The sequence below is a fragment of the Camellia sinensis genome, chromosome 3 (assembly GCF_055761805.1).
Source record: "Camellia sinensis isolate YWXY chromosome 3, ASM5576180v1, whole genome shotgun sequence".
Lineage (NCBI taxonomy): Eukaryota > Viridiplantae > Streptophyta > Magnoliopsida > Ericales > Theaceae > Camellia > Camellia sinensis.
The window spans coordinates 32,459,738-32,531,826 of NC_138963.1; the positions used below are offsets into that span (position 1 = coordinate 32,459,738).

A 72,089-nucleotide genomic window follows, 5' to 3' on the forward strand; every position below is an offset into this window, starting at 1 on the left:
AATAATAATTTTTTTTCTTTCAATTTTGTTTCATATTGTAGTGTGAATGTTCACATTGGTATGAATTTAATTTTTCTAAGGTTAGTTGTATGTTAATTGTAAATTGTGAATATTCATATTGTATTTTGATTTGAGTTTTTTTTTTTATTTTAAAGTTAGTTGTATTTTATTATTTTTTTAGCATACTTGTTGGTTGAATAATCATTTTTGTTACCATTGAACAATTGAAATAGTTGATTTTCATTTTTTTAATTTTATTTTATGTTTTCACGTTGCAGCGTGAATGTTCACAGTGGTATGAGTTTATTTTTATTTTTTAAAATTAGTTGTATATTAATTGTAAATTGTGAATATTGACATTATATTTTGGTATATGTTTTGTTTTTTCAAAAGTTAATTGTATGTTTGTTATTATTGCTACTATGCTTGTTAATTGAATAATTATTTTTGTTACTATTGAACAATTGAAATAGTCGATTTTTACTTTTTCAATTTTGTTTTATGTTTTTACGTTATAATGTAAATGTTTACATTGATATGCGTTATTTTTTTAAGGCTAGTTATATGTTAATTATATATTGTGAACATTAACATTATATTTTGGTATGAATTTTGTTTTTTCGAAAGTTAGTTGTATATTTGTTATTTGTTGTGAACATTCACATTGTATTTTATATTGTGTTTTATTTTTTCAAAAGTTAGTTATATGTTTGTTGTACTGTAAACATTCACATTGCATTTTGATTTTCATTCAGATTTTTTGTTGCATTATTTTTAAAATTTTCAAATTATAAAAAGGTTCAAACTTCATAATTTAAGATTTTATCTATGGAATACGAAAGAGATTTTTTCCTTACAATAAGGGAGAGCTTTTCTTCATGGAATAAAGAAAAGATTTTCTCTTTAGAATGAGGGATAAATTTTCTCCATAAAATGAGGGATTATTGTTATGTATTAGCTTCAAAATAGAAACATATGCAAAAAAATTAGAAATGATGATTTGGTCATATTACATTAATGGAATAATAAAAAAGAATATGGATTAGATAGAATAAAACACTTAGAAAGAGAATTTATAAAAAAAAATAACCCAAAAATGTGTCAAATATAATTTAGAATTAATTAAATTTTAACCATTTCATTAGATTTTTTAAAATTTTAATTTTTTTTATAATTATTATGTCATTAATGATATATTCTAAGTTTTCAAGAAGAAATAAATATCATAGTTTAATTAGTAAAGATAAAAAATAAAATAAATTACAAAGATTATATTTATGATAAAATAAAAATACATTTCACCATGTAAGTTTTTCAGCTTTAATTTATTCTATATTAGAATTTTTCTAATTATATATAGTTAAAAATTTTATTCATATTTTATATTTAAATATTTTTAAATTATAACTAAATAAATTTTATTTAGACTCTTCATTTAAATCTCAAATTGGACTCTCCTTTTAAATCTCAAATTGGGAGCATAACCACTGCGGAATGTTTTGAAAAGTGTTTTTTTTTTGGCTATTTTTTTTTTCGTCCTTAATAAAAAAAATTTAAAAGTTTTAGGTTTATAGATTCAGCGCAATAAGATGAGCCGAAAAATTATAATTTTTTTAAGAAAAATCAATAAAAATTAGAAAAGACAAAAATAAAAATTAGAAAAGAAAAGCTTTGTTTGGGGAGGGCTGTTTGGCTTTTTTGACTTTTTTTTGTAAGAAAGTGTAATGATTATAAGTTGGATGCGATGTTTTGTTTATTGTGGCTAAAATAACCTATTTTGTCTTTTGTGGCTATTTTAGCCCCAAACTATCTTGCTAAACGAACCCTAAAATAAGCACTTTTTTTTAAGCTTATTTTTGTCTTTAGTTTTTTTTTTTTCTTTGAAAGTTTTTATTTTTTAAATATAATTTTTAGATTCGTCTTGATAAGAGAATTGGAGAAGTAAAAAAAAAATTGATATAATTTTTTTAAAAAAAAAATCAAAAAAAGTGGTTTATTTTTTTTTCTTTTCAAAATGGATTTGTCTCTTTTGGCAACTTAAAAAACAAGTCAGTTTTAAATATTGTTTTTAATCATTAGTGTGTTTTTTTTTAAAATTATGTTAATTTTTTTTTTATTTTCTTGACATGTTTTATCGACACAAATCTAAAAGTATATTTTGTTTTTGAAAAATTTCAAAAAAATTTGAAAAAATCAAAATAAGTTAAAAAAGATTGCTTATTTTTGTCTTTTTGACTTTTTTTTTAATTTATCAAACTTGACCTAAATATATTTTGATCTTTAATGGTAAATTCTGATTAATTTTTTGAAGTGACGAAACTGCCTTCAATCCAGATTTGAGACAATTCGATACCTACTGTGGTCACTTATTAAGCCGGATTAAATTCTCCAATCTAAACGGTGGACTGGAAGCCAGCCCCAACCTTTTTTGGACTCATCCAAAATCCTATCATCATCAAGTGGGTGAGTGGAGAGAGAATTTTCAACGCCACTTTTCTTCCAAGCTTGAAATTAGAGGATAAATTGCTTGCCAACTTCGCCTGATCAAAATCTATTTCACTTTATTTATTTTTGTCTTTTTATGAAATAATCAATAAAACATAACATTCGTTTGGGATGAGCGTTGATTTTTTAATTTTTTAATTATTTTAATTTAGAGTTAAAAAATTTTGATAAATTTTTTAATTTTTTTAAATTTTTATAAGAAAAAAATAAAATAATTATAATTTAGATATGACATTTTATCTTATTATCTTATTAACTTTTTAACTTATTTTTTTTAAAAATGACTAATAGCTCCAAAACAACCTGCCAAACATAGCAGGTAATTGTTGAAAGGGACTTTTCAGTTCGAGATTGGATTAGAACATATTGATGAGATTGTGAGGGCTCATCACAGATCATGTTTCGATAATTCGAACCGCTTAATGTGTAGAACTGATCGATTACTTTGTCTCTGTGAAAAAATTACTTTGATCGGATATCGATAGTTACTTGACCAGATTAGATTTCTATCAACGCTAAATATAGTTTTCAAAATAAATTTTTGATAAAAATCTAATCGGATCAAGTAGTTATCGATATTCGATCAATATGATTTTTTACAGTGATAAAGCACTGGACAAGTTCTACATATTAACGATTCAAATTATCAAAAAAGGACTCGTAGTAGACCCCACGGACATAACAGCACCATCCAGTCTACAACGTAGATTGGAGACAAGTCTAACCCTTATTGAAAAGTCCAAGCTAAGTAAGATATAAGATATTAAGTCTAGTAAATATTTTTTATTATTAAGAGGTCCATCTATTGTAAAATAATTTGCTAAGAAATTTATTTATTTATTTTGAAGATTATTTTTTTTAATTTTATCTCTAAATTTATTTATTAATTTTTTTTTATCTGTTGATCCGTTCAAGTATTTTCCTATCTCAAATGTGCAAATAATAGTTGCGTGCACTAAGTGTGTAGCTTACTTCGACATTGATGATAGAGACCACCATGCAATGAATATCATTAGCACGATATGTTGTTCAGCACTTCAAGCAGCAAATTCTTTGATTAATCATTAAACCACTAAAAGTACGCGATCACAATATTTATTCGAATAAGGCCTCGTTTCACGACATTATTTTTTAATTTAAAAGTTAAAAAAATCATTAAAAAAATTAAAAAGTTAATAATTTATATTAAAAAATTAATTTTTTATTTTTTATTTTTTACACATCTTTTCATAAAAAATTAAAAATCACCTCAAACATATTAATTTTTTATATACCATATTTTAGCTAAAAAATAAAAAATCACTAAAAAAACTATTCCCAAACGAAACTTAAATTTTTTCAAATAAATTTCTTCTTACAAGAGTCATACTCAACCGACTTCGAATTAAATAAATTTAATAAATATAGCAATTCTAGTCACATATATCACAAGCAAATCGTGGTAGCTTCTTTTTTTTTTTTTTTTTTTTAATACTAGCAATACCTATAATTTGAGTCTGGTGTCACCGTGGTCCCTGACTTTTTAATTGTGACATATTTGACCTTAAATTTTAAATTTGTTCCAAATAAGGATATTTGAAGATATCATTACTTAATTTCAAGGACAAAATCGTCAATTTAATAAAATATAAACTAATTTGACAAAAATAAATGTCAAAAAAGTATTTTTATATTTTAAAAAATTATTTCTATTCATCAAAGATAAAATTATATAAAATCGATAAATCTTTTAGACATTTATTTATTTATTTATTTTTATCAAATTAATTTTTATTATATGTTTGGATGATGATTATATAATGGGTAGTTGTTAAGTTTTTAATATGTAATTAATATATTTAATATATAAAATGTTTTTAGTTTTAGATTTTTTTGATTTAATGGATTAATTTAATAATGATATCAAAATTGTCGCTATATTTGACTTTTGAAAAAATAGAAACTAATTTAATGAACACAAAAACAATCGCCCATTACATGATTATCATCCAAATACATAATAAAAATTAATTTAGTAAAATAAATAAATAAATAAATGTCTAAAAGATTTATCAATTTTACATAATTTTATCTTTAGTGGGTAAAAATATTTTTTTGACATTTATTTTTTTTCAAATTAGTTTATATTTTATCAAATTGACGATTTTGTCTTTGAAAAATCTAATAGTATCTTCAATTGTCCTTATTTGGAATAAGATTAAAAATTCAGAGTCAAATGTATCACAATTAAAAAGTTAGATACCAAAATGACGTAAGTCCCAAATTACAAGGACTGTTTGTATAATTCATTTTTTTTTTCTAGTTTTATTTTAGTTACTCTTTTTTTTAGTCTTATTATTATTATTATTATTATTATTATTATTATTATTATTATTATTTATTTATTTTTAAGGTACTTTTAGACTAGAAGTACATAAAAGTAAAAATAAAAAGATAAAAAAAAATTTAAAAAGCCCACTATATTGCAGTTTTTGAAAGTTATATAAAGAAAAGAGAACTACTATTAATATAGGGAAAAATATAGATATTTTATCAAAACATTTTATTTCTTGTGTGGCTTCTAAAATGACATTAAGCAATTTTTTTAGCCCCACATACATATAGGACATTAAAGGGTATTTAGAATGATTTAAATAAATATATTTTTTTAATTTTTACCAAAAAAAAATAAAATTAATGTGATTTAAGAAAGATAAAATATATATATATATATATATATATATACTTTTATAAGAATTGCCAAATACTGTCTTATTTCATGAATACAATAAAAAGTGAAATTGAGAGGGAGATTTATGATCTAGTTTCGGCCAAACAAGATTGGGCCGAGGTATTTGGCTTCAAGATTGTGCCGTGGTTTTGCTCAGTAATGGCAAAGGGCCTGCGGAGCCGAGCTACTTTGGCTCTTTGGTATGAAGGCCGGTCAAGTGAGAGCTTGGCTGTGTTGGGTATACCTCCTTATTGGAGTGTGGGACCCAATTGATTTATTAAAAGAGTTTTAATTTGGCTTGGTTTAGTATAATATATTTTTATATATTATATTTGAAGAGACCCAATTCAATTTGGATACAATTAGAATTTAATTATAAAAATCCAAGATTCACAACATATATAATATAACTAATATATATATTGTTGGTTCTTCACCTTTTTCTGTAGTACGTGAGGCAGCAGCGGCTACAAATTAATTCAATCTTCAATGTGATTTGGTTTGTGCGTGGCCTTGTTCTCTGTTAATTGGAAGATTTGATTGATTTCAAGGTTTGGCTATTTTGAACATTGTCCCAGTGCATCTTCGGTTGGATTGATTTGAAGTTGTTTTAGTTCGTTATTTTGGGTCTTCTTCAACTCTGATTCTGAAGATTTTGGTTCATCTATTTGGTGAGGTCTTTCCTCTTTGTTTATTTGTGATTATTTGGAATTCACCTAAGGGTGATTTTGTGAGACTATTAGTGCCTCGTTTGTAATCGTTTGGAACTTATTTGGTTGATAATGGAATCGAATTTCGATCCCGTGGACGTACCTCACATTGAGGGAACCACGTAAAAATTCTTGTGTTGCCTTTGATTTAATTTTTCCGCATTAGTTTTTATTCCCATTGATTGATTTACTTGTGGGGAATCACATCGATTTTCCCTAACAACTGGTATCAGAGCTTACGGTTTATTTGGGTCTATTTATTTGTGTAAATCAATGGAGGGGAATGTGGGTCGTATGTCTAGCTTCAATGGAAGCAATTGGGTAACTTGGAAAACTAAAATGGAGGACCTATTATTTTGTAAAGATTTGTATGGACCCATTGAGGGTGCTAGTGGCAAACCCGAGGGTATGAAAGATGATGAATGGAATAGGCTTAATCGAAAAGCCGTTGGTGTTATCCGTCAATGGATTGATGACAGTGTGTTTCATCATGTTGCTACTGAAACTTCAGCACATGATTTATGGAAAAAATTAGAGGGCCTTTATGATAGGAAATCAGCCACAAATAAAGTCTTTCTGTTTCGTAAGTTGGTTAATTTAAAATATAAAGAGGGCAGCCCTATTCCGGAACATCTGAATGAAATAAAGAGTATTGTTAACCAACTTGCTTCTATGAAAATTGTTTTTGATGATGAGTTGCAGGCTTTGATGCTACTTAGTTCTTTGCCCGAAAGTTGGGAGACTTTGGTTGTGACCGTCAGTAATTCAGCGCCCGATGGAGTTGTCACAATGGGCCAAGTCACTAGTAGCCTGTTGAATGAAGAAACTAGAAGAAAATCAGCAGGTTCCTCTCATTCGGAAGCATTCGTTGTGAGAGGTCGAAGCAAAACAAGGGAGAGGAGTAAGACTCCTCATGGTCGTGATCAAAGCCGTGACAAATCGAAAGATGGTTCTTTTTCAAAGAAAGACATTGAGTGCTATTATTGCCATGAGAAAGGGCACATGAAGCGGGAATGCCGAAAGCTCAAGAATAAGGAGAAAAGGCGTGACAAAAGTGTGGACAAGAAGCAAGAAGACACAACGGCAGTTACTACCAATGGTGATCTCATGGTCGTTTGTGAAGATGATTGTATTAATTTTGTGGGCCAAGAGAGCAATTGGGTGATTGATTCCGGTGCTTCTTTTCATGTGACTTCTCGAGTTGATTTCTTCACTACCTACACTGCAGGAGATTATGGTTTTGTTCGAATGGGTAATGAAGGTTTGTCCAAGATTATAGGTATGGGTGATGTTTGCTTGGAAACAAATTTAGGCTGCAAGTTATTGCTTAAAGACGTGAGGCATGTTCCCGACATTCGCCTCAATTTGATCTCTACTGGGAAGCTAGATGATGAAGGCTTCAACAACAAATTTGGTGATGGAATATGGAAGCTCACAAAGGGTTCCTTGGTGGTGGCTAAGTGTAAGAAGACTCATACACTTTATTCGATGCAAGGAAAAATTTGTAAAGGTGTTGTCAATGCACTTGAAGAAGATACTTCTACTGAATTATGGCACAAGCGGCTTGGCCATATGAGTGAAAAGGGGCTGCAAGTATTGTTCAAGAAAGAGCTTCTACCCGGTTTGAAAGGTACACATCTTAAAACTTGTGTTCATTGTTTGGCGGGTAAACAACATAGAGTTTCTTTTCATAAAAATGTTGTTTCTAGAAAAGAAAATGTTTTGGAGTTGATTCATTCTGATGTTTGTGGTCCTTTAAAAGTTAGAACACATGGTGGTGCACTTTATTTTGTTACTTTTATTGATGATTATTCAAGGAAAGTTTGGGCTTTTTTACTAAAAACTAAAGATCAAGTTCTAGAAGTATTTAAGCATTTTCAGGCTATGGTTGAAAGAGAAACAGGGCAGAAATTGAAGTGCATCCGATCAGACAATGGTGGTGAATACATTGGGCCATTTGATGAGTATTGTCGTAGCCAAGGTATTCGGCATCAAAAGACAGTTAAGAAGACTCCTCAACAAAATGGAGTTGCCGAGAGAATGAACCGCACCATTGTGGAAAGAACAAGGTGTTTGCTTTCACAAGCTAAATTGCCAAGATCCTTTTGGGGTGAGGCATTGAAGACAGCGGTTGACGTGATCAATTTGTCTCCTTCCTATCCATTGAATGGTGATGTTCCAGAAAGAGTTTGGACCGGTAAAGATGTATCTTATGAGCACTTGAGAGTGTTTGGTTGCCGAGCTTTTGTTCACATTCCAAAAGATGAGAGGTCCAAGCTTGATAGCAAATCAAGACAATGTATTTTTCTTGGCTATGGGCGTGATGAATTTGGGTATAGATTGTGGGATCCGGTCAACAAGAAAGTTATTCGAAGCCGTGATGTTGTGTTTCTTGAAGACCAAACAATTGAAGACTTTGGCAAAAGTGATCAACCGGAGCCAAAAACTAGTGATCTCATTGACATGGACCTATCTCCTTCATCTTCAGTTGATGATGAAAATGGGGGAGATGTGCAGCCACCTATTGAAGATGTGGAGGATGATGCTAATCCTAATGAAGTTGAGCCAGAAATTGAGGAAGAGCATCCAACTCAAGTACCGTCACCACAACTTGAGTTGAGGAAATCTACAAGGGACCGACAACCTTCAAGAAAGTATCCTCCCAATGAATTTGTGTTGATTTCTGATCAAGGGGAGCCTGAGAGCTACCAAGAAGCAATTGAGCATGCAAAGAAAGGTGATTGGAAAAAGGCCATGGAAGAGGAGATGAATTCCTTAGTTGAAAATCACACTTATGATTTAGTGAAGTTGCCTAAAGGGAGGAAAATTCTGAAAAATAAGTGGGTCTTCAAATTGAAGAATGATGGCAAGAATCTGAGGTACAAGGCACGTCTTGTTGTGAAAGGCTTTGGGCAAAAGAAAGGTATTGACTTTGACGAGATTTTCTCGCCGGTTGTGAAGATGTCTTCTATTCGGGTTGTACTTGGCATGGCTGCAAGTATGAACCTTGAAGTTGAGCAACTTGATGTGAAGACCGCATTTCTACATGGTGATCTTGAAGAAGAAATTTACATGGAGCAACCGGAAGGCTTTGTGGAAAAAGGGAAAGAGAAATTTGTTTGCAAATTGAAGAAAAGTTTGTATGGTCTCAAGCAAGCCCCGCGGCAATGGTACAAAAAATTTGACTCTTTCATGATGAATAATGGTTTTACTAAAACCACTTCGGACCATTGTGTGTTTGTGAAAAATTTCCCGGATGGTAAATTTATTATTCTTTTGCTTTATGTTGATGACATGTTAATTGTGGGTCAAGATTCTACCATGATAAACAGGTTGAAATTGGAGTTGAGCAAGTCTTTTGCTATGAAAGATTTGGGACCGGCAAAGCAAATTCTTGGTATGAAAATTGTTCGTGATCGCAAAGAGGGGCTGATTTGGTTATCTCAAGAAAGCTACATTGAGAAAATTCTTGAGAGGTTCAACATGGATAAAGCAAAGCCGGTTGGTTGTCCACTTGCGGGTCACTTCAAACTTAGTTCGAATCAATGTCCTATAAGTGAGAAAGACAAAGAAGAGATGTTGAAAGTTCCTTATGCTTCAGCAGTTGGTTCTTTGATGTACGCCATGGTTTGTACAAGGCCGGATATTGCTCACGCAGTTGGTGTGGTGAGTCGGTTTCTCTCTAATCCGGGTAAAGAACATTGGGCAGCGGTAAAATGGATTTTAAGGTATCTTCGAGGGACTTCGAAGGTGTGTTTGTGTTTTGGAGATGGTAAGCCGATGCTTGATGGGTTCACAGATTCTGACATGGCTGGTGATGTTGATTCTAGAAAATCTACTTCGGGGTATTTGATGACTTTTGCAGGGGGAGCTGTGGCATGGCAATCTAAATTACAAAAATGTGTTGCTCTCTCAACTACCGAAGCTGAATTTATTGCCATTACAGAAGCTTGCAAAGAAGAGTTATGGTTGAAGAAATTTTTGCAAGAGTTGGGTTTGAAGCAAGAAAAGTATGTGCTTTATTGTGATAGTCAAAGTGCTATTCACTTGAGTAAAAATTCTACTTTTCATTCGAGATCGAAACACATTGATGTGAGATACCATTGGATTCGTGATGTGTTAGATTCGAAATTGTTACAACTCGAAAAGGTTCACACAGATGATAATATTTCAGATATGTTGACAAAGACTTTGTCGAGGGACAAACATTTGAAGTGTCGAACTTTGGCGGGTATGGTTGATCTCTCCACCTAAGTCGGTAGGGGGAGAATTGTTGGGTATACCTCCTTATTGGAGTGTGGGACCCAATTGATTTATTAAAAGAGTTTTAATTTGGCTTGGTTTAGTATAATATATTTTTATATATTATATTTGAAGAGACCCAATTCAATTTGGATACAATTAGAATTTAATTATAAAAATCCAAGATTCACAACATATATAATATAACTAATATATATATTGTTGGTTCTTCACCTTTTTCTGTAGTACGTGAGGCAGCAGCGGCTACAAATTAATTCAATCTTCAATGTGATTTGGTTTGTGCGTGGCCTTGTTCTCTGTTAATTGGAAGATTTGATTGATTTCAAGGTTTGGCTATTTTGAACATTGTCCCAGTGCATCTTCGGTTGGATTGATTTGAAGTTGTTTTAGTTCGTTATTTTGGGTCTTCTTCAACTCTGATTCTGAAGATTTTGGTTCATCTATTTGGTGAGGTCTTTCCTCTTTGTTTATTTGTGATTATTTGGAATTCACCTAAGGGTGATTTTGTGAGACTATTAGTGCCTCGTTTGTAATCGTTTGGAACTTATTTGGTTGATAATGGAATCGAATTTCGATCCCGTGGACGTACCTCACATTGAGGGAACCACGTAAAAATTCTTGTGTTGCCTTTGATTTAATTTTTCCGCATTAGTTTTTATTCCCATTGATTGATTTACTTGTGGGGAATCACATCGATTTTCCCTAACAGGCTGAGACGTCCGCGGCCTAGAAGGGCTTCATGGTTCGTGCGTTGTTCGGTCGGAAGGCGCGCACCCATAGCTCGGCGTGAAGATTCGTGCCTGAAGCTCGGCAGGAAGGCCTTTGGTTGACCGGAATGACCAATCCCGTGCTCGGTGTCGCCGGAATGCGGTCGAGCACGGCTGAAACGAAGCTCGGTTATTGGAAGCACTTGGTCTTGAAGTGCAGTATGGTTGTTGGCAGCCGAGAAGCTGCAGCCCCGCTGCCGAGCTCCCAGTAGAGTGGGCTGACAGTTGGGTTAGGTGGTGTTCAGCAAGGTTTATGTTGACAGATGGGATAGCGGAGCCACGTGTTAGGAGATGACTGGGAGTGGATATGGGGCGCAGAGGGTATATAAGCATGTCTGCGCCGCCCATATGCGGACAGACGAACACTTTGTAAGGAATTCTTACACTCAAACACTCCTCTCTCTCTCTCGGTCCTAAGGTGTGTGCTAACTTGATCGTTGGAGGGGTTTTCCGGCCACACACCGCCGGGTAGCTCACCGCTGTTGTACTCGCAGGTGATCGGACAGAAACGGAGCTTGGAAGAAAGGAATACGGGCTTGCCTGAATATTTGCTCCCCATACAGAAATAAAGAGGGTGAAGTAAATACAGTGATAAATAGCACGTAGCTTTTAAACATACATTTTTTTAAGTGGAAAAAAAGTTATGGAACCTAAGGTTCCATTCGCTAATCCTCTCAAATTTGTTTCATCCATTGATTTGAGTGTGTTGTTTGTTTTGAGCTTTCAAATCATAATTCTACACTTATTTTTCAAAACTAAATTCAAAACATAATCATTACTTTTCAAAACTCATAACCAAACACATAATTCAAAACTCTTTTCAAAACTCAATTCAAATCAATATTTTAATTTTTTAAATATTTTAAAAATATTTCAATTTTTTTAAGATTTTAAATATTTTAATATTTAAATATGCTACGATTTTCTTTAATTTTTTAATTTTTTGAATATTTTTAAATATTTTAATTTCAAAATATTACAGTTTAATTTTTTAAATTTTAAAATATTTTATAAAAATAAATTCAAACTCTATTTTATAAAAATATTTTTAAATATTTTAATTTTTTTGTTATGTATTTGGTTACGATTTGAGTGTAGAGTTGTGAAAGTAATATGGAGTTTCGAGTTATGTGTTTGGTTATAAATTTTAAAAATAATTTCTTAATTGAGTTTTGTTTTATGTGTTTTGTTACGATTTAAGTGTAGAGTTGTGAAAGTAATATGGAGTTTCGAGTTATGTGTTTGGTTATAAATTTTAAAAATAATTTCTTAATTGAGTTTTGTTTTATGTATTTTGTCACGATTTGAGTGTAGAGTTGTTTTTAAATTTAAAATATTAACATTTTAAATTATTTAAATTTTTTGAATATTTAAATTTTTTGAATAGTTATTTTAATTTTTTACTTATTAATTTTTTTAGATTATTTAAAATTATTTAAATATTCATGATTTAAATTTTTTGAATATTTATTTTCAAAAAAAATTATTTCCTTTGTAGTATTTTCAATTAAAAAATTGATTAATGTTATTTTCTGTTAATAATAATTTTTTTTAATTGAATTTTAAAAAGAGTTTGGTTATGAGTATTGATCAGAATTTTCAATAGTGTGAAAGTAGTGTGTTTTGTTATGAGTTATAACAATTTGAATTAAGTTTTAAAAACTCTTTCCAAAACTCATCACCAAACATAATTTCTTACAATATATGTCAAATCAAATTTTCAAAACTCAATTCCACACTCAATTCAACACTCTATTCAAAAATCATAACCAAACAAATTTCTACACTCAAATCATAATTCCACAACTCACAAACTCAAAATACAACTAATACTCTCAAATCATATTTATAAAACTCTACCAAATGCAACCTAAAAGTTTGACTAAACGCCATTCATTTTGTGCAAATACTTAAGAGTCTTTTGGGAAATTAGTAAAAAGTCAACTTCTAGTTTTTTACCTATTTTGAGTCACATTACCTCTCACATAACTTACCTACAAAAAGACAAAATAAGCTAAAAAAACCAAAAGGTCAATTTTTTACCACATTTCCAAAACACCCCTTAAGCATGAAGTTTTAAGGCCTTCTTTGTTATAACTTAAAAAAGTTAAAAAATTAAAAAGTTATTATCTTATTTAAGTTAAATCATTTTATTTAATTAAATCACTTCTCTACCACATTATATCAAATTCAACCCATACTCACATTTCATAAAAAGTCAAAAAGTGCACTTATTTAGGCCAAGTTTGGCAAGTTGAAAAAAAGTCAAAAAGTTACTCAAAAAATTAAAAAGTTATCACTATTTACCAAAAGTCAAAAATTACGGCTGCACAACTCCCAATCTTAATTTTTCCCTACACATTAATTTATACAATTTTTTAATACACATTTTTCCATAAAAAGTCAAAAAGTTAACCCAAATATCCATATTTTTTTCTCAATTTTTTAGTTCAAAAAGACAAAAAGTACACTTATTTAAGGCACTCCAAACAACCCCTTAGATCATCCAAAACCACCCATAAATTCCAAGCTAAATAATTTGAGAATAAATTTTGCCAAATGCATTATCATCCATTTTGTTTTGGGAAAATTATCAGACAGTTATGGTTTCACAAAACTATTACAAATTTATGAAAATTTTTAAAATTTTGATTATTAATATTTATAAACTCTATCACTTATTTATAATTTGTTTTTAGAATATACACTGAATAGTTATTTCCCTTTTTCCTTTTGGTGAACTTTTTTAATTTTGATTTTTTTTACCAAAAATAAAATAAAATTGAGGATTTCTAGTCTAAAAGCATTTAAAGGTTAAAATAATAATAATAATAATAATAATAATAATAATAATAATAAATTAAAATCTTCACCCAAAAAAAAAAGAAGAAGAAGAAGAAGAAGAAGAAGAAGAAGAAGAAAAAAAAAAGAGAAGAGAAGAGAACTGGAAAAGTACAGCTGCCAAGTTAGAAAACGAGATAGAGAATTAGAAAACAAGAAAGAAAAAGCCACTCATTCATACAAAGCAACAAAGTAAAGACTATCCATACAAAGCAACGAAGTAGAGACCATCCATTATCACTCTCTCTCAATAATACTTCCCAAGCTAATTGCTATGGCTTCCCAAGCTCAGCACCTTCACTTCATCTTGTTCCCTTTAATGGCCCAAGGCCACATGATCCCCATGGTCGACATAGCCAAATTACTTGCACACCGCGGCCTCATCGTTACCATAGTCACCACACCACTCAACGCCAAGCGGTTCAAACCAACCGTTACTCGCGCCATAGCCTCAGGACTTAAAATCCAATTCCTCGAGCTCAGGTTCCCCTGCGCCGAGGCTGGATTACCCGAAGGATGGGAGAATCTTGATGTGCTCCCTTCAATGGATTGGGTTCAAAAGTTTTTTGTAGCAACTAGCATGCTACAACAACCATTAGAACAAGCCATGAAGGAGATGAAACCCGAGCCGAGCTGTATAGTCTCTGACATGGGTTTTCCATGGACAGGTGATGTGGCTGGTAAGTTTTACATTCCAAGGCTTGTTTTCCATGGAACTTGTTGCTTCTCTCTTTTGTGCTCACACAATTTGAAGGTGTACAAGGTTCTTGATGACATAAAATCAGAGTCAGAGTACTTTGTGGTGCCTGGCTTGCCTGATAGAATTGAGCTGACTAGAGCTCAGCTGCCTGGCTTCAATCCAAGCCCATCTTCTGCCTTAAAAAATGTAGCTGAGCAAATCAGGGAGGCTGAGAAAGTGGCTTATGGAATGGTGATTAATAGTTTTGAGGAGTTAGAGATAGAGTATGTGAAAGAATACAACAGGGTAAGAGGTGGTAAAGTTTGGTGTATTGGGCCTGTTTCACTTTGCAACAAAGACAACCTGGACAAGGTTGATAGAGGCAACAAGGCTTCCATTGATGAGCAACATTGCTTGGAGTGGCTTGACTCCCAGGAACCGAGCTCTGTCATCTACGCTTGCCTAGGAAGTCTCTCTCGCCTGACATCTGCGCAGATGATAGAGCTCGGGTTGGGGCTTGAAGCATCAAACCGGCCATTCATATGGGTTTTGAGGGAAGCATCTGAGGAATTTGAGAATTGGATTTTGGAAGAAGGCTTTGGAGAGAGGACCAAAGAGAGAGGCCTTTTAGTCCGCGGTTGGGCTCCACAGGTACTCATATTGTCTCACCCCGCAATTGGGGGATTTTTCACTCACTGTGGGTGGAACTCGACTCTGGAAGGGATTTGTGCCGGTGTGCCAATGGTGACGTGGCCATTGTTTGCCGAGCAATTTTGCAATGAGAAGTTGGTTGTGCATGTTTTGAGGATTGGGGTGAGTGTTGGTGTGGAGCTTCCTATGAAGTGGGGGGAGGAGGAGAAGGTAGGGGTGTTGGTGCACAAAGATACTGTTAAGAAGACTATAGACAAGTTGATGGATGGAGGACATGAAGGAGAGGAGAGGAGAGAGAGAGCTAAGCAACTTGGGGAAATGGCAAGGAGGGCAATAGAGGAAGGAGGTTCTTCTTACCTCAACATGACAATGCTAATTGAAGATATCAGGGAAAAGGCAAATTGCGATCCAGAGAATATGATGTAGAACACGCAGCAAAAGAGTTCTTGGAACAGTTATATCAATAAAAGTCTAAGAAGAGGTCGAATTGATGTCCAATGGAAAAATATAATTTTGGAATACGAGCTCAGAATTGTTTCAAATTTATTAGTTTGATTGGAAATGGTTTAAAAGGCAAAATTCACTGCTTTGTTGTTGCAGAAGCTGGATGTCGAGTAAATTCTATTGTTTAGGCCTCTCAATTTGCATTTTTGCATTTTTCACAAATTTTTATTTAACAGCAGCTTTGTCTAAGAATATTTGTTTTAAACCTTTTTGGTATTAAAATTTGAGCTCAACTTAAATTTATTTGTTTTAAAAATTTCTGTCTTCTTTTATTATATTCTATGTCTAGCATGGATTCAATATACCATACTATTGTTTTAAGTAAGAATATGGCTTTTCATTAATAATATTCCTACTTTTCGCTTGTGAGAACGGTTTTGATTTCAATTCATTGGATATTAACATTGGTGAAGTCGAATATTTTTATAATTATAAGTGGACTGTAAGATTATAGAATCTATATATTAGAAATCAAAACACTATGAATATAATTAACTACTAAAATATAAACTTAGATACATACTGTTTGATTTCGTTGTTGTCTTGAGTTTTGCTTCTTTGAAAGATAATAGTATTCACAATTGGAAAATTTTAGTACCAGCTCTTCCCTTCCTTCTCCTAATCTTCACGTTGTCTTTCAATGGGGCTGACAATCCTTTGATCTACATATATATAGATATATGTAAACCCTAATAAGGATAGGAGAGGGGACTGGGCCTAAATAAAACAATTACTAGGCCCTTCCATTAAGGAACCCAAATAACTTAAAATAGGCCATACACCTCCATATCACATATCTACATATAAAATAATATATACACTAAGATGACCATGGCCCAAACTTTATGGATCGCAATAATAATTTTGGGCTTATACCAGTCGATTTATCTGAATCACATTCAACCCGTTTTTTAGAAACCAAACAAAATATAGTCAATGACAGCCTAATTAAGAATAAATTCTTACATTCTCCCACTTAGGCAACATTGACTACTACTTTAAGAAAATATTTTATTTAAGAAAAAATGACTCTCGGGTTAAACAACTTTAGTGGCCACATAAACATGATTCAGAATAGAAACATCTCAGCACAGAATCCTGTTCAATGAGAAATATTAATATCAAACTGTAGCGGTAATTATGCTATTGAACAATATAAAACCTTCCACAATTACAAACACTAATATCTCACCAACATGGATTCCTATATGTGATAAAGTGTAGTGTGAAATTTCAAATTGATCCAAAAATTATATAACATGTTAATTCCACATTCAATCCTCTGTGTGCTCTTGACAAAACCCTGCAAGGAATTTTATTCCATTTTACACTTCCAAAAGAAGCCTTTATTCCTCTAAACCGAAGTCTTTCATGCTTTAAACCAAGCATCATACTTTATGGATCCATATACACTTCTAAACCGAAGTGTTAATCTTTATATCTCAAAATTAAAACATAACTGTAAGAGCTCATATAAGAGGTATACATATATGACAATAACCATTTATGTATACACAACACACACATAACTATAAACAAAATGTGAATAAACACATTAAACTTTATTAACTGAAATATACCATAGATAATATTCATGGGTGAAAATTTTCTTTAACCAAGCACATAAAAAACTGTAAAGTACCCATATGCTCACTATATTTAGCAAACTAAAATTTGGTCTAAGCCCTATATTTAGAGGATCAACTAGTATGTATTCTATAACATGTGCTCATAAAGAATATCATCTTTAACAACTCTCTAATTCTGAAGTACTTTAAATTTATGTATTTAACGCCATCAGAGTTTTTGTTATTTTTCATAGAGAAAATTAAAACCATATATCATAATTCATCTTTATAGGTTTGGAGATGAAATTAACAATTCCAAGCTCTGAAATAAAATTCTTTAATTACATAACTCAATTCGAACTCTGAAATATGTTTGCATAGTGAAAAAATTATAAGAGATTTTATGAAATTCTTTCATGAAATAACACCTCATGCAAACATAAAAATGTAACTAGTAATAAACACTATATATCATCTGAACAACTTCCAAAGTCGACATTATACAACCAATAATATTAACATGATTAATTCTTCTGTAGCCAATTGTATAATCTTTAATTCTCTATAAATATCATAACACTTTACATGTTCCAACCCAATGGTCAAGGCTTAAATTAAAATAATAATTGTCTAACAAACTAATTACATATGCACCAAGTTTAATCCAAACTTCATAATTCATTAAACTCTCACAATATTAGCATACAAGACATTCCTCATTAATTTTTTCTCAAAATCATTTTGAATGTTACTTAATTAATCTCGATCATTAAGAAGAGCAAAGTAAAACTTTCAATTCTGCATATTAAATTCAATAAAAATGTGCTCTAGGTATGCTCTTTGAGATGAGACAAATAATCCTCTAAGTTATTTTTCAAGTATCTTAATGTCGAACACATAAAATACTTTGTCAAGATATTTTATATCAAAAATTTATTAAGAACAATATCTTCACATCAAGTATTAGTTCGAAATTATTACTAGTAAGTAAAATTTCATCGCTATAAAGGATCAAGAAAAATAAATTGCTCCCACTGACCTTGAGATATATGCATAAATTAACAGTATTATCCATAAAGCCAAGTAATAATAATTGGTGAACCTTTAAATATCATTGCTCAGAAATTTGTTTAAAACCATAGATAAATTTGTTTAACTTACAAATCAAATTTATTTTGTTTGGCGAGGTAAAAGATAAAAATGTCACAATACCACTATAATCATTATAAACCTATATTTATAACATTGGTAAGAACAATACTCTTTTCAAATCGCAACCTCTTACAATAGCTTTGTATTTATTTATTTATCTTCAAAAAAATACTCATTAGATTTCAAACCTTTTAAAAAAGTATAACATGATCTCATATCTAATTAATAATTTGTACCAATTCATTTACCATATTACAAATCGCCAATATCTTCATCATACGTAACAATCATCTCTTCAATCTCTTGATATTGCTCACTTAGAAAAATAATATAATCGCAAGGATCTTTTAATTGTATGAGAATGTCTAGAAGGTTGCACGTGTTATACATGTTCAACTTTTATCAATTGATTGAATAGACACTTCAGATTCTACTTGCACTCTCACTTTCTCTATGTGAGAATGAACAGACCAATTTATTATAATAGACACAAGTATATAAGAAGATTTATATATTTAAACTGTTCACCAATCTAATAATTTCACATTTTAAAAGCTTAAAAGATTCTTATGTCAGAACCAAGATAATAAAACCATTGGCAACTTACAAAGTAACAACAAATAGCTATAGGTCCCATTTTGATTTCAAAAATATATCATAAAATTTTTACTTTTGTACAATCCCAAACTCAAAAGTTATTCTAACTAAATTTTATATTAGTTTGCAATTCAAAAGTGTTTTAAAAATATTTTTAACTTAGTACCATATGTAAAGTATACACAAGTATACATAGCAATATTTTATCACAAAAACTTGTATAATTTAAACATGTTAACATACACCTCATCATTTTATTGTAGTCCAATTACGACGCTCAAGTACTCAACTTTCTTCCGAAGTTACAACCATGATATATTTAAATTGATTTCACAATTTTGTAAAAATTAATAAGAGGTTACTACATTAACCAAAATTATCATGTTCACTATAATATCCATCTTCAATTAATAATTTTAAAATCTTCACCAATATGTTTTTCAACATAAATGAGATAGACAAATGCATAACATCAATACTCATTTATAAAATTAATAGAATAATTTCTCCTACACACTTTATGATAATTATCATCCAAGTCAAAATAAAATCTATTTCAATTATTATTATTATTTTATTTATTGCCAAAATTAAAAATAGTAACAATGCTTATTTTGTTGACATTAAAATTGAATTTTATCTCATGGATGATATAAAAATAACATTCTTTAAAATAAGATCAGTACTAAACTATAACTTAAATAACTTGACCAGAAAATAAAATTTTGATTAACACAAGCATTTTTTAAGTAGTTTAAAAAACAAATAAGGAGATTCCGAAGGTGGGAAGAGCATCATAACTCACAAAAAATTCTAAAGAATTTTTCTTACTTGAGTTAATAATATATAAAGAGATTTGCAGAATATTCTAAAAAGAAAAACATAAAACACTGAAGAGACATAACGATTTGTAAAAGTTGAAGGTATTATATAGAGCATTGCAGAGTGTAATTTAGATTTTCTTATAAGAATCACCAAGTGAATATTTTAAAACTCTACTTTCTTAAATAGTTAACATTGAATATAATTTCAATCTTTCACACTATATTGAGGTCTTAATATAAATGGTTAAGAAGACACATTCTTGAGTATGTCAATATCCAAATCAGCTAGTCTTAAAGCTAACTCAATATCTTTTAACCGATTCATAATCAAAACTTTAATGGAGTAAATTTGATTTTCATAAAAATATCTCCTTTCATTGCTTTCAAATCAATATAAAATCATTCAATTATATATGGACAATAATAATATCATAATCACAATTAATATTCTTAAATATTTAAAATATATCACTCTTAAACTGAATATATAGAAAGCATGTTCACAACTCAAACTTTCAATTATACATAGGCAATTAGTATAATTTCACAAGAATATGCTGCGAATAAACTTTAGCAATATTCTTAGATGTGCTAGAATGTATCACTATATAAACACATTTGGGTTGAATATATAGAATACAATCAACATCTTTAAACTTCAATATAATCTTAATTAATTATACATGGGCAATAATTATATTCTCACAACAATAGGCTGCAAATAAACTTCAACAATATTGTTAGATGTTTCAGAATGTATCATCATATAAATACCTTTGGGCTAAATATATAAGACACATTCTAATACCTATAAACAAATCAACTAGCAAGAATGATTTATCAAAAAATTATCTCCTTTGGGTAGATAAATTCTTTCAAAAATAATAAAATTTCCCTTACTAGCGGCTCACACTACCTCTAAAATTAATACACTCAATTAACCCCCTTTGGGTTGGTAATTGAGTGATATAATATTAGAAGAGTTTCCTAGAATCTTTATTAAAAAACTTATAAATCTCAATAGATTAACCACTTTGGCAGTATCACCCATATTGTTTTAAAAGTTCTCTAACTGAGACAATTTTAAAATAAATATTTTTCCATTAAAAATATCACTATTTATTATTTTAATATATTATAATCTTTGAGCCAGTATGCTATCAAATATGCTTCAAATCAATATTCAAAGCAATAAATCTCAACAATGAACGAGATGTATTCCGAAGCAATATTCACGGAACAATTTCAAATCAACACTCACGTTTTTTAAATCAACACTCACGTTTTTTTTTTTTAATGATTCTGAAGCAATTTCAACAGTGAACAGTATGTACATATAAGTCACCCATCACGAGGCACATTGTTTTTTATTTATTTATTTATTTTTTATTTCTTATTCTTAAAAAAATTATTGAAATAATCTGTCATGATTTTGATTCCAGTATAAACTTACTCTGATACCAAATGTAAGATTATAAGATCTATTTACTAGAAATCAAAACACTATGAATATAATTAACTACTAAAATATAAACTTAAATACATACCGTTTGATTCCGTTATTATCTTGAGTTTTGTTTCTTTGAAAGATGATGGTATTCACAATTAGAAAACCTTAGCACCAGCTCTTCCCCTCATTCTCCTAATTTTCACGTTGTCTTTCAATAAGGATGACAACCCTTTGATCTACATATATATATATATATATAGATATAGATATATGTAAATCCTAATAAGGATAAGAGAAGGAACTGAGCCTAAATAAAACAATTACTGGGCCCTCCCATTAAGGAATCCAAATAACTTAAAACAGGCCATACACCTCCATATTACATATTTACATTTATGGATCACAATAATAATTTTGGACTCATACTAGTCAATCTATCTGAATCATGTTCAACCCGTTTTTCAAAAACCAAACAAAATATAGTCAATGACAGCCTAATTAAGAATAAATTCTTACATGTACCCCTTTAAAAATTATTTAGGTTTAATAAAGATGTGGGCATTTTGGATATTACACTTTAAAAATTACTTAATAGAATATTTGCCAAACACACCATCCACATTATTAACCACATAAAATAATTATAATTATGAGATCATGAGTTGGCATAAAATCTCATTTGTTTTGTATCTCAAGTGGGCTGGCCCAACTTAAATAAACCTTGGTTGGGCTGAAGATTTCAAGCGCTACCTGTCAATCAACCTGACCTGTTAGGCTTCATTTGAGAATACGGGTTGGGTTGGGTTTGAGGTTATTTTGGCTATAAAAAGATAAAATAGACTTTTTAGTCTAATAAAATAAAATATCATATCAAATTCATAATTATTATATTTTTTTTTTCACAAAAAATCAAAAAAATTAAAAAATTCTTTTCAAACGAAACCTTTTAATTCAAAACTAAAATAATTAAAATAATTAAAAAGCCAAACCCCATTTCAAACGAACTCTTATGCTGTGTTTGGTTGGGAGATTTGGAGAGGGATTTGGAAAGGGAAATGGAAAAGGTGTGTGAAACTAGGTGAAATGTAGGTATATTTTATTTACATTTCACCTAACTTTTCCCTTTCCCTTTCTAAATCCCTCCTCAAATCCTCCAACCAAACACAGCGTTAGTCTGGCCCAATGGCTTGCAAGCCCGATTGGAAAATATGAAATAAAAAATTCAAAAATATAAGTTTAAATCTTGTCTTGTTGGTAACCCAACCATTGACCCGTGTGAAGTAACCCATAAGCCTTGCCTGTAAACCTATTTAGACCCAAGTCCGTTGAACATTATAATTTTGACTGGTGACCTGGCCCGGCCAGCTGTCTTGATGATTCCAATACATCATTGTTCACCAAGGATCCTCTAGAGTGAAATTTTTCTAAAATTTCCTAGAGTGCTACATTGTGTGGTTGAGATTTACTGATAAGTCACATCAGAAAAATTGATGTGACTTGCCAGTAAATCTCAACCACACAATGTAGCACTCTAGGAAACTTTAGAAAAAAATCACTCTAGAGGATCCTTGCTCATCATTGTTGCGAGTCCGGTCAGAAATATGAGGTCCTGAATTGAGATTGATTTTTAACACATAATCCATGTCAAACCTGAAATGAAAATAAGTGAAAGTGAATGGCCTCGTTTGGTGTAGCTGTTAAAATGATTTATACATTATAGTTTAACAGATTATAGATTATAATTTTAATCAGAAGTTGTTAATCTGTTTGGTGTAGCTGTTGGATTATAGATTTAAGTTGCTGAATAGTATTTGTTAAATAAGCTGTGAAATAGTTTTTTCAATTAATTTTTATTTTTTGTTTGTCTACATTTCTCATAAAAAATAATAATAATAATCTATAGTCTATTTGGGTCTTTTTTTATTTTAAAAAAAATAAAAAAATAAAAAAATTAAAGAGTAAAACAAAAAATTAACATGTTCACAGCAAAAGTTGATAATCAGAAGCAATGGGTGAGCAGCTTCTCAGAATCAGCTTTTTTGAGTTAAAATAAGCTGTTAGAATCAGAAGCTGTTTGAAATAAATTTAACCAAACAGTCCAAAATAACTTTTTTAAAGCTAAAAGCCATAAGTTAGCTCTGAAAAGCTGAAACAAATACCCCCAATGAGTGAGGGAACCTTAAGTGCATGTGTGCATGTGTCTCCTTATATTTCACCAAAACCAATAAATAATACAGTAATGATTTATACCCCCACAAAATATCGCTTCCACAATTCCTACTCACTTGTGATTGGTCTAAGTAAGAAAGAGAAAAAAAAAAAAAAAAAAACAATGCAAACACATTATTGGTCCACATCATTGTGGGAGTAGTGGGAATTTCTCCAAAAAGAGGTTCCAAACATTTTCCTAAATAATAATGCATTATTTTTTGATACAGTGAGTTGTACATTTACAAACAAAAATGTTTTGGAGTTGTAAAATAAAAACTCTAAAAGAGTTTTAATTTGTTTTTTTTTTATTATTATTATGATTTGCCTTTTTCCTTTTTTTTTTTCTTTTTGTTTGTTTGTTTGGTTGGATGGTGATTAAGAGCTCTAATAATCGAGTTCTAATAAAAGCACTAGTGACACGACAACCTAAAAAAAAATAAAAAAACAAAACAAAGACAAAAATATCAAATCATACAGTGAGACCCACAGGTTAGAGCTCTTCTAGAGCTCACAATTTAGAGGTCTCAAACATTTTTCTTGTTTGATTTTACCCCAGCCAGCTGTATAGAGCTCTACACCTCGAATTCTATATCACAGCGCATTTATAAATGAAGCATATTTATAGGCCTATGTTGAAGGTAAAAAAATAAAAATATTTATTTTTACAGAAACTAAGAGCACAATAAGAAAAAAAGATATTGCTGCAATAGTAAGGGATGTGCGTTGTGCAATTTGAGTGGTTTGAGAGTAAAATTATAAATTGAATGGCGGATTAGTGAATTGGCAAATTGTAGTTTCAGCGATTCTGACAGATTAAAGAATATTTTAACCAATTATTAAGTTTTTGCATAATATATAACACTAATTTAAAAATATTATATATATATAACACAAATTAATTTTACATAATATTTTTCATATATATAATTACTAATTTGTAATAAAACTAACATATTAAATCTCTCTCGCACTCATTTTTACTTTAATATTTCATTGTAGGTTAAAAAATATATATGTATTAACTATAACAGAGCAGAGCGGTTTCAAAGGCGAATTATAAATTTTAAAATTTAAACCGCGATTAATGAATAGAGCGGTATGAATTGATACAAATCGATGCGATTTTAACAAATTTGACTGTACTTTGATAATCCTAATTGTGAGAATCTAACTCAAGCATCACTTTTTATATATTAAAAAATAAAAAATAAAAATCATCATGTGACAAATGTCAATTTACTTTAGATTAACCCCACCTCTTTTATTGCCAATTTTCTTGTGCAACAATGAAATCGCCAAATGAGAATTGAAAACCTCAACATTGTATACAATTGCTTTGTTTACACTCTTATTGAAGTATTTGTTGAAGAATAAACCACATATACAAAAAATTTCAACAATAATCACAAATAATAAAATGTTATATGATTTGATTGGATAAAATTGTCTATATTTACAACTCACACTAGTTTTATTATACTTTAAAAAAAAAAAGAAAAAAAAAAGAGCATAATATGACTGTTATGATAATAATATAAAGGAAAATAATATAAAATTCTATTTTTTAGGTCCATTTTCTAGACCTATTGATGTGTCAAAAAGATGATTGATAGAATTATTAACCAATCATCTTTTTAACACATCATTAAATTTAAAAAGTAAATTTAACTTTTGAGACTAAAGTAGGTGTTTGGCATGTACTAAAAAAGTACATTTTTTTTGCATACATGCACTTATTTAAGTCACATCAATCAGCATCTCGTCTCTACTTTTCTACCAACTTTCTCTATTCTTTTACACATTTTTTTAATATAAAAAATAAAAAATACACTTATTTAAAACATCCCAAACCACCCCTACACAACAATACTCTAATATATACCATACAAATTAGTTCCACAAACCCAACTGTATTTCCTTAGACCATCTCCAATGGTTCACTAGATTCATCACCAAATTTGAATTTGGTGAAAAATGACAGCTTTTTTTGTCGCCAACAATTTCATCAAAACGATATCAAATTGAGAATGACCCAAATTTTTCACCAAACTGAGAATGTTGTGGGTCTTTCACCAAAACACTGTTCATCACCGTTGTATTTTCACTACCGGATGACCCACTGGATGATCACCTTCAGCAAAATTTTGTACAGATTTTATACTGGGAAGTCCACCACCTGGTCGACTCACGGGTCGACCCCCAGATGACCTCTCAAGCTTGAAAATGAAATCTTGTTCAACTACAGAATTGACACAATGAGATGGGTGAACCTCTGTTTTCTTAGTTGATTATTGTGCATCTTCAAGTGTTAACGAAGCCAATTTTTTAGTTGACAATTCCGCACTTGGTGGTTGTCCTTGGACCTCATCACAAACTTTGCCATTAAAATCCATTAAATGGGCTTGACTGCTCTCAGGTACTTCAATTTTTTTTTTTTACTTTTTTTCTTCCTACATTTCTAGGTTCCAAATTTGTTGTCTTAATCTGGCTCGAATCCTCAGTTACTAGATTTTCAAAGCAATCAAATCTTGGGTTTCTATTTGATCTGGTTAAAGATCAGTGATAATTGAAAAGAGCAGAAGAATAGATGGGTATTTCAATACATCTTTCACTATGGAAGCCAATTTCTCACTGTGCTGTTTTGATCATGGACAAGAAGACCAAAAAAAGAGATGGGTCTAACCATTCAACAAAAGATATCAAGAGGAACCCATAATTTCTGAGGAAATTGCAAGAGCACAAGCTCAAGGAAGCTCTTAAAGGGAAACAAAATTGGAACAGAAATTGAGGGGGGGAAAAAAAATTTAGTGGCGTAACCGGTCGGTCGATCGGTCGGTCATCCCATCAGATGTCCCCAGGCATTTGATGCAAGCAACAATGTTCACCATTGGAGCAACTCGTATCAAATTAAAAAAAAAAACACTTTTTTTTTATCAAATTTAGTGAAAAAATAATTCACCGTTGGAGATGCTCTTATATAAAAAATTGCAATTATTAGTTACATTACAGCAAAGTATTGACCAACTTATCGCATTGAAATTGAAAACTGGAAAGTATTTTTGTAGTATCAGTGTGTTGTGCTCTTTTGGGAACCTCAGCAAAAAGCTACAGTTTGCAGCCTCACAAAATGCCAAAGTTGCATTTTTGATCGTTTGGAAAACGATAAAAAAGCGGGTTGTAAAATAACTCGTGAGGGCTAAGGCAAAATGTATATTTTCCAAGTTAGATAGGATATTTTAATCATTTTGGTGTAACGTGACACCATAAATAAATATTAATCTTAAAAGTAAAAAAATAATTTTTTTATTAACTTTTCAAATCGCTTTTTTAAAAAATCAAAAAAATAAAAAAAACTTGATAAAAAGTCAAAGTCAACTTTTTATCATCTTGCCAAAACACCCCAGTATCTGGTCCAGCTCCACTATTATGATCATTGAGAAGACTAAAGCAAATTGTAATTGTTTTTACAGTGAATCATATACTTGCGTCTCATTTGGCAACTCTACTCTTTATTTTAGTTAAAAAGTCAAAAAATTATTGTAAATTATCACCTCACTCTTTTTTATTTTATTTTTTATATATTTTTTATAAAAAATCAAAAAATTACTAAAATAACACATTTTCTGAGGCCATAATCATTTCCGTTAGAAAACTACACTTGTCACCGCAAAGTGTTGACCAACTTAATTTAATTGCCATGAAATCGATAGCTGTAAACTTTAATTAATTCCTTTCTCAAATACCACTGTATTTTTTATTTTTCTTTTATTTTCTAATTTTTAACGGATCTCAAATACCAATGTCTAGTATCTTATCCTGCTCTATCATGTGTATCCACTTGAACTGGCTATCCTCAAAATTTTTGTTGGTGTAATGGTTATATAAATAGAAATTATATATATAATGGCTTGGTTATATTTTGAGTGTATCATTTTAGAATAAAGAGTATTTAAATAATAGTGACACATCATTCTCATGTACTATATTCTATAAACATTTGATGGAATAATATCTTGAGTATGCATTCCACGTAGTAAGATGTTGTGAAAATTGTCCCAGAAAAATAACATCATTCTCATGTATTATAAGATTATTTATTGATTAGAGTTACTAGATACTGAAAAATTTGTCTCAGAAGAATACTCAAAAAAACACATTGAATTAAGGGAGTGCAAGCACTTGGGTGCTTTGCCAGGGGTAGGGAGATTTTTTTCTACAGGTGTTAATCTAACAACTAACAATTGACATTTGCCGATCAAACAAAAAAAAAAAAAAAAGAAAAGAAACACATTGAATGGTTAAGATTCATTTGATGTGTGGATCTCACTATACAAAAATTAGATCCAACTCACAAATAATTTTTAGATTCTTAGACTTTCTCTTTACCTATATTCTGTATATGGATTTTTAACTTGAATGCCCGTTTGAAAATTGATTTTTTTTTTGTTAATTTTAAAAAAAGATATGCAAAAAGGTTAAAAAAATGGATTGACCTACTGATTTTTTTGACTAAAATCTTACGAGGTATGTGTTTTTGGAGAAGTTATTTGGTGGTCATGTAGTATGATCACATGGTGTTTTAAGTGTTGTGAGTGATAAAAGAGATGGAATTTACAATTTTATAATAAGAAACAAGGAACATGAAATTTAGCAGACATAGAGACACATGCGGCACGACATTAGCATGGACTTGACATTGTTTAAGTCTTTGGCTTTGACAGTCACATGGGCATGACATTGTTTAAGTCCGACTTTGGACTGTCAATTTAAGTCCTCCATTTACACACACAAAAACACACACATCTACTTCTTTCGGAGATCATCAACACACCCCCAGATTGTTGAAATGGGTCCTCAACCACTTCCTCAGCTTCACTTTGTTCTAATCCCTTTAATGGGTCAAGGCCACCTCATTCCCATGGCAGACATAGCAAAACTCCTAGCCCAGCGTGGTGTAATTGTTACCGTAATCACCACCCCTCTCAACACCCTCCGAATCCAACCAATCAGCGACCCCTCCATTGAGGCTGGCCTCCCCGAAGGAACCGAAACTCTTGACACTGTCCCCTCACTCCACTCCTTCAAAAACTTCTACGTCGCCATTTCAATGCTGCAGCAGCCTCTAGTGCAACTATTTGAACAATTTAATCCCCGCCCGAGCTGCGTGATCTCCGACTAGTACCTTGCTTTCACTGCCGACATTGCTCGTAAATTCGGAATCCCCAGGATTGTTTTTGATGGTACAAGTTGTTGACGGTATATCCTCTTATTGGAGTTTGAGACCTAATTAATTTATTAAAAAAGTTTTAATTTGGTTTGATTTATGTATAATATATTTTTATATATTATATCTAATTTGTGGAGACTCAATCTAATTTGGTAACAACTAAAATTTTAATAAAACAAACCCAAAATTTTAGATATATATATTGTCTAATAATATATTTGAGGGACATACATTGGTTTCTTCTTCCGAAAGTGTGGCTGCTATAGAATAATTGATTGGAAAAGTCAATTCGGGGGTCAAGGTGTGGCTGTGTGTATTGCTTTCACAAACAAGCAATAGTGTGCTTTCATCGGTGCTCTACTTTGAAGCGTTTCGGTCCTCTTTTGGGAGAATTTTTTTGGGTCGTCTTCGACTCTGGTTTTGAAGATTTTGATTCATTTATTTGGTGAAGTCTTTCCTCTTTGTTTATTTGTGATTATTTAGAATTCACCTAAGGGTGGTTTGTGAGACCATTCGTGTCTCGTTTGTAATTGTTTGAAAAATTATTTGGTTGATAGTGGAATCGAATTTCGATCCCGTGGACGTACCTCACATTGAGAGAACCACAAAACATTCTTGTGTTGCTTTTGATTCAATTTTTCCGCATTAGTTTTTATTCTCATTGATTGATTTACTTGTAAGGAATCACATATTTTCCCTAACAACTGGTATCAGAGCTTACAGTTTATTTGGGTTTATTTATTTGTGTAAATCAATGGAGGGGAATGTGGGTCGTATGTCTAGCTTCAATGGAAGTAATTGGGTAACTTGAAAAACTAAAATGGAGGACCTATTATTTTGTAAAGATTTGTATGGGCCTATTGAAGGTGATAGTGGCAAACCTGATGATATGAAAGATAATGAGTGGAAGAGGCTTAATCGAAAAGCCGTGGGTGTTATCCGTCAATGGATTGATGACAGTGTGTTTTATCATGTTGCTACTGAAACTTCAGTACATGATTTATGGAAAAAATTAGAAGGCCTTTATGATCGAAAATCAGCCACAAATAAAGCGCTTATGTTTCGTAAGTTGGTTAATTTAAAATATAAAGAGGGCAGCTCTATTCCGGAACATCTGAATGAAATAAAGAGTATTATTAACCAACTTGTGTCTATGAAAATTATTTTTGATGATGAGTTGCAGGTTTTGATGCTACTCAGTTCTTTGCCCGAAAGTTGGGAGACTTTAGTTGTGACAGTTAGTAATTCGGCACCCAATGGAGTTGTCACAATGGACCAAGTCACTAGTAGCTTGTTGAATGAAGAAACTAGAAGAAAATCAGCGTGTTCCTCTCATTCAGAAGCATTCATTGTGAGAGACCGAAGAAAAACAAGGGGGACGAGTAAGACTCCTCATGCTCGTGATCAAAGCCGTGACAAATCAAGAGATGGTTCTTTTTCAAAGAAAGACATTGAGTGTTATTATTGCCATGAGAAAGGACACATGAAGTGAGAATGCCGAAAGCTCAAGAACAAGGAGAAAAGGCGTGACAAAGTGTGGATAAGAAGCAAGAAGACACAACAACAGTTACTACCGATGATCTCATGGTCGTTTGTGAAGATGATTGTATCAATTTTGTAGGCCAAGAGAGCAATTTGGTGATCGATTGTAGTGCTTCTTTTCATGTGACTTCTCAAGTTGATTTTTTCACTACCTACACCAAAGGAGATTATAGTTCTGTTCGAATAGGTAATGAAGGTTTGTCCAAGATTATTGGCATGGGTGATGTTTGCTTAGAAACAAATTTGGACTGCAAGTTGTTGCTTAAAGATGTGAGGCACCTCAATTTGATCTCTACTGGGAAGCTAGATGATGAAGGCTACAACAACAAATTTGGTGATGGAATATGGAAGCTCACAAAGGGTTCTCTGGTGGTGGCTAAGTGTAAGAAGACTCATACACTTTATTCGATGCAAGGAAAATTTGTAAAGGTGTTGTCAATGCACTTGAAAATGATACTTCTAAAATTATTATGGCACAAGCAGCTTAGGCACATGAGTGAAAAAGGGCTGCAAGTTTTGTTCAAGAAAGAGCTTCTACCCGGTTTGAAAGGTACACATCTTAAAACTTGTGTTCATTGTTTGGCGGATAAACAACATAGAGTTTCTTTTCATAAAAATGTTATTTCTAGAAAAGAAAATGTTTTGGAATTAATTCATTCGGATGTTTGTGGTCCTTTGAAAGTTAGAACACATAGTGGTGCACTTTATTTTATTACTTTCATTGATGATTATTCAACGAAAGTTTGGGCTTTTCTACTAAAAACTAAAGATCAAGTTCTAAAAGTATTTAAACATTTTCAGGCCATGGTTAAAAGAGAAACAAGGCAGAAATTGAAGTGCATCCGATCAGACAATGGTGGTGAATACATTGTGCCATTTGATGAGTATTGTCGCAGCCAAGGTATTCGGCCCCAAAAGACAGTTAAGAAGACTCCTCAACAAAATGGCATTGCCAAAAGGATGAACCGCACCATTGTGAAAAGAACAAGGTGTTTGCTTTTACAAGCTAAATTGCCAAGATCCTTTTGGGGTGAGACAATGAGGACAGCGGTTGACGTGATTAATTTGTCTCCTTCCTATCCTTTGAATAGTGATGTTCCTGAAAGAGTTTGGACCAGCAAAGATGTGTCTTATGAGCACTTGAGAGTGTTTGGTTGCCGAGCTTTTGTTCACATTCCAAAGGATAAGAGGTCCAAGCTTGATAGCAAGTCAAGACGATGTATTTTTCTTAGGTATGGGCGTGATGAATTTGGGTATAGATTGTGGGATCCAGTCGACAAGAAAGTCATTCGAAGTCGTGATGTTGTGTTTCTTGAAAACCAAACAATTGAAGACTTTGGCAAAGGTGATCAACCGGAACCAAAAACTAGTGACCTCATTGACATGGATCCATCTTTTTCATCTTCAGTTGATGATGAAAATAGGGGAGATGTGCAGCCACCTATTGAAGATATAGAGGATGATGCTAATCCTAATGAGGTTGAGCCAGAAATTGAGGAAGAGCATCCAACTCAAGAACCGCCACCACAACTTGGGTTGAGGAAATCTACAAGGGACCGACAACCTTCTTCCGATGAAGGGGAGCCTGAGAGCTACCAAGAAGCAATTGAGCATGTAAAGAAAGGTAATTGAAAAAAGGCCATGGAAGAGGAGATGAATTCCTTACTTGAAAATCACACCTATGATTTAGTGAAGTTGCCTAAGGGGAGGAAAATTCTGAAAAAGGAGTGGATCTTCAAATTGAAGAATGATGGCAAGAATCTGAGGTACAAGGCACGTTTTGTTGTGAAAGGCTTTGGGCAAAAGAAAGATATTGACTTTGATGAAATTTTCTCGCCAGTTGTAAAGATGTCTTATATTCGGGTTGTACTTGGCATGGTTGCAAGTATGAACCTTGAAGTTGAACAACTTGATGTGAAGACTGCATTTCTTCATGGTGATCTTGAAGAAGAAATTTACATGGAGCAACCGGAAGGTTTTGTAGAGAAAATGAAAGAGAAATTTGTTTACAAATTGAAGAAAAGTTTGTATGGCCTCAAGCAAGCCCCGCAGCAATGGTACAAAAAATTTGACTCTTTCATGATGAATAATGGTTTTTCTAAAACCACTTCAGACCATTGTGTGTTTGTGAAAAAATTTCTGAATGGTAAATTTGTTATTCTTTTGCTTTTATGTTGATGACATGTTAATTGTGGGTCAAGATTACACTATGATTAACAGATTGAAATTAGAGTTGAGTAAGTCTTTTGCTATGAAAGATTTGGGACCGGCAAAACAAATACTTGGTATGAAAATTGTTCGTAATCGCAAAGAGGGACTGATTTGGTTGTCTCAAGAAAGCTACATTGAGAAAGTTCTTGAGAGATTCAACATGAATAAAGCAAAGCCGGTTGGTTGTCCACTTGCGGGTCACTTCAAGCTTAGTTCGAATCAATGTCCTACAAGTGAGAAAGACAAGGAAGAGATGTTGAAAGTTCCTTATGCTTCAACAGTTGGTTCTTTGATGTACGCCATGGTTTGTACAAGGCCGGATATTGCTCACGCTGTTGGTGTGGTGAGTCGTTTCTTTCTAATCCGGGTGAAGAACATTGGGCAGCGGTAAAATGGATTCTAAGATATCTTCGAGGGACTTCGAAGGTATGTTTGTGTTTTGGAGATGGTAAGCCGATGCTTGATGGGTTTACAGATTCTGACATGGCTTGTGATATTGATTCTAGAAAATCTACTTCGGGGTATTTGATGACTTTCGCAGGGGGAGCTGTGGCATGACAATCTAAATTACAAAAATGTGTTCCTCTCTCAACTACCGGAGCTGAATTTATTGCTATTACAGAAGCTTGCAAAGAAGAGTTATGGCTGAAGAAATTTTAGCAAGAGTTGGGTTTGAAGCAAGAAAAGTATGTGCTTTATTATGATAGTCAAAGTGCTATTCACTTGAGTAAAAATTCTACTTTTTATTCGGGATCGAAACACATTGATGTGAGATATCATTGGATTCATGATGTGTTAGATTCGAAATTGTTGCAACTCGAAAAGGTTCACACAGATGATAATATTTCGGATATGTTGACTAAGACTTTGTTGAGGGATAAACATTTAAAGTGTTGAACTTTGGCGGGTATGGTTGATGTCTCCACCTAAGTCGATAGGGGGAGAATTGTTGGAGTATATCTCCTTATTGGAGTTTGAGACCCAATTGGTTTATTAAAAGAGTTTTAATTTGGTTTGGTTTAGGTATAATATATTTTTATATATTATATCTAATTTGTGGAGACCCAATCTAATTTGGTAACAACTAAAATTTTGATGAAACAAACCCAAAATTGTAGATATATATATTGTCCAATAATATATTTGAGGGACATACATTGGTTTCTTCTTCCGAAAGTGTGGCTGCTATAGAATAATTGATTGGAAAAGTCAATTCGGGGGTCAAGGTGTGGCTGTGTGTATTGCTTTCACAAGCTAAATTGCCAAGATCCTTTTGGGGTGAGGCAATGAGGACAGCGGTTGATGTGATTAATTTGTCTCCTTCCTATCTTTTGAATGGTGATGTTCCTGAAAGAGTTTGGACCAGCATCTTGTGCAATCGCAACTTGCACATTTCCAGGGTCTTTGAAGGCAAGTCTGAGTTTAATCCTTTTGTTGTACCCGGTTTGCCTGATTGAATCGAATTCACTTGGGCTCAGCTGCCTTCACCATTCAATCCGGGCTCTCTAGTCTCAAGTGATATGAAGGATAATTGGATCAAGATTAGAGACAGTGAATTAGCAGCTTATGGAGTTGTCGTCAACAATTTTGAGGAGTTAGAGTCTGGATATGTTGAAGGGTATCGAAAGATGGTAAGAGATAAAGTTTAGTGTATTGGGCCGGTTTCGCTCTGCAATAAAGAGGCTTTGGAGATGGCTCAGAGAGGCAACAAGGCCTCCATTGATGAGAACCAGTGCTTGAAATGGCTCAATTCGTGGAATCCGGGCTCTGTAGTTTATGCCTGTCTTGGAACATTGACTCGTCTCACAACTCCACAGTTAGCAGAGCTTGGTTTAGGCTTGGAAGCGTCGAAAATGCCATTCATTTGGGTTAGAAGAGGAGGAGAAAGGAAGGAGGAGATAGACAAGTGGTTATTAGAAGACGGGTGTCACAACCCAAACTCGCCCCTATGGGTTTAGCACCGTAACCGGCCAGTAATCCGAGATTACCGAAGGCCTGTTTAACAGTAATACAGAGTACAGGGGCTAGCGAAAACCAATACAGTAAATAAACAATGTCCAATGAGCTGTGACAGTCTGTATGCAAAAAGGACTTCTCATTCAGATATGCACAGTCAGACAAAACAGTATATACATATATACAATCATTCAATACAGTACAGTCTGCACAGTCGAACAGAACAGATACAGAGACAGACGGGGAAATTAAAAACACCCCTAAGCCGTAACTTGACAGGCTTGGAACCTCGCATTGAGGCACATAGGTTGGCTCGACAAAACTGGAGTTTACCCCGACGCTTCTAGCTGCGGTCTGGTGCCTGTACACCTACATATATATATGAGCAGTGAGCTAAAGCCCAGTGAATAACACAATGCGTAAAGGGGTTAAGAATGAATGTCCTTACAGTAATGAAAACAGTTCATTAAATCAGTATTTCAGTCGTTCAGTCGATACAATCATATGTGGTACATCTATTAGCATAACAGTACAGTAAACAGTAGGTCTTAAAGACCGAACAGTACATGATGGCCATCAATCAGTAACAGTAGTGGTTCCAACGAGGGAACCGACAGAGATCTCTGTAACAGTAACAGTAAACAGTAGGTGCTAAGGATGCCACGATACAGTTCAGAATATAGGACATACATTCATTCAATTAACAGTATCAGTTCAGAAAGCAGTACAGTTCAATTGTTCAGAAGATAATCATTTTGAACATATCTTTACACAGATGTTACTCACAGAGTTCTGGGCTACAGTAAGCTAGAGCGTCTCCTCAGAAAGCCAATCCTACACAGTTAATAGATTGAACACACACTAAGCTACACAATCGGAAGAGATAATAATTTAACCCCTAATTTGCCCCGGTGTGTTCTACATCTATATCCTCATTAAGATGCTTTAAACTAGGCCTAATAATGCCTAGGATGAGATGAGGATGTAAAGATGCACTTGAAAAAGCATTTTCAGAATTTTTGAAAAACAGGGGTCACGCTCGAGCGTAAGTTACTCCGCTCGAGCGAAAATGCAGACAAAGGTTTCCGCTCGAGCGTAGACTTACCCGCTCGAGCGTTCTGTAAAACAGTCAAAAGTGCTAGATAGGCGAAAATCACGCTCGATTGGGCGCTCGACACCCGCTCGAGCATGAGACACCAAGCCCCGCTCGAGCGTCAATTCTTCCGCTCGAGCGGACGTCAAAACAGAACAAAATGCTGAGAGCACGATTTCCACGCTCGAGCGCCAGTCACCCCGCTCGAGCGTGAGTCTGAATTCTGGAAATTCCAGATTTGAACCTCAAGCTCAAAACCAAGTTTTTAAACCATAAATTTCGATCCTCCTGGGCCAATTTTCCAGAAAACACATCAAAACTCATACTTTAATATGATTCAAAACTCAATTTGTAAAATCAAAACCCAAGAGTGTTTCAAATAAATCCAATTCAAACCAATTTCCATGAATATGAAGAACATGCAAACATACATGAATTCAAACCAATTCAAAGCTTCAATTTCATGCTCTAGTGAGCCAAATCTTTCAAAAACATGATGAGTTCATGGTCTTTTGTAAAAATATGAGCATGCATGTACAATTTTATGAAAGACAACTTCACAACTTCAAAATAAAGGCATGCATGCATGAACTAGCCTCCAATTCAACATACATGGGCCAAATCAAGGCTCAAATCACTAGAGGCTCAAGAACTAAGCATGAACAAGTTCAAATACATTAATAGAAGGTTAAATTCTCATACCTAAGTCTTGAATTCTAGGCAGGGAAGCTCAATTATGCAAATTTATACTTCAATCCCTTCAATTTCCTAGCAAATCTACAAGTGAACTCGACTCTCACTCTTACTCTTTCTATGGTCGGTTGAGCTCTCAAAGTGTGGCTGATGAAATGTGTTAATTGAATGTATACAAGTCTCCAAAGGTGTAAGGTAGTGGCCACTAAGTGGTGAGATTGTAAATTAGTCCAACTCTGTGCAATTATCAATATTTAATCTAATTTAATTATACCTAATCAGTTTTCAGATAAATATACCATAAAATCCTATAAATTATGAGGATCATGAAACATTAATCGATTTCCGGTTCGGCCGCCGATAAGGCCTTCAATTAGCAGGTCAAACATAAAAACACAAACAGATAATCAAACAGTCAGACAGATAGACATACAATTGAACAGATATACTCAGTCAATTCAGTTTCAATTTCAGTCAATCAGTTCAGTAGTTTATTCAGTTCGCTTATCAGTCGTAATCAGTTCAGTTTAACGGTAATCAGTAGTTTATCGGTAAACAGTAGCGAGGGTTGTTACAGTCTCCCCTCCTTAAAAAGAGTTTAGTCCTCTAAACTCGAGTTACCTTTATTCTGGAAGAAAATAGGGTTCAGTGGAAACAGTTCAGGATATCTTTTAGCCATGTCATCTTCCCTTTCCCAAGTGGCATACACGCCACTATGGTTTTGCTAGTCGACTTTCACTAGCGGGATCTCTTTGTTTCTCAACTTCTTGATCCGTCTGTTTACAATCTGAATAGGCCGTCCCTCAAAAGTGTAGTCGTCACTCAGCACTACATGAGTTGGCTCTATTACATGGAAAGGATCCCGGAGGTAGTCCCTCAACATAGAAATGCGGAAGACGTTGTGCATATGCTCCATTTCAAGAGGAAGCGCAACTTGATACGCCACCAGATTGATTTTCTCGATAATCTCGTACGGTCCGACATATCTCGGCGCTAACTTGCCTTTGACTCCAAAACGAGTCTGGCCTTTCATCGGTGTCACTTTCACAAAAATGTAATCACCCACTTCATACTCTCTATCTCGTCTTCTAACATCAGCATAACTTTTCTGTCTGCTCTGAGCGGTTTTCAGTCTCTGTTGTATCAGTTTCACTTTCTCAGTTGTTTCATAAACAATCTCGGGCCCAAGCAAAGGCCTATCTCCAACTTCTGCCCAGCAAATCAAAGATCTACATTTCCTGCCATACAATGCCTCGAAAGGCGCCATACCAATACTTGAATGATAGCTGTTATTGTAGGCGAATTCAGCCAATGGCAAATGGCTTTCCCAGTTTCCCTGAAAATCGAGGACACACATTCTCAGTAAATCCTCCAGAGTCTGGATGGTTCTTTCTGACTGGCCATCGGTCTGAGGATGATAAGCACTACTCAATTTCAATTCAGTACCCAATGCAGTCTGTAAGCTTTGCCAAAATCTCGACGTAAACTTCGAATCCCTGTCAGAAACAATGGACACAGGCACTTCGTGCAGTCTAACAATCTTATCAATATAGAGTATAGCCAACTTGTCTGCATTATAAATTGTCTTAACAGGCAAGAAGTGAGCAGATTTAGTCAGTCTATCAACAATAACCCAAATCGAGTCCATACCTTTACTAGAACGGGGCAATCCCACAATAAAATCCATGGTGATATGTTCCCATTTCCACTCCGGTATGGGTAAGGGCTGCAATAAGCCTCCGGGTCATTGATGTTCGGCTTTAACTTGTTGGCAGTGAAGACATTTTGATACAAAATCAGCAATTTCTTTCTTCATTCCCGGCCACCAGAAATTCAGTTTCAGATCTTGATACATTTTCGTATTCCCTGGATGGATAGAAAATCTTGAATTGTGGCCCTCTTGCAGAACTCTTCTTTTCAGTTCAGTATCATTTGGTACACACAGTCTTCCTTGAAATCTCAGTACATTAATTTCAAATTTGAAACCCGGTCTTGGTTTAGTTTCCCTTTCTTCGATGATTTTCTTCAAGAAGTCATCCAATTGCTGTTTCTCTTTAATCTCTTCAATCAGTGTCGGTTGAGCAGAAATAGCAGCTAAGGTTCCACCTTGTTCTCATACAACAATTTCAATTTTAGATTTTTCAAGGTCACAAAGCAATTCTTTCTGCCCGGTAAGCAAACAGGCTAAATTTGCAGTCAATTTCTGACTCAATGCATCGGCAACGGTGTTGGCTTTTCCCGGATGGTACAAAATCTGTAGGTCATAGTCTTTAATTAGTTCTAGCCATCTCCGCTATCTCATGTTCAGTTCTTTCTGTGTGAAGAAATATTTCAAACTCTTATGGTCGGTATATACTTCACATGTTGCCCCATAAAGGTAGTGACGCTAGATTTTTAGTGCAAATACTACTGCAGCAAGTTCCAGATCATGGGTTGGGTAGTTCTTTTCATGCGGTCTCAGTTGTCGGGAAGCATAGGCAATTACTCTCCCGTTCTGCATTAAAACACACCCCAAACCCTTATGAGAAGCATCACTGAATATGGTATAACCATCCGTACCTGAAGGTAAGGTAAGAACTGGTGCAGTCACGAGTCGAGTCTTCAACTCTTGGAAAGCTGATTCCCTTTGGTCAGTCCAGTCAAATGATATTCCCTTCTGTGTCAGTTGAGTTAATGGTAAGGCAATTTTGGAGAAGTCTTTGACAAATCTTCTGTAATACCCGGCGAGTCCTAAAAAGCTTCGAACTTCTGTCACATTTGTTGGTCTAGGCCAGTTCACTGCAGCTTCAATTTTCTGTGGATCAACAGAAATTCCATCTTTGCTAACAACATGCCCCAAAAACATAACATGATCAAGCCAGAATTCGCATTTACACAGTTTAGCATAAAGTTTATGTTCTCTTAGGGTCTGTAGGGCAAGTCTCAGATGATGTTCATGTTCTTCTATACTTTTGGAGTAAATCAGTATGTCATCAATGAATACAACAATAAAGTCATCAAGGTACGGTTTAAAGATTCTGTTCATTAGGTCCATAAATGCAGCAGGTGCATTGGTAACTTCAAAAGGCATAACTAAAAATTCGTAATGTCTATACCTCGTTCGAAAAGCAGTTTTATCAATGTCTTCTGGTTTAACTTTCAACTGATGGTATCCGGATCTGAGATCGATCTTAGAAAACACTTGAGCACCCTATAACTGATCAAATAAGTCATCAATACGTGGCAATGGGTATTTATTTTTCACAGTTACCTTATTCAATTCACGGTAGTCAATGCACAGTCTCAGTGAGCCGTCTTTCTTCTTCACAAATAAAACAGGAGCACTCCAAGGCAAAGTGCTAGGTCTAATGAACTTCTTATCTAACAGTTCTTGTAGTTGCACTTTCAGTTCCTTCAGTTCAGTTGGAGCCATTCGGTAAGGAGCTTTAGATACTGGCTGCGTTCTGGGAATCACATCAACGGTGAATTCGATCTCTCTGTCAGTCAAATCCCCTGGCAGATTATCTGGGAAAACATCTAGAAACTCTCTAACTACAGGAATACTGTTCACATTAGCATTATCATTAGTAGATACAGTCAATACAGAACACAAATATCCCTTACACCCTTTTCTAATCAATTTTACAACTTTCACAGATGAAATCAAATACGAAGGAGGTACTACTCCAACTCCATTAAACACAAATTCGGGTAAACCCGGTGGACGGAAAACTACTCGTTTCGTTACACAGTCTGTGGTGGCATGGTATTTCGTTAACCAGTCCATTCCCAGTATTACATCAAAATGATCAATGTTCAGAGGCAGTAAGTCAATAAACAGATGTGCATCACCAACAATAATTTCACAAGCAGGGTACATATATGCACAAGTCATAGATTCCCCAATGGGTGATGATACAGCTAACAGATAATTCATGGGTTCTAATGGTCTATTCAGTTTTCGTGAAAAAGCATGCGACACATATGAATGCATAGACCCCGAATCAATCAGTACATAAGCATTTTGGGTGAAAATAGAGAGAATACCTGACACAACGGTCTCGGTATTCTGCACGTCTCCCGGTACTAGGGCAAACACTCGGCCCTGCCTCATGGGCTCTTTCCCTGTAGCTTTGGGGTTCGGTTTTGGTGCAACAGTTGATGCCGCCACGCTTGGTGTAGCTTTACTACTGGCTTGTGGAGCAGAGGGGCAATCTTTAACCATGTGGCCTATCTTGCCACACCTATAGCAAGCTCCAGATATTTTGTAACAAACTCCCTTGTGATTTTTACCACATTCAGAACAGGGCGATATTGAACGGTTTCCTTGACTGGAAGTAGTCGTTGATCCCGTATTCTGTTTCTTATTCACTGGACTATGCTTGCCTTTCTTAAACTTGAAACCCTGTCTCTTACCACGCCATTCAGACGCTGGTGTTTTAGTTTTCAGTGCTTCGATGTTCGACTCAGCCATCAAAGCTCGGTCAAGGACATCCACATAATTCGGTAATTTCAAAACATTTATTCTGTCAAGAATTGCAACATTAAGGCCGCCTTCGAACTTTCTGGCCTTTTTGTAATCGGTGTCCACCATATGCGGTGCATATCTCGCAAGCTCGGTGAACTTTGTTTCATATTCAGCAACGGACATTGTGCCCTGCTTCAGCTGTTCAAACTCAGTCACCTTTCTATCCCTAACACACTGAGGGAAATACTTCTCGAAGAAGGTTCCTTTGAATTGAGCCCAAGTCATAACAGTACTTTCATTACGGATAAGCATCCACCACCTTCTAGCTTCTTCTTGTAGAGTAAAGGTAGTCAACAGTACTTTATGTGCTTCAGAGCACGGAAAAACCTCAAATAATTTTTCAGTCTCAAGAACCCACGCTTCAGCTTTTAACGGTTCAAGGCCTCTGTAACAACCCTCATACTGTTTACTGATTAATGACTGATTGATTACCGATAATCACCGATTACTGTTAAACGGAACTGATAATGACTGATAACTGACTGGGAATTGAACTGATTAAAGTACTGAACTGACTGACCGAAATTGAAACTGAATTGAGTGAATACATCTGTTTGAATTGCATTTTATCTGTTGACTGTTTGTTTGATCTGTTCGTGTTTTATGTTTAAACTATTAATTGAAGGCCTTATCGACGGCCGAACCGGAAATGGGTTAGTGTATTATGATCGTCATATTTAATATGATTTTATGGTATAATTATCTGAAAACTGATTAGGTACGATTAAATTAGATTAAATATTGATCAATTGCAGAGTTGGCCTTATTTACCGAACTACCCCTAGTGGACCACTATCTCATACACACACTTGAGCCTTATACATTGAATCAAACATTTCTTTGGCCTATTTGTGAGACCCTTAGTCGACCATAGAGAGAGAGAGACTTGAGGAGTTGAGTTCATCTCAATATTGCTTGGAAATTGAAGAATTGTTGAAGGGTAGATTGCATATTTGAGCTCCCTTCTTGAACTACAAGACTAAAGGTAGCTCCATTGTCTTCTTGTTCATGTTTTAAGTTGATTCTTGCATGGTTCATGTCATATTGATGGAGTGTAGAGCCAAAACATCGTTTAGATGTTGAATTGTGGCTTAATTGTTGCATGCATGTACATATATTGAAGTTTTGAGGTTGTAGTCCACGTTTCCTCACATGCATGCCCATCTTTTGGTCATACTCCATGAGTTCATCTTGTTTTTGAAGGTTTGAGCTCTTTTGAAACAGCATTAAAGCTTTGAAAATGATTTAAGATCATGCATGTTTGCATGTTCTCCATGTTCTTGGAAAATAGTTTGAAATTGGATTTGAATTAAACACCCTTGGGCTTTGATTTCTCAAATTGAGCTTTGAACCATGTTATTCTATGTGTTTATAAATGTTTTCTGAAAATTCAGCCCAAGAGGATCGGTTTTCATGCATTTAAATTTGAGTTTGAGCTTGGAGGTGCAATCTGGGTTTTCCAGATTTCGCACTTCCGCTCAAGCGGGGAAGTTCCGCTCGAGCGTGGAATCCGAGCATCCAACATCTCTCTGCACTGTTTTGCAGTCCGCTCGAGCGGAGGATTGGGCGCTCGAGCGAAGTCATGTCTCACGCTCGAGCGGGTGTCGAGCGGAGATTTCACCCATCCAGTACTTTTACAGTACGCTCGAGCGGGAAAGTTTACGCTCGAGCGTATACCTTTGTTGCATTACCGCTCGAGCGGGGAAACCTGAGCTCGAGCGGAACTCTGTTTTTCTGAAAATGCTTTTAAATGTGCATCTTTGCATCCTCATCTCATTCTAGGCATTCTTAGGCCTAGTTGTAGACATCTTGTTGAGGATATAGATGTAGAACACACCGAGGCATTAGGGGTTAAATTATTATCTTTCCCAACTGCGTAGCTTAGTGTGTTCAATCTGTTAACTGTGTAGGGTTGGCGACTGGGAAGACACGCTCTAGCTTACTGTAGCCCGAACTCTGTGAGTAACAATTGTGTAAAGATATGTTCAAAATGATTATCTTCTGAATACTGAACTGAACTGTTTACTGAACTGATACTGTTTACTGAATGAATGTATGTCCTATATTCTAAACTGTATTGTGGCATCCTTAGCACCTACTGTTTACTGTTACTGTTACTGTTACAGAGATCTCTGTCGGTTCCCTCGTGGAACCACTACTGTTTACTGACTGATGGCCATCATTACTGTTCGGTCTTTAAGACCTACTGTTTACTGCTATGCTAATGGATGTACCACATATGATTGAATAACTGTTCTGACTGAAATACTGATTTAATGGACTGTTTTCATTACTGTAAGGACATTTCATTCATAACCCCTTTACGCATTATGTTATTCACTGGGCTTTAGCTCATTGTTTATATATATATGTAGGTGCTCAGCCACCAGACCGGAGCTAGGAGCGTGGGTTAGACTCCAGTTTTGTCAAGCCAGCCTTTGTGCCTCACTGCGAGGTTCCGAGCCTAACGTGTTAGGGCTTAGGGGTGTTTTACAATTCCCCCTTCTGTACCGTCTACTGTTTTGTATAGACTGAATGTTTACTGTACTGTTATCTAGGGTTGAGTCCCTAGTCTAAATGATTGTAAATATTGTGCATACCGTTCTGTCCTGTTTACGTATAAATGTATGAAAAATCTTTTCATATAGACTGTCGCAGCTCATTGGGCATTGTTTATTTACTGTTTTGGCTTCCGCCAAGCCCTGTACTCTGTTTTACGGTATTACTGTCCTGCAGGCCTTCGGTAATCTCGGATTACTGGCCGGTTACGGTGCTAAACCCATAGGGCCGGGTTTGGGTCGTGACAGCCTCCCTGAAAGGATGGCGGTTTCATCTTGCTGAACTTATGGGTGAGAGTTATTATGTCCCCATCATTTACATTCACATTATGTTCCAACTGTACCAGAGGAGGAGGTGGGGGCTGTTGATTCTGTTGCTGGTCTAATCTTTCAGTTATCAGTTCCATCATCCGTTCCAGTCTAGCCATTCTGGCCTCAGAGGATGAGGATTCGGTTGCAGTGTTTGCATTATCCATTTCACTATAAGCAGTTGTAACAATTATCAATATAGGCAGTCATTGTTTAAACAGGTTCATACTTTAGCATATATTCAGTCAGTCATACCACACATTTATCATGCTCATGTAATGCCCTAATCACTTTTCTAGGACATCCTATAGCTCATTTGGACATGTGTGTGCGGTATAACTCGTGGTAAGTATCGCTCTGATACCACTCTGTCACAACCCAAACCCGCCCCTATGGGTTTAGCACCGTAACCGGCCAGTAATCCGAGATTACCGAAGGCCTGCTTAACAGTAATACAGTAATACAGAGTACAGGGGCTGGCAGAAGCCAATACAGTAAATAAACAATGTCCAATGAGCTGTGACAGTCTGTATGCAAAAAGGACTTCTCATTTAGATATGCACAGTCAGACAAAACAGTATATACATATATACAATCATTCAGTACAGTACAGTCTACACAGTCGAACAGAACAGATACAGAGACAGACGGGGAAATTAAAAACACCCTTAAGGCGTAACTTGACAGGCTTGGAACCTCGCATTGAGGCACATAGGTTGGCTCGACAAAACTGGAGTTTACCCCGACGCTTCTAGCTGCGGTCTGGTGCCTGTACACCTACATATATATATATGAGCAGTGAGCTAAAGCCCAGTGAATAACACAATGCGTAAAGGGGTTAAGAATGAATGTCCTTACAGTAATGAAAACAGTTCATTAAATCAGTATTTCAGTCGTTCAGTCGATACAATCATATGTGGTACATCTATTAGCATAACAGTACAGTAAACAGTAGGTCTTAAAGACCGAACAGTACATGATGGCCATCAATCAGTAACAGTAGTGGTTCCAACGAGGGAACCGACAGAGATCTCTGTAACAGTAACAGTAAACAGTAGGTGCTAAGGATGCCACAATACAGTTCAGAATATAGGACATACATTCATTCAATTAACAGTATCAGTTCAGAAAGCAGTACAGTTCAATTGTTCAGAAGATAATCATTTTGAACATATCTTTACACAGATGTTACTCACAGAGTTCTGGGCTACAGTAAGCTAGAGCGTCTCCTCAGAAAGCCAATCCTACACAGTTAATAGATTGAACACACACTAAGCTACACAATCGAAGAGATAATAATTTAACCCCTAATTTGCCCCGGTGTGTTCTACATCTATATCCTCATTAAGATGCTTTAAACTAGGCCTAATAATGCCTAGGATGAGATGAGGATGTAAAGATGCACTTGAAAAAGCATTTTTAGAATTTTCGAAAAACAGGGGTCACGCTCGAGCGTAAGTTACTCCGCTCGAGCGGAAATGCAGACAAAGGTTTCCGCTCGAGCGTAGACTTACCCGCTCGAGCGTTCTGCAAAACAGTCAAAAGTGCTGGATCGGCGAAAATCACGCTCGATTGGGCGCTCGACACCCGCTCGAGCATGAGACACCAAGCCCCACTCGAGCGTCAATTCTTCCGCTCGAGCGGACGTCAAAACAGAACAAAATGCTGAGAGCACGATTTCCACGCTCGAGCGCCAGTCACCCCGTTCGAGCGTGAGTCCAAATTCTGGAAATTCCAGATTTGAACCTCAAGCTCAAAACCAAGTTTTTAAACCATAAATTTCGATCCTCCTGGGCCAATTTTCCAGAAAACACATCAAAACTCATACTTTAATATGATTCAAAACTCAATTTGTAAAATCAAAGCCCAAGGGTGTTTCAAATAAATCCAATTCAAACCAATTTCCATGAATGTGAAGAACATGCAAACATACATGAATTCAAACCAATTCAAAGCTTCAATTTCATGCTCTAGTGAGCCAAATCTTTCAAAAGCATGATGAGTTCATGGTCTTTTGTAAAAATATGAGCATGCATGTACAATTTTATGAAAGACAACTTCACAACTTCAAAATAAAGGCATGCATGCATGAACTAGCCTCCAATTCAACATACATGGGCCAAATCAAGGCTCAAATCACTAGAGGCTCAAGAACTAAGCATGAACAAGTTCAAATACATTAATAGAAGGTTAAATTCTCATACCTAAGTCTTGAATTCTAGGCAGGGAAGCTCAATTATGCAAATTTATACTTCAATCCCTTCAATTTCCAAGCAAATCTACAAGTGAACTCGACTCTCACTCTCACTCTCTCTATGGTCGGTTGAGCTCTCAAAGTGTGGCTGATGAAATGTGTTAATTGAATGTATACAAGTCTCCAAAGGTGTAAGGTAGTGGCCACTAAGTGGTGAGATTGTAAATTAGTCAAACTCTGTGCAATTATCAATATTTAATTTAATTTAATTTAATCATACCTAATCAGTTTTCAGATAAATATACCATAAAATCCTATAAATTATGAGGATCATGAAACATTAGTCGATTTCCGGTTCGGCCGCCGATAAGGCCTTCAATTAGCAGGTCAAACATAAAAACACAAACAGATAATCAAACAGTCAGACAGATAGACATACAATTGAACAGATATACTCAGTCAATTCAGTTTCAATTTCAGTCAGTCAGTTCAGTAGTTTATTCAGTTCACTTATCAGTCATAATCAGTTCAGTTTAACGGTAATCAGTAGTTTATCGGTAAACAGTAGCGAGGGTTGTTACAACGGGTTTGAAAAGAGGACCAAAGATAGAGGCCTTTTGATCCGTGGTTGGGCTCCCCAAGTCCTGATATTGTCACACCGCGCCATTGGAGGGTTCTTGACACACTGCGGGTGGAATTCGACACTCGAAGGGGTTTGTGCTGGCTTACCAATGGTGACATGGCCTATTTTTGCTGAGCAGTTCTTTAATGAGAAGTTGATTGTGCAGGTTTTGGGGATTGGTGTGGGTGTTGGGGCTAAGGTGGTTGTGCACTTGTGTGAAGAAGAGAAATTTGGGATGTTGGTGAAGAGGGAGAATGTGAAGAAGGCTGTGGAGGAGGTGATGGACGAAGGGAGAGAAGGAGAAGAGAGGAGGAAGAAAGCAAGGCAGCTTCAGGGGAAGGCAAAGAAGGCAATGGAAAGTGGAGGATCTTCTTACAGCAACCTCACATTGCTTGTTGAAGATATCATGCAACTAGCAGAAGAAAATCAAGCTAAGGCATGAGAGAGAGAGAGAGAGAGAGAGATGTTTACAAAGTTGAGTCACAAGCATGGCATTGGAGACTGAGATTACTACTTGACAGAGAGGGGTTGTGGAGGATCATGAACAATCTGGTATTTTATTTTTGTTTCAGAGAATGGAATGAAAAATTGGTGATGACTAGTAACTCTATATTATTCTTGTAGTAGTAATAAATGGAAATTTATATTTGTCAATCTCATGAAGAAAAAAAAAACAAACAAACAAACAAATTAAGTAATCTTTTAAGGCTTTATTGTTAATTCACTATCCAGATTTGGACAATGCATCAGCTATCAAAGAAAGCATAAGGGACAAATTGGTGTGAAGGTAATTTTATCAGATCGAAATGTTTGGACCCCTTTTGAGATGAACCCCACACCTCTAAAGTGATCATGACCCTCCATGCATGTGTGGGGCCAACTCATATATGTGTGGAGTCCACATCATGAGTGGTCTAGATTTGTGGAGATCTTGTGGTTGCCTTGTGGGGGTCTCAATCATCACTTTTTATCAGATATGTGAATAAGCTAATTTGGAAGAGAGTAATGCTATAGGGATCATGAAGAAAATATTATGAAGATAATCATAAAAGATTCTACACCTTTTGATTACAAATATAATAAAACACCATATATTGATAAAAAAAACTCATGAAATATTTCATGATATTTTTTTCATGACCCCTAATATTATTATTTGGGAGATTGAGATAGGATATGAGCAAGAAGAAGACAGTTATGCAGTTGTGCAATAGAACAGTTGGGTTGTTTGTGTGAAGATTGATGATTTTTATTTTTATCTGGAAATATTCATATAAGATTCATCATGTTCATAAGATGATAAAATTTACTATGCTACATAAAAGTCACATAAAAACAAAAAATGTGCAGTGAAATAATAAATAGCAATCTTATAAACCCAAATATTCATTATGAATGAGATCTCTCACGCCAAATTTAAGTTTATAGTGCACTCTCAACTTTCTGGTTTTTATTTTTAATTTTTGTTCCATAGTACAAAACTTGTCCCTATTAAAAAATTGGTATTTATTAATGTAATTGTAGGGTCACATGATATGAAATTGGGGGAATTACATATAAGTGGAAAGAGGAAAAATTATTTACAAAACAGTGAAAAAATTTATAATTATTAATATTTATAATGTTTATCATCTTTTTGTAAATATTTTTTTTCCTATTTTCACTGATATGTAATTGCACCTGTGAAATTTGGCTTTTGGGTTCCAAATTTGCTAACCCTGCTAGCCAAAATTTTTGGGCAACTATTTGTCATAGTCATTTTATGGGGACTATTCAGTGGAATATTTAGGTTAATAATGGCTACTTTGGTAGAACAAGAACAATAGCACTTGTAAATTTTCCTTAAAACTTGAAATTTTACATTGGTAACACCAAATAGTTTAAGATCAAGTTTTCCTGCATTGATTTCAATCAACAATCTTGAAAAATCTAGAAATCCCCTAGATGTATCAATTTTAAGCAGAATATAACAATCCCAATCAAACAATCAAGACAAAGAAACACAACGATTTTACGTGGAAAAAACCACAATTGGACACCTCCAACTGTGATAAAAAAACCACGGGCAACAGCCACAAGAACAATCCACTAAGAAGATTTAAAGGAATTACACAGGTATACTCTCAATTACCTAGCGAATCCACCACGCCTAATTGAACCAACCTCTATGTGCCTCTTCCAACCCCATCTTCACCTCGGAATTGTCTTTACGATGAGCCACCCCGGAATCCACCAAAGCTTCAGGCTCGAATTCTTCAGAATCCACCGAAAAACAACTCTCTCTTTTTTATAGCAAACAAAAACCTTTGATGTACTCTCTTTAAATCATGAGTTGAATACTCAAAAAAACATCAAAGAAAACTCACAAAGTATCCCCAGATATAAACCCTAGAAACCAAAAAGAAGATCTGGAGTAGTAATACTAAAATCTGACCCAACACGCGAATTTATAGAATCTGTCCCGCGATCTCCGCTCGAGCGCCCAACAGCCCGCTCAAGCGTCGTCAGCAAAATATGCGCGTCATATAACAGAGGTCCGCTCGAGCGCGAAATCACACATCTCAGTACTTTTGCAGGCGACCAAAACTGCTGGAACCAGGAATTCTCCGCTCGAGCGGGGGAATGTCCGCTCGAGCGGACAGGCAACTTGGAATGCATTTTTGCATTTTGCGTCGGGGGCGCTGCCCCTCGACCCCGCCGTGGCGCTGCCCCCTGGACCCCCGCGAGCTGACCGGGCAGCTCGATCCCCGTCATAATCAGCGAAGTGGCAATCTTGAACGCTTTATCATCACAAACTTCTCTGAAAAGCACAATTCGGGTTGGATTCGCATCTAAACACTCATAGCCTCACTGAAATAAAAAGTGCGAAAATAAATACAACTGAAAGGAGTTTTGTCAAACGGGATTGCCAAGAATAAAACCTAACAAATCTATTTTAAGATAACTCTGTTTAAACTTTTCTAGTATCAAAATTTATTAACTTTCAGCTGAATTAAGCATCTTCCTTCCTCTTTGTTTCAGCAAATTTCCATATTTATGATTTTCCGACAAAATATAACATGGATTACGTAACCATTTCCACATTCAGAATCTATAATCATGGTTCAGATATTATATTGTTACAAAAAAATTTCTTTGGTCATAATGACATGATACTAACACATTATTCTGCATATATATTTTGTATAATTTTTAATTTCGTATAGTATTACTCTTCTAATTAATCTTATTTTGGGGACGTAGTGCAATGTTGGAATAACTTATGGTATTTGCTAAACATGTGCACCAGAAGTATTACTTAAAAAAAAAAATCACAAATTTTTGTACAAAAAATCACGAGTTTCTTTCTGTGCTAAATTGCTTTTGCTGGATATTTTTCTTGTGTACGGTTTATTAACACACAAAATTAACAAAAAACAAATTCGTACAAAATGATGTAACTACATTGTGAACTTGTCATTTTAAAAACAAATTTCACGAATGTTAATTGCAAAAGTATCACTATCATACCATTCTTGTTCCGAATTATGAATATAAATTTTATGTAAAAATAACCTTTTTTTACATTTGTTTGGGTGCCACCATAGTCCTCTCACACTCACTAGTGCAAAACACCCTGTGAACAAACAGTGATTATGGAACATAGACCCCAAGGCTTCACAAGATTCCAAATAGTCCTTCACACAAGCCACATGCCTTAATATATCAGCATCCCTGCTTATGTAGGATCTTGCATCACCAGCATATAGTTGCAATTATTGCATAGGAATAAGGGCATCTACCTTATCTTCCAAACAAAAAAAGAAGAAAAAAAATCCTTACCCACTTCTTCTTCCAATTCCAACTACTTTCAGTTCATGTAAATTTGATCACTTTCATCTCCATCAACCCCCAAATTCCAATGTCTTCACAACACAAACTCCTCCACCACTTTGTTTTGCTTCCACACTTGGCCCATGGCCACCTAATTCCCATGATAGACTTGGCCAGGCTACTAGCCCAGCATGGCACGGTCGTCACCATAATCACCACCCCCCTCAATGTCGCCCGATCTGCCACAATCATCTCTCGAGCCATCGAATCTGGGCTCCAAATCCAACTCCTCCACGTCCCGTTCCCATCTGCCAGGGCCGGCCTCCCTGACGGATGCGAAAGCATGGATGCTCTCCCCTCGCGACACTGGTTCAAAAACTTCGTCATCGGCATTTCCCTGCTACAAGAACCAATGGAACAGTTGATCGATGAATTAAACCCTCGTCCGAGTTGCATAGTTTCCGATAAAAATCTTGCCTGGACAGCTGATACCGCACTCAAGCATCAGATTCCGAGGTTTGTTTTTGATGGGACGAGTTGCTTTTCGCTCTTGTGCACACACAACATACTCAATTCCAAGATTCACGAGTCCGTGTCTGAGTCTGAATCTTTCGTGGTTCCGTGTTTGCCTGACCGCATTGAATTAAAGCGGGCTCAGCTACCAGGAGCTGTCAATATGGTGAATGAGAGAGACCGCAGTGAAATCAGGGCCGCGGAACTGGTGGCTTTTGGGGTGGTTGTTAATACTTTTGAAGAGCTTGAACCAGCATATGTCGAAGAGTTTAGAAGAGTCAGAGGCAGAGTTTGGTGCATTGGACCGGTATCGCTATGCAACAAAGAGGATGTGGACAAGGCAGAGAGAGGCAACAAGGCCTCAGTTGATGAAAACCAGTGCTTGAAGTGGCTTGACACAAAACAACCCAGCTCTGTAGTCTACGCCTGCCTCGCCAGCCTCAGCCGCTTCACGTCACCGCAATTGGTGGAGCTCGGATTAGGCTTGGAAGCCTCGAACCGACCCTTCATTTGGGTTATTAGAGGAAAAATATGGAAGAACTGGAGAATTGGATACGCGGAGAACGATTTGAGGAGAGAACGAAAGGGAGAGGGCTTTTAATCCGAGGTTGGGCACCGCAAGTACTTAATAGTGTCACACCCTGCAATTGGGGGTTTCTTAACGCACTGCGGTTGGAACTCGACGTTGGAAGGCGTGTGCGCCGGCGTGCCCATGGTGACGTGGCCGCTTTTCGCGGAGCAGTTTTATAATGAGAAATTGATTTTGCAAGTGTTGAGGATTGGTGTGAGATTGGGGGCTGAGTTTGCTGTGAAGTGGGGGGAGGAAGAGAAGTTTGGGGTGTTGATGAAGAGTGAACAAGTGAGGAGGGGTATAGAGGAGGTGATGGGTGAAGGAAATGAAGGAGAAGAAAGGAGGAAAAGGGCAAGAGAGCTTGGGAAGATGGCTAAGAGGGCAATGGAGGAAGGGGGTTCTTCTTTCCTCAACATGACAGTTTTAATCCAAGATATTATGCAACAGGTTAAGGGCAATCAACCTAAAACATGGGAGAGATATTACAATACATTTTGTAATTAGTCTAAATCACATAAATTGATCAGGAAATTGGATATAGAAAGTATGGATGGACAAATTTTTTAGAAGTGGACCCATTAACAATTTTTGATAAAATTTGGTTCATACTTGTATTTTATTCTTTTTATGTGTTTAATTTTTATGTTGGTAATAAAATAATAAAAAAATTAGGTAGAGTTTATAAAGATTCATCAAATTCTGAGTCTTGATGCTAAATTTCCTCTACATTCTTAAAAATAAACAAAATAGAATAGTGTAATCTAAAATAAAATATCATTCTTATGCCATTTACACTGGGAAATGGGTATGATTTTTTTTTTTTTTTTTTTTTTTTTTTTTTTTTTAATGTTGAGTTTAGAAGATTAGGTAGAAGCCCTTTTTCCTCGGCAATAATTGTAACTATATGCAGCTGATGGAAGAGCTTACACAAGCAGGACATGTTTAGGCATGTGAGTCTGTGTGAAGGACTGTGGAACCTTGAGGTGTACGTTGCCCAAACACTGTTTGAGGACTATGGGGGCACCCAACAACAAATTGAGATAAAATTCAAATCAAACCAAATCAAATTTAATCAAACCTTAAATCTCATCAAAGAGGATTGGTTATATAAAATCTTTTTTTTCACTTGATTGTATCCCAGGTCATTTTGTTAGTCAAATTAAGGAGATTCATAAATCTATTTATTTAACTTAGTCCACGTCAATTCAGGTTTATCCCTTCCTCTAAAACAACCATTTATCGTCACTGTATCACATCTCTTCATTACTGTATCTGTTGGTCTCCATTGTATGTGATAAAACCATCTCAATTTATTCTCTTTCAACTTATCTTCTATTGTACTACTCCTACCTATTCTCAAATATACTCATTCCTAACTTTATATTTTCTAATATTGCCACACATTCACCTTAACATCCTCATCTCAGCAACACTCATTTTCTCTACATGTTGTTTCTTAACTCCCCAATATTCTGTCTTATACAATATCGCTGGTCTAATAACCGTTCTATAGAACTTTCTTTTTAGTCTAATAGGTACTCGTTTATCGCAGTACTCCAGATGCACTCCTCCACTTAAGCCACCCTGCATTAATTCTGTGGATCACATCCATTCTAATATTCTCAGTCGTTGTGATTATCGATCCTAAATAACGAAAATATTCACTCTTTGGTAGTTCTTGATTCTCAATCTTCACTTCTCCTTTACTTTCATTGTGACTGTTACTAAAATTACACTCCACATATTCTGTCTTAGTTCTGCTTATCATAAATCTTTTATATTCAAGCGTTTTTCTCCAAATCTCCAACTTAGTATTAAATCATTGAGATAAAACTTATTTTTACATAAAATTTATATACATAATTTGACATTTATAATAGACTTACAATACAATCACATTATTTTGATAATTTTTATTATATATATAATTTTTATTTATATAATATTATTTAATAATAATAATAATAATAATAATAATAATAATAATAATAATAATAATACAGAAAAATCAACCTCACCCAACCAATCTCAACTACCTATTAAAATTTAAAATTAAAGCTAAAAGGTTTTCTTTTTTTTTCTTTTTTTTTTTTTTGTTATAGGAAAATCGTCCTTACCCTCCCACAGGTCCAAGCTTGGACCCTCAACCTCTCATCCACCCACACCAACCACTCCACCACAGCCACTCTTCATGAAATATATTTCCTAAATAAATATTTAAACATTACTTTTACTTTATTATAGATGGTCATATTCAACCCTAGCCGCGCGTGGTCACCACTCACCATTAGATGGTCATGACTTTAGCGGCGGTTTTTTAACGGCGGTTTCATTACCGTCATTAAAGGGTCATTACCGGCGGTTTTGTTAACGGCGGTAACGAAAACCGCCGTTAAAGATACATTAACGGCGGTATTAACGGCGGTTTCATTACCGCCGTTAATAGTATCTTTAAACGGCGGTAACAAAACCGCCGTTAAAAAAACTACCGTTAATGCCCTGTTTTGGCGTAGTGAAGGCAGCGCTCCTTGCAGAGATCACCAGGGTGTCCTGTTAGCCGTTCTGAGTAAGGAGACTATAACCTGAGAACTTGTCTCGACCTCTCAAGACAAGCTCCGCTTAAGACAGGACTCGCACGGCGGGGGAGTATTGAACCCACACCAAGTGCTGATTAGACAACTTGAGGTCCAACGTTCTAACCAACTGTGATTCGCCCAAAAAATTGGCCCAAAGGAAAAAAAATTAAACTCATGACCATAAGACTTAAACCCTAAACCACAATGCCACCCACCTTGAGTTGCTGAAAGGTTTTCAATACTCCATAACTTTAAAAATGTCAAGATACTCTTGATTGCATTAGGCAAACCACCACATGTCAAAATCGAAATCATCATTTTTAACTTCTTGACATATCTGATGAAATTGCCTTCCACGCCAATCTGTTCCCCATGCCTTTTGAAAGCTGACGTATTATCCATCTGAATAGTGAAGATTTAACAAGCCTTCGAGATGATTTTATTCATTTTACTAAAATTCTTTTACATTTTAGATTTAATAATTGAGTTTCAAAAATAAATCTAACTTTTAAACTAGAATAGTAATGTTAAAAACGTAATGAGTCATGAAAGTGACAGACTATTGAATATTCCTGAAGCACGGTTACATGATGCTATATAGTATTATGATTGATAAAGAAGATCAGGTATTATAATTTTATATTGGGTGATTGAAAAATATGAAGAGATATAGTAAATGATGATATGAATGTGTGATATTCTAGAAGTACCTAATAATTTTTTGTGCGGGTTGAGATCTCACCAACTCTAATGGGAATGCAAGAATTTCCATTTTTGTAATATATTTTTTAAATAATTTTTAATAAAATGTGAGCATATATATTATCATTTCATTCCAATAACCAAACAGAGAATAATGGTTAGAACAAAAAGACTATTTATTTTTGTACTTCTCTCCATTCTCGGATTAATAATTTTTATGGAACTTGGTTCCTTTTTAAGTCTATAAAATGAATTGGAAGGTAATGTCTAAGCCCGCGATATTCATTACAAGTTTCATTTAGATAATCTAAATTTTTTATTTTGTTAGGCCTTTTATATATATCATTCACACGTACACACAAGAAAAAAAGGTTGATCCAATAATTGGAGCCTAAAATTCAATTTATCATGTTTGGTTTAAAGAAATGTACGACTAGTGTATTTTTACAAATAGATCATAATTTTTTTTTTTTTTGTGACAAACATAATAAATTAAATAGGTTAAGAATATGCAATCAACCTAATTTTTTTGTGAATGATATATGGGAAAGATCATACAAAATAAATAATTTAAATTATCAAAACATAATCTATGATAAATCCAATGAGCATTGATAGAGACCCCCTCCAATCACCACCCCACACACACGTGGCGAGTGGTGATTGGAGGAGAAGGAAAAGAAAAAAAATAGAAAAGAAAAACTGACCAATGGGAGGGAAAGGGGGTCAAAGGGGGTAGGAGGGAAAGGGGGTCTTAAACATTTTTGAAATCGAATATATCTGAGCAAGACATCAAATTCAGATTATACACTCGAGCAGAGTCCAATCCTTTTTACTGCTATAATAGATGTTCAGCTAAAAAACTAAAACGACAAACTCAGCACTCAATTTTAGTGACTCGCTCTTGCATTGGATCCTAAGATGGGTATATTACATAATGATTTTCTTGTAAATTTTTATTTATTTATCTTACTTATAGAAAAACTAATTGCTAAAAAATTTAGTATGTTTTCAATAAGAAATGAATTCCATGATACAAAAAAAATGAACTCTAAGTACCTCTTTAACAGATGACTATATATATACATATGTATTTAAAAAGGTGCTCCTTTTGTTTTGTCCTTAATCTTTGTTTATAGTGAATAGATGATATATTTTAATGAATTTTAAATTAAAGTCTAAAATTATAGTTGTTATTTCTTATTTGTCCAAGTCTTTATACGCAAGGATTTGGCCCCTAATGAATTAAATTCTGACTCCGTCCATAGCCAGTGGAACTAGATAAGATAACACTGTGATATTTTAAAGATAATAATATTTTCAATTTCAATTTCAATTTCAGATAGTACACAACTCTACAATGGAAAAAATGCATTGTGCATGAAGAAAAAATAAAATAAAGTTCAAGGAACATAAGAAGTTGGTTGGTGATTTTCAAATACTTGAAGTTGTAAAAACAAAACAGTAAAATTTTATTCTGTAAGTAATATTATTTTGATAATTTTTTAGTTAATATTTTCATTGGTGATTGTAATAGTGATAGTAGGTATGGTGGTTTGAGATGGTGGTAGTTATGGAAATTTAACTATTTAAATGTTAAAATCATCTAAGTAAAATTTTACTATGGTGTGCATGGACAAAGTAAAATATATAGTAAAATTTTATTGTGTGTGCATGTGTTTTTTTTTTAAAAAAAAAAAAAAAAAAAATTTAACATTCAACATGAATCTTATTTTATTCATCTTGACAAAAGCATTTTAAAAATATAAATTTTATTCAAAATTGGTATGTAAATCAAAAGTTATAAAATTTTAATATTTAACAAATAAAAAAGGATACTTTTGTTAATGAATTATATACCCCAGCCTGTTCATATTATAATTTCCAGGTGAGGGGTCTTTGGCCAAAATACTTTTTATTTTTATTTTTTTATTTTTTTTAATAAACTTTTTGATAATCCAATTGCTCCAAAAGAACTCTTGGGACAATCACACTACAAAATTGAAGCAGGTTTGCAAAATCCCCCTCATCCCTAAATAACTGAAAACCACAGAACTCTTGGTGCCAAAGGCAACATAAACTCATAGGACCACTTGATAAAAAATGCCAACTTTTTGTCATTTTCAATCACTGTGTGTTTAGGGAGAAAATAAAATAAAATAAAATACATACATACATACATATATAAGGTAAATTACAACATTAGTCCATGTAATTTAAGCAAAATGTCACTTTAGTACCTGTAGTTTCAATTTGAATAATTCAATCTCCAAATTTTCAATTTTATTGCAATGTGGTCATGACTTCAATATTGCAAGAGTGATTCTAAAATCCTAATTTGGATTTGAAATCCTAATGAAGAATCTTAATATAACTTACCCCATGGGATTGGCTCAATGGGTACAACTTGGAGTCTAGGAGTGTATTCTTTCTAGATTTCAGGTTCAACTCTCATTAGAAGTAATTCTCTTCTTGGGATTATGTCTGTAAGTTCTACTTGAGATTTGTTCGATCTACGTAGAGAGAGCACTTTGTGTGAATCTCAAAATTAGTCGAGGTGCGTGTAAACTTACCCGGACACCTAGCCATCAAAAAAACAAAACAAGAAAAAGAATCTTAATATAACCCACACTTGTAGTTATCTCTCATGTGTAGGGTTATTGTATATAAGCTAGAAATACTTCACTTTTCTTCCAAATAAGTCCTTCAGGTGTCAAGTTAATGGATTTTGTCTGATTGTAGACCGTAGTAGTCAAATTAATTTAAATTCAAATAGTTTAGCTTTAAAAAAAAATAGTAATATAATTAATTTTTGGATAAATAATTTAGGAGGAAAAATAAAATTTTCTAAATATTATTTTGTTGATGAATGTTCTGCCTCTAAAACTGGACTTATAATATTATAAATCATTATCATCATCATCAAAAATAACAAATTTGGGTTGAGCTCGAATTTGGATATTGTAAAGTTTAGGAAATGCGTCAAATAATGAAGCAACAATGTTACAGATTCACATTTTGTATTTATAAATATATCTATAATGGTGTGATAAGTCTCATATTATTGACTGTTTAACTAATAAAAAACTGACACTTTTCAGATTGTATCATTATGAGTTGAATTATAAAAGATTTATGAAGATCTCAAACATTTTCCTTAATGAAATTTGTCCAAAAACAATGATGACGACCTCATTTGCTAAAATTATATTCTTGGCCTTGTTATCAATTTTTGTTTATTTACTATTTTTTTTCAAATCCAGGAAAATCACACTACAGAACATAACTGAAGCAAGTTTACCGCAAAATCCAACCTCCCACTGCAACAAATTAATATTTTAAAGATAAATATTAAGGGACAAAATTAATTTTTTGAGACAATAGTTTTGTTATTAACAATGTCATTATTATATTTTAGTGACAAAATTGGACATTTAATAATCAGTTACTATCATTTTGGAATCAAAACTTTTGTGTCAAAAAATAATCAAAACTTTATGTCTTTAAAAATACATTTATTAGTGACATTTCCAAAAATTTGTAGCTAATTTTTTTTAAAAAACTTTTTAGGACTACCTTTTAGTGACTATCATTCTGGCGATAAGAATTGGTACCCAAATGTTTTTTGTAACAAAATTTTCACTTCTAAGAATAAAAATGTTTGGCCCTTAAAACTATTATTTATTACAATATTATCTCATCTAGAATAGAATTGTCTGCAAAAATTTTCTTGTAATATAATTGTAAGAATGATAGTGTTTTGGACTTGCATTGTTATAGGCTTAAATTACTCACCTCAAGGGTGATCATGATAGAAAATCATAGTCCTCTCCTTGAAATAACTAAAAAAAAACACAACTCTTAAGAGGCGACATAAACTCTTAGGACCATTGACTCAAAAATGCCATTTTTGCCAGGAATGAGGTTTTTGGGGAGACTACTATCCATTACACACCTCCCTTGTTCCATCATGAGCTCTCATACATCTAATTTTCCATCTCACACACACACACACACATACATATATCTTGTCAACCAGAGTTCCATTTTACAGCAAAACACAACCTCCAAACTCAAAGCATAGACACCAAACTCTCTCACCCTCTCCATTCCACTCCTAGTTTTTCAATTTTCTTTTTCAATAGCTTCACAAATCCAAGACGTCCATTTCATTCTAATTCCTCTAATGTGTTGGACAATATTCACTGTATTTAAAATATATATATATATATATATATACATATATATGTTTATGTACTTAACAACAAACGGAATACAAAAGAAATAAAAGAAAGAAGAGAGATTGTTTGATTACAAAAACCAAACCAGTAAATAAAAATAAATAAATAAAAACAGATTTTTATTTTCTTCCAAAAACAAAATCAAAATCTGATATAAATAAATAATAAAATAGAAAATAAATTAACAACTTACTTTATTAATTTCTCGAACAAAGTTTTGATCAAGTCCAGTATTTAACACGGTGTCCTTAAGACGGTTCGTCTTCTCCACAGTGCTTTCAAATTGTGGACGTCTATCTCCCAAGATAAAATGATCAACAGTGGATAGTAGCAGCACTACACACTATTCACACAACGAACACACTAAGTGTTGACACTCTTTCTCACAAGGAAAATAATGCAGCAAAATGCAGAGAGTAATTGCAGAATTTTTGGACGAAAATTTTGTATTAAAATCAATTGAGGGACTGCTTATTTATAGATGGGAAAGTGGCTGTTCAATTTGAATTAAACAGGTGCAAAACCTGTTTGAACAGATATAATACCTGTTCGGACAGATAAGAAACTATTTGGTTTGAATCTATTTGAGTTTTGAATTTTGAATAGATTCGGATCTGTTTGGATAGATATGGAGCCTGTGTAGAAATTCTGAAGAGGTGCAAAAATTGAAGTTAAATTCAAACGGTCAGAATTTATTTTTCAAAAATAAAAAAAATAAATTCAAATGTTTTTTGCCCAAAAAGAATTAGTATTGGGCTGAACAAACCCAACCCAACCTCACACCACGCACCCAAGCCCAGGACAGCTTGCTTGACCGACTAGACGGAGGGCGACGGCGTGTGTTTATTTTTGGATCCAATAGGTCTAACCCAATTTGCTTATAACCTCTCTCTTCTACAAACTTGGGGTGCCTAACCTCACACCTCACACCACGCACCCAAGCCCAGGCCAGCTCGCCCGACTGACTAGATGAAGGGCGGCGATGTGTGTTTATTTTTGGGTCCAATAGGTCTAGCCCAATTTGCCTATAACCTCTCCATTCTATAAACTTGGGGTGCTCCTTGGGGCCCTCCATAAGTCACAAACCCATGCCTTATAAACCTACATAAATTTGCCCATCAAACCAATGTGGGACAAGCCTTAAACCAAATCTTAACGAATTTTCACCAAAAACTTCATTTCCATAGAGCTCACTTTGACTTCAATTTTTCATTCACCCGATAATGGTTTTGAGCAACCAAATATACTACGCAAATTATAACGTGGCATAGAACACGTTACCACTTTGACCCGCCAACTTTGGCGCATGAGTTCCACCTAAAAATTAGACCAAAGTTGAGGAAAAATTCTGTTTTTCCAAAACTTTCAAAACCCATTTCTAACATATTGTCCCAAAGCCATCTCATCCCCATGTTGGAGTTTGCCAAACTACTTGCACACCATGGTGTAACTATCTCCATTATCACCACCCCCCTTAATGCCTCTCGGTTCCAAGCAACGATCAATCGCAGCAGTGCAAACTCAAACCTCAAAATCCAACTCATCATGACCCGGTTTCCATGCCAAGAAGCCAGATTACTTGAAGGATGCGAAAACCTCGACACCCTCACTTCCCCGGAATTGCTCAAGCAATTCTCCGTGGCCACTTTTATGTTCCAAAAACTGCTAAAAAAACTTATCGTGACATTGGAACCATGTGCAAGTTGCATTGTCACTAGCAATGCACTTCCATGGACTACGAAACTCGCTTTGAATCTTGACATCCCAACGTTTCTATTTGTCACGACCCAAACCCGCCCCTATAGGTTTAGCATCGTAACCAGCCAGTAATCCTTGGATTACCGAAGGCCTCTGAACAAATAAGCATATAATAAGGGGCTAGCGGAAGTAATTACATAAATATAGTTGCCCAATGAGCTGTGCTGACTTATGTGAAACAGAATATTTAAAAACTTTCTATACAATAACCAAAAGTCAACCATACATTATACCCACACACATTACAGTATTTTAAGTACAGCCAACAGAATTAAATCAAGTCATACATATACATAAAACCAACAGAACTTGAACACAGGACACTTCAGGAACCTCCACGTAAGGCACAACGGTTGGCTGACAACGGATCACAGATCCAGACAAAAGCTTTCGGGCTTGAACTCCAGAATGCTTACCTATATACATATATATACAAACAATGAGCTAAAGCCCAGTAAATAACATTAAGGTAAAGGGGTTAGTGAACGAAATCTGAACATATCATAAACAGAAAACGGATCATAGCATAATCATTCTCATATCAGAACATAATAATGGCACATCCCATAGAACACATCACAGAACGTCTTCCGACTAGAGTAACCGGTTCTAGATACCGATTAAACACATATCACCACAATGAAGTGGCTAACGAGATCTCGTAAACTTGTATGTCATGGACCCGCATCTTCATGCCGTCCCCCATGACTTGGGACTATCTATGGATGCCATAATAGATTTCAAACTTGGGATGTTCATTCACGTAAAACAAATATCATAACAGAAATCATAGCTTATCACATGTCATTTGGAACATAATTTCATATAAACATATCTTTACGATAACGTTACTCACAGCGGTTCTCGTAAACGGTTAATCAATCTTCAGACGTTGACCTACAATCACAAAAGTACATAACACAACATATCTCATTATTACCCGTTCACATGGCCAACACAGCTTAAATTTCATTACGTTGGTTCTTGTTCATACCTAGCACATTAATTAAAACACACACACACTTGCAGTCTCGGAACTTAGTACATTCTTTTCTTAGTGTGTTTCTAATCCATAACCTCATTATCAAAGCTTAATTAGGTCTTAAGAATGCCTAAGATGCAATGAGGATGCCAAAACATGAGTTGAAACTCTTAGGAAAATTTCTAAAAATAAGGTCCTCGCTCGAGCGAACATGCAAAATGAGAGGGGTTGCTCGAGCGAGACTTCCTTCGCTCGAGCGATCTGCAAACTTGGAAAAAAGTACTAGCTGGTCTCAATCTACACTCGAGCTACAACTTCCACGCTCGAGCGGACATGCAAAATGAGAATGGTCGCTCGAGCGCACATTCCTTCGCTCGAGCGATCAGTAAACGACATGAAACTTTTGGGAGCTTGCAATTCACGCTCGAGCGGACTTTTGGTCGCTCGAGCGGAGTGCACGCACTCAGAGTTGTCGCTCGAGCGTGAACTCCCACGCTCGAGCGTGGATGCAAATTCTAGAATTTCCAAATTTGATCACCAAGCTCAAAACTCGAATTCAACCATCCAAAACACATCTCTTGGGCCCCAAAACTTGAGATAACATAGCAAACTTGCAAACACATGAAGAATTTAAGATCATTTCATAAAATCATGGCCCAAGGTTTTACCAAAAACTCACATTCCATCTTGAAATTTAAGAAACAAAGCATGCATGTAAAATCTTTAAACTCTTTTCTTCAAACTTCATGAAACTAGTAAATTGAGCTCAAAGGCTCCATACATGAGGGAAATCATTTTCAAAACATGGATTTAAGCTTTAAAGTATGATGAATTACACATACATGTGCCAAATAACTCATGATAACAACATAGATGCCCAAAATCAAACTTAACATGTCAAAACTCCATGTATTCATGCATGCATGTATGAATGGTAACTCAAATCTTCATCCTAGGCTCAATATTCACAATTAAACTCATAATCTTCATGTTGGTGACTTAGGCCTCGTTTGGGAACCCTCCATTTTAGCCAAAAAGTCAAAAAGTTACTAAATTAGCCAAAAAGCCAACAACCCATACTAAAAAGTCAAAGATTCTCTTTTCTCTCTACTTTTTGCACATCTTTTCGTAAAAAACCAAAAAGTCATCCCAAACATACTAGTTTTTTTTAGCCAAATAGCCAAAAAGTTACTAAACGAGGCCTTAGATTCATAAATTAGGGGTTGAATTCTTACCTAGAGTCTGGGTCTTGCTAAGAACTTGCACAATTTTGATGAGCACCTACAAATCTTTGAGTTCTTTCTTCAATCTCCTCATCTCTCTCTCTAGAATGAAATCTCTCTCTCTAGAATGTTTTCTCAGATTTTTGCACTTAGTTATGAGGGAAAATGAGCTTAAATGAGCTTAAAGGCTTACATATATAGCTAGGGTGCTAAAAATGCATTAATTAGACATAAGGCTTGCCAAACGCAACCTAACGAATCAGACTAAATCAATTTTTAATAAAACTCGCCATAAGGTTCTAAAAATTCTAAATAACATATTGGTGTAATCAATTTCGATTTCGGATGCCGATAAGGCTTTCAATCTTTATATTAAAGCAGATTTCTAGACAGATATTTCCACCAGTAACAAATAGGAAGCCAAAGGTCAAGCAAATTACGTAACAAACCCATAATTTATTTAATCCGCTTAACTAACATCCTTAATTACTAATTAGTAGCTAACTATGGGTCAGGGTTATTACAGTCTCCCTACCTTAAAAAGTTTGGTCCTCCAAACTTGAGTTAACATATGCCAAAAAGGAATGATGTTTCTTATAAATGTAACCTTAACTCTTTACAAAACAGAAGCATAACCATATACAGAGATTAGGGTTCCTATCGAAACAGAGTCTTTTACACACTCAGGTTTTAGTCCAGAACAGATTCAGACACATGTTCATTTCCATATTCTTGCCCAGATCATACACAGATGTCATAATTCTGGCTTAAACATACGTGGTGCATTTATCAGCATAACAGAGCAGATACAGAACAGATACAGACACGTGATGGTTATAAATAACCAGTTCCATAAAGGAACCTCCGAATCCGGGTAACAGAACAGAACAGAACAGAAGCTGAGCCCTCGTGACAAGGCCTCCGGTACGGGTAACAGAGTATAGACAGAAATAAGTTCCATAAAGGAACCTTCGATACCGGGTAACAGCCAACAGATATCACACAATACCAAGAATCACGAATACATATCAAAGATTGAACAATTATTCATATACAACATATAGCATTTTAGAAAACAAAACTTATTTCGTGACACAAAACATAAATACAGTTGCACACAACTTTACTGTATTATTACTCACATTACTTATATCAAGTACTTATCGGGGTTATAGATTTTCACTGGTCTCATTTTCAAAAGTAATTTCCCCCGTTAAGTTACAGAGATTTGATTATTCATCCCGAGTCATTCTTCCGGTCTTTGTTCAACTTGGTTTTCAATTCGGTAATCCATTACAGATAGTCCAAGTCACCCAAAGTATAGCAGAAATACAAGGTCATTTCGTACATTAACCCCATAGCAGTAAACGAAATTCTGAGGCAATCATTCATATACTATTCATCGGCCTCAGTTTCCATAGACTCAATCGTATTATGTGTCAACACAGAAGCAGCCATACTGATGACATATACCCTAGGTAGTCAGAGTTTATAATCAACCAGTCTATTGCCACAAATCCCATCAGTTTGAAGTGCAGTATCACCAAAAAAATCATGCTCTAGTCAACCAAGTTCATGGTAGTAATGGAAATACCGGAGTAATTAACCACGTGTCATGTATACAGTATTCCCATATTCCCCAAGCACAAGTTACCAAATTTCGTAATCTCATTCACGTGTTTTCCCCAATCGGTTACTGGCATATAATAAGAAGCTATTCGTAATCACATAGTCTGCTGTTGACGGTTCACATTCTTCCTAAGGGTTCAAGATTGATTCTAATTCTCATTCGGTTAGTTCCCTTAGCAACATGGCCCTGTTATTCGATCATAAGCAATTCACAATCCCCCATAATGTAATCAAATCAGATAGTAGCTCTCAATAAGGGTCTCCTCAGATCAAATCAATGAAAGTTCAATCAGGTCATATCAGATGAAAGTTCCACCTAGTCATATCAAATAAAAGTTCAAACGTGAGTCATCTAACAAAAGTTCCATTCGTTAAACAAAGGTCTCATCAAACCACGGTTCTATCGAGTTAGATCAGGTGGAAGTTTTATCCTTACTATTTCCAAGCGAAGCACATTAGGTTCTATAATTCATACTCCATTCGCTTAGGTGCATAGTCAGTAGTTCTACAGTTGTTCTAAGTTCCTCGGTTCTCAAATCACATCAGAGTTATGTATCACAATAGTTCATATCGAAGAGTTCAGGTCATATACAATGTTACATTCTCCAAGTAAGTTCACATGTGGGTGCACAGGTATATAATTGTTCATATCGAGAGGTAAACATCACGGTCAGTATAGTAATTTCCCAAATGAGTTTTCATGTAAGCATAAGGTACACAATGGTGTATCACATAAAGTTTCTCAGTGGTACAAAATAGCAGATCATTATACAGAAGTTTCAAATTGATCGTACAGTTGCTAAAGTATAGGCTCACTAGTCGAGTCAAACGGTCTTGTCAAGTTGCAACAATCGTAGTTCACAATTTAGAGTTTATCGCTCGATATCTTTACTTAATCACACAATTTTAGAGTCATAATCCCAACGGTCAAGTTATCAAAACAAATAACATATCAATCATTCTGAGCAAAGGTACAGTCATGTAGGTGCATATTCAGAATTAATAACATTCCCAATACGGATTCATGAGTTCAATGTACAGATGAACACAAAACAGTTTCTCCAGATACGATAGTTAAGGCAAGTCCACTCTGTCTAGATACAAAGAGCATGTCAAGTTTGAATAAATCAACATCCCAAGCAAAGGTATAAACATATATAAGTCCAAACATTCTCCATAGCATAGGTAGTTGTTAAACATAGAGCTTCGCAGTGTCGCGCATATAGTCCGCATCAAATAGTAGATCTCAAAGGATTCATTAACCACAATTCAACCCCATCAATTCTAATAGTATTGCAAGCATGGAAACATATATACAGGTAGAAGTCTAAAATCACTTATCATTTAGGCATTCGTTCACAGTTTATGAGCAAAAGTTCGTTCTTCCAAACTGACATAGGTTCTCGATTATAGTCAATCATAGCATATTCCTGTGTTCGATAGTTCTAGCATAGTCCAAAAGTCACAACAATTCCTAAAGCTCAGGTAATTCATTATAGGGCTTCGGGCATCTCTCATAAAATTAACAAGTTTTCGAGGCAGTCAATAACTAGGGACCCATAATTCTAATAAGTCAATTTGTTCAATTAACATGTCCATAATCTAATCAAGTTAAGGAATATATACTTTCCACACAAATTCTTATATAAACAATTGCACATAATTAAGGTAATACCTACGTCAGCTGTTTCAGTGTCCCGAGCATTTTCTGGAACTATGGTGTAGGAACAGAACCAGTCGTACTAGCATTAGGCCTAGTGTTGTTCAGATGAGTTCGTGGGCAAGATTTAGCCATGTGCCCTCTCTGACCACATCTAAAACAAGCCCTTGATAGGCGGCGACAAATGCCCCAATGTGGTTTCCCACATTCTTTACAAATAGGTACACCATTGTTCACATTGCTTCCCCGACTCTCCTTGTTCATAGTTATTGCCCTAGATTTTTCATTCGCAGAAGTTATCGAATTACTAGTCATTTCAACCTTCTGTTTCGCTCTTTCTGATTCAGTTGATGATGTTGATTTTGATATTTTCAAGGCTGCTATGTTTGCCTCAAACATTAAGGCCCTTTCAAGAACATCCACGTATTTTGGAAATTTTAAGACGCCAACTAGATCAAACACATCTAAGTCAAGCCCACCTTCAAATTTTCTAGCCTTTTTGTAGTCAGTGTCTATCATGTGGGGTGCATATCGGGCTAACTCGGTAAATTTTGTTTCATATTCAGCCACAGTCATTTTGCCTTGTTTTAGTTGTTCAAATTCGGATACCTTCCTATCCCGGATGCATTGGGGAACGTATTTTTCGAAGAAAATTTCTTTAAGTCTATCCCATGTCACACCCTCATTATCAGTTCGTACTAACATCCACCATCTCCTAGCTTCTTTCTTAAGTGTGAAGGTTGCCAACAAAACTTTCTGTGCCTCAGTACACGGAAATACTTCAAATATTTTCTCAGTTTCTAAGACCCAAGCCTCGGCTTTCAACGGTTCAATACCCCCCTGAAATTCTGATGGTTTCATCTTATTGTATTTATGTGTCAGTGTTATCATATCGTAATTTGCTAGTTCAGGTACGTGTATTTTCCCTTGTTGCTGTTGTTTCAGATTTTTGGTTAAGGCTTCGACCATTCTTTCTAGCTGGCTAATTCTAGCGTCAGAAGATTCAGATTCGTCTATATTCATTGTCTTTTCCATAGGCTACACACAAATAGGGTGCTTATTAATATAAGGAAAGTTCTCACTGTTCTCACATTTCATTTCATATCAGACACGTTTATACTTTTATCTCAATTCAGATACAGTCACATGATCCTTATTTTCATACTTTCACGTTCACAAGATTCCATATTCGATATTGAAATTAACATTACATGTTATTCCACTTAACTTCTTCGATCATGCACAAAGTTTCATTTCAACTCATTTTCAATAAGGATGTGTTCATAATAGTTCATAAACTTAAACATGGTAATGCAATGTCCCTATTTCATTTCTAGGACATCCTATAGCTCATATGGACACGTGTGTACGGCATAACTCGTGCTTTGATACCACTCTGTCACGACCCAAACCCGCCCCTATAGGTTTAGTATCGTAACTGGCCAATAATCCTTGGATTACCGAATGCCTCTGAACAGATAAGCATATAATAAGGGGCTAACGGAAGCAATTACATAAATATAGTTGTCCAATGAGCTGTGCTGACTTATGTGAAACAGAATATTTAAAAACTTTCTATACAATAACCAAAAGTCAACCATACATTATACCCACACACATTACAGTATTTTAAGTACAGCCAACAAAATTAAATCAAGTCATACATATACATAAAACCAACAGAACTTGAACACAGGACACTTCAGGAACCTCCACGTGAGGCACAACGGTTGGCTGACAACGGATCACAGATCCAGACAAAAGCCTTCAGGCTTGAACTCCAGAATGCTTACCTATATACATATATACACAAACAGTGAGCTAAAACCCAGTGAATAACATTAAGGTAAAGGGGTTAGTGAACGAAATCTGAACATATCATAAACAGAAAACGGATCATAGCATAATTATTCTCATATCAGAACATAATAATGGTACATCGCATAGAACACATCACAGAACGTCTTCCGACTAGAGTAACCGGTTCTGGATACCGATTAAACACATATCACCACAATGAAGTGGCTAACGAGATCTCGTAAACTTGTATGTCATGGACTCGTATCTTCATGCCGTCCCCCATGACTTGGGACTATCTATGGATGCCATAATAGATTTCAAACTTGGGATATTCGTTCACGTAAAATAGATATCATAACAGAAACCATAGCTTATCACATGTCATTTGGAACATAATTTCATATAAACGTATCTTTACGATAACATTACTCACAGTGGTTCTCGCAAACGGTTAATCAATCTTCAGACGTTGACCTACAATCACAAAAGTACATAACACAACATATCTCATTATTACCCGTTCACATGGCCAACACAGCTTAACTTTCATTATGTTGGTTCTTGTTCATACTTAGCACATTGATTAAAACACACACACACTTGCAGCTCGGAACTTAGTATATTCTTTTCTTAGTATGTTTCTAATCCATAACCTCATTATCAAAGCTTAATTAGGTCTTAGAAATGCCTAAGATGCAATGAGGATGCCAAAACATGAGTTGGAACTCTTAGGTAAATTTCTGAAAATAAGGTCCTCGCTCGAGCGTAGACTTCCTCGCTCGAGCGGACATGCAAAATGAGAGGGGTTGCTCGAGTGAGACTTCCTTCACTCGAGCGATCTGCAAACTTGGGAAAAAGTACTGGTTGGTCTTAATCTACGCTCGAGCTACAACTTCCACGCTCGAGCGGACATGCAAAATGAGAATGGCCGCTCGAGCACACATTCCTTCGCTCGAGCGATCTATAAACGACATGAAACTTCTGGGAGCTTGCAATTCACGCTCGAGCAGACTTTTGGTCGCTCGAGCGGAGTGCACGTACTCAGAGTTGTCGCTCAAGCGTGAACTCCCACGCCCGAGCGTGGATGCAAATTCTGGAATTTCCAGATTTGATCACCAAGCTCAAAACTCGAATTCAACCATCCAAAACACATCTCTTGGGCCCCAAAACTTGAGATAACATAGCAAACTTGCAAACACATGAAGAATTTAAGATCATTTCATAAAATCATGGCCCAAGGTTTTACCAAAAACTCACATTCCATCTTGAAATTTAAGAAACAAAGCATGCATGTAAACTTTTTCAAACTCTTTTCTTCAAACTTCATGAAACTAGTAAATTGAGCTCAAAGGCTCCATGCATGAGGGAAATCTTTTTCAAAACATGGATTTATTTAAAGTATGATGAATTACACATACATGTGCCAAATAACTCATGATAACAACATAGATGTCCAAAATCAAACTTAACATGTCAAAACTCCATGTATTCATGCATGCATGTATGAATGGTAACTCAAATCTTCATCCTAGGCTTAATATTCACAATTAAACTCATAATCTTCATGTTTGTGACTTAGATTCATAAATTAGGGGTTGAATTCTTACCTAGAGTCTTGGTCTTGCTAAGAACTTGCACAATTTTGATGAGCACCTACAAATCTTTGAGTTCTCTCTTCAATCTCCTCATCTCTCTCTCTAGAATGAAATCTCTCTCTCTCTAGAATGTTTTCTCAGATTTTCGCACTTAGTTATGAGGGAAAATGAGCTTAAATGAGCTTAAAGGCTCACATATGTAGCTAGGGTGCTAAAAATGCATTAATTAGACATAAGGCTTGCCAAACGCAACCTAACGAATCAGACTAAATCAATTTTTAATAAAACTCGCCATAAGGTTCTAAAAATTCTAAATAACATATTGGTGTAATCAATTTCGGTTTCGGACGCCGATAAGGCTTTCAATCTTTATATTAAAGCAAATTTCTAGACAGATATTTCCACCAGTAACAGATATGAAGCCAAAGATCAAGCAAATTACATAACAAACCCATAATTTATTTAATCCGCTTAACTAACATCCTTAATTACTAATTAGTAGCTAACTATGGGTTAGGGTTATTACACTATTCCATCACGTATCGAGCTTCCCTATAGCATGTTCTCATAGCATTTCCTCTAGCAAGATCGATGAGAGCGTTGACTCGAATACAAAGTCATTTCAAGTGCCTGATTTGCCTGACGAAATTGTGCTTACTAGGGCTCAAATCCCCGATGTGGCAAAAAGGAATTCAAATGACATGAAAGGCACTGTGGACCTTATGGAAGAGGCTGAGTTATCGGCACATGGTGTTCTGATTAACAGTTTCGATGAGATGGAATCGACGTGGCAAAAAAGGAATTCAAATGACATGAAAGGCACTGTAGACCTTATAAAAGAGGCTGAGTTATCGGCACTTGGTGTTATGATTAATAGTTTTGATAAGATGGAATCGAAGTATGCTGACTTGTACAGGAAATTGGTCAAAAAGGTCTGGTGTATCGAGCCAATTTCGCTTTGTGACAAAGGTTTGTCGGATAAGATTGATCGCGGTCACAAGGCCTCAATTGATGAGCATTATTGCTTGAAGTGGCTAGACTCAATGAAGCTAGGCTCGGTCATGTACGCTTGTTTGGCAACCTCTGTCGGATATCATGTCACTAATTGACAGAACTCGCTTTGGGGTTAGAAGCGTCGAATTGTCCCTTTGTTTACATAATAAGAAAAGAAGATCATTACAAAAAAATGAAAATATGGTTAGCCGATGAGAATTTCGAGGTGAGGATCGTAGGGAGGGGGCTTGTGATCTGAGGATGGGCCCCACAGGTTCTAATATTGTCTCATCCCGCAGTCGGAGGGTTTTTAACGCACTGCGGGTGGAACTCAGTGGCAGAAGGCCTGTCCGCGGGCATGCCAATGATAACATGACCTATGTTTGCAAAGCAATTTTATAATGAAAGGTGTAAGATTAATTGATAGAGAGAGAGGGAATAAATGGAGTGTATTGATTATATTGAATGTGTAATTTACAGTGTTCAGAGAGGCTCTCTTTTATAGAGGAAGAGAGAGTGACCAAAAAGGCTTTTGGCCGAAAGTAAACCGAAAGCACAAAACAGCATGAGTGCAACTTACAACTATTATATACAATATACTAATGACAGCTATTGCTATGCTACAATGTAATATAATATACAATGTACTAATATAATATTAACATCCCCCCACAAACTCAAGGAGGGTAAGCATCAACCAACTTGAGTTTGGAAACAAGAGCACTGAAGCGACCAGGAGATGAGCCTTAGTGAAGATATCAGCAGGTTGATCGGCAGAAGCAATAGGGAGAAGAAGAACAGTGCCACGTGTAACATGCTGGCGAATGAAGTGACAATCAAGCTCAATATGCTTGGTGCGATCATGAAAAACATCATTGTGAGCAATTCGAATGGCACTTTGATTGTCACAATAGAGAGAGGTAGCACCAGAAGAAGAAACACCCATATCAGCAAGGAGCCATCAAAGCCAGAGAAGTTCCTGAGTAGTATCAGCAAGAGCTCGGTATTCAGCTTCGGTACTAGAGCGAGCAGTGAGGGACTGTTTCTTGCCACGCCATGTAAGAAGAGAATCCCCTAAAAAGAAACAAAAACCCGTGGTGGAGCGTCGATCCGTAGGGTCCCAAGCCCAATCGGCATGAAAAAAAGCACACAATTCAAGAGAGGAGGAAGCAGAGTAGTGGAGGCCATGGAACAGAGTGCCTTTGAGGTAGCGAAGGATACGGAGTAGAGCAGTATAATGGGGAGTGCGAGGAGCCGACATGTACTGACTAATAATGTGAACAGCATGGACAATGTCAAGGCAAGTCACAATGAGATAGACAAGACTACCGACGAGCGGGCGATAAAGAATAGCATCTGAGAGGAGATCCCCATCGAGAGAAGTCAGACAAATCTGAGGATCAACTGGAGTAGAGGTAGTTTTGCAATCGGTAAGACTAGCACGAGCCAGAAGATTGGATGCATATTTGGCCTGGAATAAATAGGAACCAATAGAATCATAGGAGACTTCAAGGCCTAAGAAGTAGTTAAGAGTACCAAGGTCTTTCATCTCAAACTGAAGGTGGAGAAAACGTTTGAGGTGAAGAATACTAGCTGCATCATTTCCAGTGATAATCATATCATCCACATAAAGAAGGAGAAGAGTGGTACCATGAGGAGTAGTCCGTATAAATAAAGCAGAGTCATAGG

At 35.0% G+C, this 72,089-nt stretch overlaps 2 protein-coding genes and 1 pseudogene across 2 annotated transcripts; all 3 read left to right on the forward strand.

The window, feature by feature from the left end:
* Positions 1-13,817: 13,817 nt before the first annotated feature.
* Positions 13,818-15,886, forward strand: LOC114306949 (UDP-glycosyltransferase 73C4). The gene has a single exon (XM_028252282.2). The coding sequence runs from the start codon at positions 14,071-14,073 to the stop codon at positions 15,550-15,552; it is 1,482 nt and encodes a 493-aa protein (XP_028108083.2). The 5' UTR covers positions 13,818-14,070; the 3' UTR covers positions 15,553-15,886.
* Positions 15,887-28,264: 12,378 nt separating this feature from the next.
* On the forward strand, positions 28,265-46,786 carry LOC114306934 (UDP-glycosyltransferase 73C11 pseudogene; annotated as a pseudogene).
* Positions 46,787-49,755: 2,969 nt separating this feature from the next.
* Positions 49,756-51,927, forward strand: LOC114306948 (UDP-glycosyltransferase 73C4). The gene is given in 3 exon segments (XM_028252281.2): positions 49,756-51,199; positions 51,202-51,294; positions 51,296-51,927. Coding segments are annotated over 3 exon segments (1,497 nt in total). The 5' UTR covers positions 49,756-50,245; the 3' UTR covers positions 51,746-51,927.
* Positions 51,928-72,089: the final 20,162 nt, after the last annotated feature.

Coding starts and splice junctions, on each gene's coding strand:
- LOC114306949 (XM_028252282.2), top strand. CDS start 14,071: ATGGCTTCCCAAGCTCAGCACCTTCACTTCATCTTGTTCCCTTTAATG.